This window comes from Heterodontus francisci, chromosome 28, assembly GCF_036365525.1.
Source record: "Heterodontus francisci isolate sHetFra1 chromosome 28, sHetFra1.hap1, whole genome shotgun sequence".
Taxonomy (NCBI): domain Eukaryota; kingdom Metazoa; phylum Chordata; class Chondrichthyes; order Heterodontiformes; family Heterodontidae; genus Heterodontus; species Heterodontus francisci.
In genome coordinates, this window is record NC_090398.1 from 7,356,835 (window position 1) to 7,426,886 (window position 70,052).

General features: G+C 55.8%; 2 protein-coding genes across 2 annotated transcripts; both read left to right on the forward strand.

Annotated features, from left to right (window-relative positions):
* Nucleotides 1–27,057: 27,057 nt before the first annotated feature.
* Nucleotides 27,058–28,993, forward strand: LOC137345278 (uncharacterized). Its single transcript, XM_068008756.1, has 2 exons — nucleotides 27,058–27,166; nucleotides 28,521–28,993. The coding sequence occupies exons 1-2, from the start codon at nucleotides 27,122–27,124 to the stop codon at nucleotides 28,872–28,874; spliced, it is 399 nt and encodes a 132-aa protein (XP_067864857.1). The 5' UTR covers nucleotides 27,058–27,121; the 3' UTR covers nucleotides 28,875–28,993.
* A 12,903-nt stretch (nucleotides 28,994–41,896) lies between these two features.
* On the forward strand, nucleotides 41,897–43,832 carry LOC137345279 (uncharacterized). Its single transcript, XM_068008757.1, has 2 exons — nucleotides 41,897–42,005; nucleotides 43,360–43,832. The coding sequence occupies exons 1-2, from the start codon at nucleotides 41,961–41,963 to the stop codon at nucleotides 43,711–43,713; spliced, it is 399 nt and encodes a 132-aa protein (XP_067864858.1). The 5' UTR covers nucleotides 41,897–41,960; the 3' UTR covers nucleotides 43,714–43,832.
* Nucleotides 43,833–70,052: the final 26,220 nt, after the last annotated feature.

Genomic DNA, 70,052 nt, shown 5'->3' on the forward strand with positions numbered 1-70,052 from the left:
CTCTCAATCTCTGTCCCCTGCTGTATCTCATTCTCTCTCTCTGTCTCATACTCCCTCTCTATCTCATTTCGTCTCCCTCTGTCTCCCTCTCCATCTCATTCTCTTGCTCTCTCTGTCTGCCTCTCTATCTCATTCTGTCTCTCTCTCCATCTCTCCCTCTCTCATTCTGTCTCTCTGTCTCCCTCTCTATCTCATTCTCTCTCTGTCTCCCTTTCTGTCCCATTCTCTCTCTCTCTCTCCATCTCCGACTCATTCTCTCCCTCTGTCTGTCGCCCACAAAATCACATTGTCTCTCTCCCTGGCTCTCCCTCTCCATCTCTGTCTCCCTCTCTATCTCATTCTCTCTCTCTCTGTCGCACTCTAAATCTCATTGTGTCCCTCTTTCTTTCTCTCTCTGTACCTCATTCTCTCACTCTCTGTCTCCCTCTCTATCTCATTCTCTCTCTGTCTCCATCTCTATCTCATTCTCTCTCTCTCTGTCTCCCTCTCTATCTCATTCTCTCTCTCTCCCTCTCTATCTCATTCTCTCTGTCTCTCCCGCTCCATCTCTGTCTCCATCTCTATCACTTTCTCTCTCTCTGTCTCCCTCTCTACCTCATTCTCTCTCTCTCTCTCCATCTCTGTCTCTGACTCCCTCTCTATCCCATTCACTTTCTCTCAGTCTCCCTTTCAATCTCATTCTCCCTCTCACTCTCTGTCTCTGTCTCTCTCTCACTCGCTCTGTCTCTCTCTTTCCATGCCTGTGTGTGTGTGTGTGTGTGTGTCTCTCTCTCTCTCTCTCTGCCTCTGTCTCTCTGTCTCTCCCTCTCTGTCCCTCTGCCTCACTTTCTCCATCTCTCTGTCTCTCTCTCTCACTCCATCTTTCTGTCTTTCTGTCTATCTCTCTATCTTGAAGTCGCCCTTTCTTTTTATTTCTCTGTCTTTTTCTTTCCATCTTTCTCTCTCCCTCTGTCTCTGTGTCCGCCACTCTCTGTCTCTTTCTCTGTCCTTCTCTCTGTCTCTCTCTCTCTCTATCTCTCTCTCTGTCTCTCTCTCTATCTATCCCTCTCTCTGTCTCTCTCTCTCTATCTTTCCCTCTCTCCCTGTCTCTCTCTGTCTCTCTTCCTCCATCTCTCACTCTATCTTTTCCCGTTGCTCTGTATCTCTCTATCTCTCTCTCTGTCTCTCTCTCTATCTATCCCTCTCTCTGTCTCTCTCTCTCTATCTTTCCCTCTCTCCCTGTCTCTCTCTATCTATCCCTCTCTCTGTCTCTCTCTCTCTATCTTTCCCTCTCTCCCTGTCTCTCTCTCTCTCTATTCCTCCATCTCTCACTCTATCTTTTCCTGTTGCTCTGTATCTCTCGATCTCTCTCTGTCTTGTTAATCTGTGACTTGTTTAGCAGTTGTTTAATCCCATGCAGGTGAAGGTTGTTAATTGGGGTCTCACTTGAGTGCTTTTCAGCAGACACTGACTGAGTGAGTTTGAGAGAGGAGCGAGATATTTGTAATCCTTTCATTCTGCACAATAAATGTGAAATTGAGTAAAGATAGGCTCCAGCTTTATCCTTCCATAACAAGCTTTCTGGAGTTTAACATCTCCCGCGGTGTCTCTCTCTCTCGATATCGACCCCTCTGTGCGCCGATATTCCCTGGAGTTTAGAAGAATGGGAGGTGATCACATTGAAATGTGTAAAATTCTGAAGGGGTTTGACAGGGTAGATACTGAGAGACTGTTTCCCCCCCATCCCCAACACCCCCCGGACTGGAGAGTCTAGAACACAGGGACACAGTCTAAGGATACGGCCTCGGACATTTCACACTGAGATGAGGAGAAATGTCTTCACTCCGAGGGTTGTGAATCTTTGGAATTCTCTACCCTGGACAGACTCTGTGTCTCTCAATTTGTGTCAGTCTTCACTGAAGACCCAGTCAGGCCGTTGTGACATTGAGATATTAGCAGCAGTCACTGGACAATTCTCCAGAGTGAAAGACTTCCCGCAGTCATTAGAAAAATAAAACAGATCAATCATTAAAAACCACAGCCCAGGCATCATCTCATATTATACAGCTTCCTCCACACTGTCCCCCATCAAACACTCCCAGGACAGGTACAGTACGGGGGGTTAGATACAGAGTAAAGCTTCCTCCACACTGTCCCCCATCAAACACTCCCAGGACAGGTACAGTACGGGGGGTTAGATACAGAGTAAAGCTTCCTCCACACTGTCCCCCATCAAACACTCCCAGGACAGGTACAGTACGGGGTTAGATACAGAGTAAAGCTCCCTCTACAATGTCCCCATCAAACACTCCGAGGACAGGTACAGTACGGGGGTTAGATACAGAGTAAAGCTCCCTCTACACTGTCCCCATCAAACACTCCCAGGACAGGTACAGTACGGGGGTGAGATACAGAGTAAAGCTCCCTCTAACCTGTCCCCATCAAACACTCCCAGGACAGGTACAGTACGGGGGTGAGATACAGAGTAAAGCTCCCTCTACACTGTCCCCATCAAACACGCCCAGGACAGGTACAGTACGGGGTTAGATACAGAGTAAAGCTCCCTCTACACTGTCCCCATCAAACACTCCCAGGACAGGTACAGTACGGGGTTAGATACAGAGTAAAACTCCCTCCACACTGTCCCCATCAAACACTCCCAGGACAGGTACAGCACTGGGATTGGCTGCTCTCTGATTTGGGAGCCTGAGTGCATCAACGAGGTGCAGCTGAGAGTGCTGGTGGCAGTTGGAGGTTGCAGAGGTGGAGAGAGGAGCTACACTGAGCAAGGGAGAGCTTCTACAAACAAGCAGAGGAAAACTCCAACAACAATCACCTTTAAAAGAGAAGAAAGTGACATTCTTTTTTTGTTGGAAACAAGGCTTTGTCTGGAGGTGGGTGCTGAACACCAGTAATTTACTTTGGACTGTTGGGGGAGGAACAAGTGGCTGGAACAACAAGGGGTGGGGCTGCCAATTCAACAGGAATCTGTGCTGCTGCAAAAGCACACAGGGAAGCTCCCTCCCCACCCCAATTGCCAAGCCTGGGTCAGCTGAAGCTGCCCAGCTAAACAGACGGAAGGGGATAGATAGTGCCTGGGCAGCTTCAGCTGACCCAGGTGAAGACGACTCCCCCAACCAGAAGACCGGAAGACCAACTTCAAAGACTGTTTTAAGTGTACTGTGAGCACCACCTCCAGAAAGCAAGTCATCCCTTCCAGCCTGCCTTTGCCTCTCCTCTATTACCTCAGCCTCTCCACTAACCTGTTGTTTGTTTGTTTGTCTTTACTACACATTCAATATTTTCAGTTAAATCGCTGATATTTGGTGTGCAAGTCCACAATTTGGGGTGGGTTTAGCTCTTGGACCCATGGCAAGCCCTTCATCACCGGTGGCGGGGCCCTCCACTACCTACGCAGCTGCAGCTTCTGTGGCTGCCCACGTGGCCCCGTCACCCTTTAAATTATTGACATGCAGCCATGGGGTGAAGAGCTATCCCCACCCCAACATGTCTATTGAGGCCTGCGTTAAGGCAATGGCCGTGGTTGTCGGCCCCTCGGCCATTGTTGCGGCCTCAAAGATGTATGGGAAGGCTGTGTTCTTTTTGAAGACCGAGCGGGCGGTGTCCCTGGCCCTGAGTAAAGGGCTCACTGTGGGGGGGACCTTCCTGCCAGTGGACCCTCTGGGGGCCACTGCGCATCGGATAATGTTGTCCAACGTCCCACCCTTCATTCCCAGTGAGCTCCTCCTCCCCCACCTGCACCATCTGGGGGAGGTGAGGTCGGGGATCACCCCAGTCCGGCTTGGTCTTCGGGAGCACAGCCTCCAACATGTCTATTCCTTCCGCCGCCAGTTATTTATGCAGCTGGCGCGGGAGGAGGACACGGAGGGCCAATTTAATGTGGAGTTCCAGGGGACGGCCTACCGCGTCTTTTGGACCTCGGACGGGGCGCGGTGCCACGTCTGCAAGGGGGTGGGGCATGTTCGTAAGAACTGCCCCAACCTCCCGGCCGCCAGCTCCACCTCGGCGGCCCAGAGTGGTTCCACAGCACCTCCTCCCACTCCCCCCGCACATCCAACAGACACCGCTCAGTCGGTTCCGGAGGCTGTGGTTTTCACAGCCTCTGGCGGGGAGGGGAGCGTCCGTCCGAGCGGAAGGAAGACGCGGGGAAAAAAGAAACATCGTGAGGCGCGTCCCCTGGACACTTTGACTCAACCCGAGCCTGAGCTCAGCCCAAAGCCCATTCCCATGGAATCCACCTGTCCCAGGGCTGGGCTCAGGCCCAGGGTGACTAAAAAAGGAAAAAAGGGTGCGGAGGCGGAGGCCTCTGATGACATGGAGGTCTCTGAGTCTCCGCGCCCAAGTGCGAAAAAGAGGAGAAGGCACCCCTCCACAGAAATAACACAGGGCCCTGAGGTGCAGGGCCCATCTGTTGGAGGGGAGCTGCCTCCTGTTTCTGGTCCTCAGGTGCCCCCTACCGCCACCACCAAGGCTGCAAAGTCCGGGCAGGTGCTCCCTATTCCTCAGGATGGAGGGGAGGGGATGGCCCCGGTACGTGAGGCCCCTCCTGAAGGAGTAAGTGGGGCCCTGCTTGTGGTGGGGGAGCCTGGGGAAACCGCCCATTCCGCCACTGCTACTGGGTCGGGTGTCCTGAATGAAGGGGAGGGCGAGGCCCCAGAGGGTCGGGCCTCCCAGCCGGAGTCCACCACCAACCAGGAGACACCCGACCCAGTTATAACTGAGAATGCTGCCCCATCTGCTGGGCCTGTGGGTGCTGGCGGAGCGGGAGATGGCCTCCTCTCGCCGCCTCCAGTCTCGGCTCCGGCTGGTTTCCCGGAGTCCGGAACTTCTGTCTCCCCTGGACCAGTCATTGGCCTGGGGATGGAGGTGGAGGGGGGTCCTGAACCGCTGGTGCCTACAGGCTCCAGTTTCACAATAGAACCCAGAGAGGACTCCTCCGCCATCGATCCTGGGGGTGGGATCGTGACGGAGGCGGGACCAGCTGGCGCGGCCGGGACGTCCGCCCCACAGTGTGTGGTGGATGTGTCGGCTGCTGGCGGTGACGACCCGGAGGAGGATGGGGATTCGGTGCGGGGCACGGAGGATGATCTTGATTCCATCGCCAGTGAGGTGGTGGAGTCCCTCGTGCCTCCCACCGAATCTCCTCTCATCCCCACGGCGGAACTCCGGGATTTCCTCGCGGCTTGCAGAGGTTGCCGCAATAAAGTACAGCTGGCCCTCGACCGTTGGTCGAATCTGGCGCTGATCATCCAGTCCGTCCGTGCCGCCCTTAAGATAGCGGGCAAGCGCGCGGACGTGAAACTGGTTGAGAGGCGCCGTTTTAATGTGTTCCTCAATGGGTTGCTGGGGGAGTGGAGGGCCAGGTGCACTTCCACTCCCTCCTCACAGTGAGGTGTTGGTGACGGGTTTTAAGTACCTTTGACATGAAGATAACCATAGCCAGCCTCAACATCAACGGCAGCAGGGGGTCTCACCGCAGATTTCACAATCTCTCAGTCCTTAGGGAAGGGAGATACGCGGTGAGCTTTCTGCAGGAAACCCACACCGTTCCGGGAGACGAAGCCACCTGGCTCCTGGAGTGGCAGGGTGGGGTCTACATGAGTCACCTCACCCCTATTTCTAGTGGGGTGGCTATCTTGTTGGCCCCGACTTTTCAGCCGGAGATCTTGGGGGTCAAGGAGCTAGTGCCGGGCCGCTTGCTCCACCTCGCCGTTCGCCTGGGTAGCGTGCCGCTCCACTTTGTGAACGTGTACGCGCCCAGAACCGGCGCTTTGCAAGCGCGCTTCTTTGAAGAAGTGTCCGCTCTCTTGAGCTCCATCGATAGCGGCGAGTGCATCATCCTCGGGGGGGATTTTAACTGCACCCTCGAGGTGGGGGATCGCTCCGGTCCCCAGCGCGGCCAAGCGTCGGTGGAGAAGTTGAGGGGACTGATCAGCTCCCTTAACTTGGTGGACGTCTGGCGGAATCTCCATCCCGACTCCAGCGCCTTCACGTGGAGGTCTGGAGGAGGGGGGTCGCGAATCGACCGCCTCTACATTTCGCAGGCGTACGTCTCCCGCGTCTCGGCGGCCTCCATGCGGCTGGTGCCGTGCTCGGACCACCGCCTGGTGTGGGCGGAGTTCACTCCGCTCCGCACGCGGGCGGGGTCTGCGTACTGGCACTTTAACAACCGGCTGCTGGAGGACGTGCGATTTCGGGACTCGTTCTGTCGATTCTGGGCCGACTGGAGAAGGAAGCAGGGGGGCTTCCCCTCCTTGAGGCTATGGTGGGATGTGGGCAAGACTCACATCCGCGTCTTCTGTCAGGAGTACGCGAAGGGGTCGACCAAGAGGCGGGAAGCCGAGATCGGGCACCTTGAGAGGGAGGTGCTCGACTTGGAATCCCGCCTCGGTCATGCCGTCGCGGACCCGGCCCTGTGGCAGGCGTACAAAGAGAAGAAGGGCGCGCTGAGGAACCTGCAGCTCATAGGGTCCCGAGGCGCGTACGTGAGGTCGCGGATCCAGATCCTGGAAGATTTGGACCGCGCCTCACCCTTCTTCTACTCGCTGGAAAAATGGCGGGGGGTCCGTAAGCAGCTCATCGAGCTGCTGGCCGACGACGGATCCTCCATCACGGATCCGGAGGGAATGGGCCTCCTGGTCCGGACGTATTACAGTGCGTTGTTCTCTCCGGATCCGTCCAGCGAGGATGCGCGCAGAGTTTTGTGGGAGGACCTGCTGCAGGTCAGCCCGGAGGGCGCCGAAGGATTGGAGGCTCCGCTCACGTTGGCGGAGCTGACTGGCGCCCTCCACCAGCTCTCGAGGGGCAAATCCCCAGGGCTGGATGGGTTGACCGTGGAGTTCCTCAGGGCGTTCTGGGACGTCCTGGGGGACGATTACGCGCGGGTCCTGGGGGAAAGCCTGGCGACCGGGGAGATGCCCCTCTCGTGGCGCAGGGCGGTCATCGTCCTGCTGCCGAAGAGGGGCGATCTCCGCCTGCTTAAAAACTGGCGTCCGGTCTCCCTCCTCAGCACGGATTATAAGATCTTTGCCCGGGCTATGTCTACCCGCCTGGGCTCCGTGCTGGCCCACATGATCCACCCCGACCAGTCCTACACGGTCCCGGGCCGGTCCATCCAGGACAACATCCACCTGGTCCGGGACCTGATCCATCTTTCCCAGAGGACTGGTCAGTCGGTCGCCTTTCTCTCCCTCGATCAGGAGAAGGCGTTCGACAGGGTGGATCACGATTACCTTTTCGGGACTCTGCGCACTTTCGGACTCGGGCCGCATTTCGTGGCCCGGGTCCGACTTTTATACGCCGCCGCAGAGTGTCTAGTCAAAGTTAACGGGTCCTTGACGGCGTCCCTTCGATTTGGGAGAGGAGTGCGTCAGGGGTGCCCCATGTCCGGCCAATTGTATACCATCTGCGTGGAGCCCTTCCTGTGCCTGCTTCGCAGGAGGTTGACGGGATTGGCTCTGCGCGAGCCGGCCATGCGGGTCGTCCTCTCGGCTTACGCCGACGACGTGCTCCTCGCAATCACAGATCCCGTTGACTTGCGGAGGATGCGCGACTGCCAGCAGACCTTTTCTGCCGCGTCCTCCGCGAGGATCAATTGGGAGAAATGTTCCGGACTCCTGGTTGGTCAGTGGCGGGTGGACTCCCTGCCGGAGGAGATGACACCTTTTGCGTGGAGCACCACGCACCTCCTCTATCTGGGAGTCCACCTTAGCCCCGCTGAGGAAGCCTGGCCGGCAAACTGGCAGGAGTTGGAGGCGAAAGTCACCGCTCGGCTGGGGCGCTGGACAGGACTGCTCCGAATGCTTTCCTACAGGGGCCGAGCGTTGGTCATAAACCAACTGGTGGCCTCCATGCTGTGGTACCGGTTGGTCACTTTGGCCCCGCCCCCTGTATTTGACACCAAGATCCAGAAGAAACTCGTCGATTTCTTCTGGGGCAAGAGGAAACACTGGGTCTCTGCCGCGGTCCTGAGTCTCCCGATCGAGGAGGGCGGTCAGTCGCTGGTGTGCGTCCGCACCCAGGCTGCGACTCTCCGCCTTCGGACCCTGCAGAGATACCTGTACGTCGAGCGTCCTCCCAGATGGTGAGCGCTGGCGACGTATTTTTTCCGCCAGTGTCACTGCCTTCAAGACGACACGCAGCTCCCGGTGGAGTCCGTTAGCCGCGCCTCTCTGAGGGAGTTGCCTGTCTTTTACCAGGATCTATTCCGAGTCTGGAACATGGTCGCCTCCAGTCAGGGCGCTCCCCCGCCGGCGGAGGAGAGCGCCTCGGCTGTCCGGGCGGCCGTCTCCGGGGACGGTCCGGCGGGCGGAGGAGTAGCCGAAACCCCCGGGACGCCCCTCACTGCGGGTGGCGAGGGGGCTCGCGAGTGCGGAGCGATCCCGGCCGAGCTGACCGCCGCTCGGCCGGAACTGCTCATCGGACCCAGGCCCCGAAACCCTCCTCGGGAGCCGATCCCGCACAACCCGAGCCGTCTCTCGGAAATGCCCTCCGTGCCATTCCAATCGCCGCGGAGGGGTTTCCTGTACGGGCTGCTCCTGCACACTTTCCACTTCCTCGCCCTCGTCAGCCGGCCGGACACGCCCTGGCGGTCCGCGTTGCCATCTGGCGGCGAGGGGAAACCCCGATGGAGGTCTCTCTACGCGGGAGTCTTCCCCCTTTACATCGGGGACCTGGGGTGGAGGGTGCTGCACAGAGCAGTCCCGTGCAATAGGCTTTTAAGTAGGTTGACGGACTCCCAGGCCAGCTGTACTTTCTGCGGCCTGGACGAGTCCGTGTTCCACATTTATACGGAGTGTGCGAGGTTGCAGCCCCTATTTGAGTATCTGAAGGGGCTGCTCCTCAAATTCTGGCTGCACTTCAGTCCCACGCTCCTGATCTTTGGGCACCCGGTGGGGAGGGGCTCGGGCCGGGAGGAGGATCTCCTCGTCGGTCTGCTCCTGGGCCTGGCCAAGGTGGCAATTCACAGGTCCAGGTTGCGGGCCGTCGGGGGGTCCGTCCTCCCCGATTGCCTGCCCCTCTTCCGCGGTTACGTTCGCGCCCGGGTGTCCCTGGAAAAGGAGCATGCGGTGTCCACCGGTACGCTTGAGGCCTTCCGCGACCGGTGGGCACCGCAGGGACTGGAGTGCATCGTCGACGCCGAGAATGGCATTTTAATTTGAGTTTTTTGTTGATTTATCTGGTTTTAATAAAGTTATTTTAAAAATATAAGTGTGTATATAAAGGGGGCCTGAGGAATAAAGGCCCCCTCGACATAAAAGAAAACAGGGGTTCTTTTAGGCCTCCTTATCTCGAGAGACAATGGATACGCGCCTGGAGGTGGTCAGTGGTTTGTGAAGCAGCGCCTGGAGTGGCTATAAAGGCCAATTCTGGAGTGGCAGGCTCTTCCACAGGTGCTGCAGAGAAATTTGTTTGTCGGGGCTGTTACACAGTTGGCTCTCCCCTTGCGCCTCTGTCTTTTTTCCTGCCAACTACTAAGTCTCTTCGACTCGCCACACTTTAGCCCCGTCTTTATGGCTGCCCACCAGCTCTGGCGAACGCTGGCAACTGACTCCCACGACTTGTGATCAATGTCACACGATTTCATGTCGCGTTTGCAGACGTCTTTATAGCGGAGACATGGACGGCCGGTGGGTCTGATACCAGTGGCGAGCTTGCTGTACAATGTGTCTTTGGGGATCCTGCCATCTTCCATGCGGCTCACATGGCCAAGCCATCTCAAGCGCCGCTGACTCAGTAGTGTGTACATGCTGGGGATGTTGGCCGCCTCGAGGACTTCTGTGTTGGAGATACGGTCCTGCCACCTGATGCCAAGTATTCTCCGGAGGCAGCGAAGATGGAATGAATTGAGACGTCGCTCTTGGCTGGCATACGTTGTCCAGGCCTCGCTGCCGTAGAGCAAGGTACTGAGGACACAGGCTTGATACACTCGGACTTTTGTGTTCCGTGTCAGTGCGCCATTTTCCCACACTCTCTTGGCCAGTCTGGACATAGCAGTGGAAGCCTTACCCATGCGCTTGTTGATTTCTGCATCTAGAGACAGGTTACTGGTGATAGTTGAGCCTAGGTAGGTGAACTCTTGAACCACTTCCAGAGCGTGATCGCCAATATTGATGGATGGAGCATTTCTGACATCCTGCCCCATGATGTTCGTTTTCTTGAGGCTGATGGTTAGGCCAAATTCATTGCAGGCAGACGCAAACCTGTCGATGAGTCTCTGCAGGCACTCTTCAGTGTGAGATGTTAAAGCAGCATCGTCAGCAAAGAGGAGTTCCCTGATGAGGACTTTCCGTACTTTGGTCTTCGCTCTTAGACGGGCAAGGTTGAACAACCTGCCCCCTGATTTTGTGTGGAGGAAAATTCCTTCTTCAGAGGATTTGAACGCATGTGAAAGCAGCAGGGAGAAGAAAATCCCAAAAAGTGTGGGTGCAAGAACACAGCCCTGTTTCACACCACTCAGGATAGGAAAGGGCTCTGATGAGGAGCCACCATGTTGAATTGTGCCTTTCATATTGTCATGGAATGAGGTGATGATACTTAGTAGCTTTGGTGGACATCCAATTTTTTCTAGTAGCCTGAAGAGACCACGTCTGCTGACGAGGTCAAAGGCTTTGGTGAGATCAATGAAAGCAATGTAGAGGGGCATCTGTTGTTCGCGGTATTTCTCCTGTATCTGACGAAGGGAGAACAGCATGTCAACGGTCGATCTCTCTGCACGAAAGCCACACTGTGCCTCAGGGTAGACGCGCTCAGCCAGCTACTGGAGCCTGTTTAAAACGACTCGAGCAAAGACTTTCCCTGCTATGCTGAGCAGGGAGATTCCACGGTAGTTGTTGCAGTCACCGCGGTCACCTTTGTTTTTATAGAGGGTGATGATGTTGGCATCGCGCATGTCCTGAGGTACTGCTCCCTCGTCCCAGCACAGGCATAGCAGTTCATGTAGTGCTGAGAGTATAGCAGGCTTGGCACTCTTGATTATTTCAGGGGTAATGCTGTCCTTCCCAGGGGCTTTTCCGCTGGCTAGAGAATCAATGGCATCACTGAGTTCCGATTTGGTTGACTGTATGTCCAGCTCATCCATGACTGGTAGAGGCTGGGCTGCATTGAGGGCAGTCTCAGTGACAGCATTCTCCCTGGAGTACAGTTCTAGGTAGTGCTCCACCCAGCGGTCCATCTGTTTGCGTTGGTCAGTGATTATGTCCCCCGATTTAGATTTGAGGGGGGGCGATCTTCTTGATGGTTGGCCCAAGAACTCTCTTCATGCCATCATACATTCCTCTGATGTTTCCGGTGTCTGAGGCCAGCTGAATATGACTGCATAGGTGTTGCCAGTAGTTGTTTGCGTAACGCCTAGCTGTTCTTTGTGCAGTACTTCTGGCTGCTTTAAGTGCTACGGATGTTAACTCACTGGGGGCTTTCTTGTAGTTCAACAGTGCAATGCGCTTAGCGGCTATGACAGGTTCCAGCTCTTCATTATGAGATTGAAACCAGTCTGCATTTCTCTTCGCACTTTTGCCATAGGTGGTCAAAGCTGACTCATAGATGGCGTCTCTGATGTGGGCCCACTTGGTCTCAGCATCCCCTGTGGGAGTGTTTTGAAGGGCTGTTACAAGTGAATTTAGAAATTTTTGTAACAGCTGTGGGTGAGAAATTCTGCTCGTGTTGATGCGCGGGTGGCCCTTCTGCTTGGAATGATGCAACTTCTTTGGTCTGAGTCTAACCTTGCTGCACACCAGGGAGTGGTCAGTGTCGCAGTCCGCACTGTGGAAGCTGCGTGTGATTTGAACACTGTTTAAGGCGGCTCGCCTTGTGACGATGAGGTCTAGCTGGTGCCAACGACGTGATCTTGGGTGCCTCCATGAAACCTGGTGACAGGGTTTAGTGTGAAAGAACGAGTTGGTGATGCAGAGGTTATGATAGGTACACAACTCAAGCAGTCTCTGCCCGTTCTCATTCATCCTTCCAACGCCATAGCGCCCAAGGCAGGAGGGCCATGAGTCATGGTCGGCCCCAACCCTGGCATTAAAGTCCCCCAGCAGGAATAGGTGTTCGGTGTTGGGGATGCTGCTAATGATGTTATGGAGTTGTTCATAGAACTGGTCTTTAGCTTCAGGTGGGGAGCAGAGTGTTGGAGCATAGATGCTGAGTAGGTGTACTGGACCAGAGGTGGTGAGCAGTCGGATGGACAGTTTGTGTTCCGAGCCATTTGAGGGAGGCTCTATCATGCTGAGCAAGGAGTTTCTGATGGCGAAGCCCACTCCATGCTGTCTTGGTTCTTCAGGATCCCTGCCCTGCCAGAAGAAGGTGTAGTCTTGCTCTGCTAGAGAGCCACTCGCGGGGAGGCGAGTCTCCTGAAGTGCTGCAATGTCCACATTGAATCTACTGAGCTCGTTGTTAATGATGGCGGTCTTCCGAGAATCGTTGATTTGTGTAAGGTCTTCCGACAGGCCAGGACACGTAGTTCTGACGTTCCAGCTTGCAAAACGAAAGGCTGGTACCTTCTTTCCTTTTTTCGTGTTGTTTGGTGCGGTGTATCAGTCCACCTTTCGGGCAATGACCCTGAGCTCCAAGCACCCATTGAAGCAGGCAGACTGTGGCGGGACAGAACCTTATTGACCGGGAGCTGCCCGGTTTGAGGCGGGCGGTAGCTGTCCAGTGAGGTGCAATGACCTCTCCCACCGACAAAGGCAACCCGTGGCGCCCAGTTTCTACGCCAATTTATCTGGACTTAGAACCCGTAACTGCTGCCTTCCGTGTTGTTTTAGTCACTGTGAGGCAACTATGGAGTGACCTCTCCATGGCGCATGCCTGGGCAAATTTAGACATGAATAAACTCACCTCCACTTCTTGGCATCACAATCCAACCTGCTCCTGTGTGGAATCGAGACACATTTAAGAGAGAATGGGAAGTGGGAGCAGAAAAAAAACAGGGTTAGATACAGAGTAACCCTCTACACTGTAGCTCCCTCTACACTGTCCCATCAAACACTCCCAGAGAAAAAAAAACAAAAAAAAACAGGGTAGAAGAAAAAAAAAATGTTTTTAAATGAAAAAGACGAGCTTGGCTGTTGCTTGATTGGAGTTGCTGAGTCCTGATTGCATCGATGAGCCTCAGCTCGCAGTGCTGGTGGTAGCCGGAGGTTGCAGAGGTGGAGAGAGAGAAAAAAAGAGAGAAAAAAAACGGGGTTAGATACAGGGTAAAGCTCCCTCTACACTGTCCACAGTTTCTCTGTAACCCCATCCATCAATCACTGGGACTCTGGAACAGTCTGACTGAGAGAAAGAGACAGAGAAAGAGAGAGAGAGAGACATAGACAGACGGAAAGACAGAGAGATAAAAGAGACTCAGTTTGAGATAGAGAGTGAGAGAGAGAGAGAGAGACAGAGAGATACAAGGAAATAGAGAGAGAAAGAGAGAAACAGAGACAGAGAGGGAGAGGCAGATAAATAGACAGACAGACAGAGGGAGAGGAAAAGAGACTGAGATAGAGACAGACAGACAGGGAGAAACAGAAAGACATGGAGAGAGAGACACAGAGAGAGAGGTAGTGGGAGACAGAAATAGAGAGTGAGAGTGAGAGAGAGAGAGAGACAGAGAGAGGGCGAGAAAGAGAAAGACAGAGAGAGAGACTGACAGACAGAGAGACAGACAGATAGAGGGCGAGAGAGAGGGCGAGAGAGACAGACAGAGAGACTGACAGAGAGACTGACAGAGAGACTAACAGAGAGACAGAGAGAGAGACAGAGAGAGAGACAGAGAGAGAGACCGTGAGAGAGACAGACAGAGAGACTGACAGAGAGACTGACAGAGAGAGAGAGAGAGAGAGACAAAGAGACAGACAGAGAGATACAGGAAGAAAGACAGAGTCAGAGACAGGGAGGGAAAGAGAAAGACAGAATGAGAAAGAGAAAGAGGTAGAGAGTGTGACAGAGAGACAGACGGAAAGAGACAGGGAGAAAGACAGAGACAGGGAGGGAAAGAGAAAGACAGAGTGAGAAAGAGAAAGAGGCAGTGTGACAGAGAGACAGACGGACAGAGAGACAGGGAGAAAGACAGAGACAGAGACAGCGAGGGAGAGAGAAAGACAGAGTGAGAAAGAGAAAGAGGCAGAGAGTATGACAGAGAGACAGACGGACAGAGAGACAAACAGACTGAGAGACAGGCAGAGAGAGAGATAAAGTGTGAGAGACAGACAGACAGACAGAGAGGGACAAAGGGAGAGGGACAGGCAGAGGCAGAGAGAGAGAGGGATAGAGAGAGACAGACTGACTGAGAGAGAGGGACAGAGAGAGAGAGTCATAGAGAGAGGGACAGAGGGAGAGGGACAGGCAGAGGCAGAGAGAGAGAGAGAGGGATAGAGAGAGACAGACTGACTGAGAGAGAGGGACAGAGGGAGAGGGATAGGCAGAGGCAGAGAGAGAGAGAGGGAGACAATAATGTAGAGAAAAAGACAGAGTGAGCGTGCGATAGAGAGAGTGTGTGCTGTGTGTGGGAGCGGATTCTCTCCCATTTTCCATCTTTCTTCCCTTGAAATTTTATCACTAAAGAGGACAAAAACTGTCAACTGTTGAACTCAGTGCAGCCAATCAGAATTCAGATCTGAAAAGAGTCACCAGTCTCCAGGGAGAGAGAAGAACTTCAGGTTATTGTCAAAGTAACAGAAAGTGAAAGATACAGAGTAAATCTACCTCTACACTGTCCCCCATCAAACACTCCCAGGACAGGTACAGTACGGGGGTTAGATACAGAGTAAATCTCCCTCCACACTGTCCCCCATCAAACACTCCCAGGACAGGTACAGTACGGGGGTTAGATACAGAGTAAATCTCCCTCCACACTGTCCCATCAAACAGTCCCCAGGACAGGTACAGCACAGGGTTGGCTGTATAAAGGCCCCTCGACACAAAAAATATATAAAGGGGGCCTGAGGAATAAAGGCCCCCTCGACATAAAAAATATATAAAAGGGGCCTGGGGTATAAAGGTCACCTTAAAAAAAAAACAGGGTTGGCTGCTCTCTGATTTGGGAGCCTGAGTGTTGAGAGCCTCAATGAGGTGCAGCTGAGAGTGCTGGTGGCAGTTGGAGGTTGCAGAGGTGGAGAGAGGAGCTACACTGAGCAAGGGAGAGCAGCTACCAACAAGCAGAGGAAAACTCCAACAACAGTCTCCATTAAAGAGAAGAAAGAGACATTTTTTGGAAACAAGGCTTTGTCTGGAGGTGGGTGCTGAACACCAGTAATTTACTTTGGACTGTTGGGGGAGGAACAAGTGGCTGGAACAACAAGGGGTGGGGCTGCCAATTCAACAGGAATCTGTGCTGCTGCAAAAGCACACAGGGAAGCTCCCTCCCCACCCCAATTGCCAAGCCTGGGTCAGCTGAAGTTTAGTTTTTAGTTTAGAGATACAGCACTGAAACAGGCCCTTCGGCCCACCGAGTCTGTGCCGACCATCAACCACCCATCTATACTAATCCTACACTAATCCCATATTCTTACCACATCTCCACCTGTCCCTATATTTTCCCTACCACCTACCTATACTAGGGGCAATTTCTAATGGCCAATTTACCTATCAACCTGCAAGTCTTTGGCATGTGGGAGGAAACCGGAGCACCCGGAGGAAACCCACGCAGACACAGGGAGAACTTGCAAACTCCACACAGGCAGTACCCGGAATTGAACCCAGGTCGCTGGAGCTGTGAGGCTGCAGTGCTAACCACTGCGCCACTGTGCCACCCGTGCTGCCCAGCTAAACAGACGGAAGGGGAGAGATAGTGCCTGGGCAGCTTCAGCTGACCCAGGTGAAGACGACTCCCCCCCCCAACCAGAAGACCGGAAGACCAACTTCAAAGACTGTTTGTTTTAAGTGTACTGTGAGCACCACCTCCAGAAAGCAAGTCATCCCTTCCAGCCTGCCTTTGCCTCTCCTCTCTTACCTCAGCGTCTCCACTAACCTGTTGTTTGTTTGTTTGTCTTTTCAAATTTTTCTGTGAATCTCTGTTATTTAGTGTGCAAGTCCACAATTTGGGGTGGGTTTAGCTCTTGGCCCCATGGCAAGCCCTTCATCACCGGTGGTGGGGCCCTCTACTACCTACGCAGCTGCAGCTTCTGTGGCTGCCCACGTGGCCCCGTCACCCTTTAAATTATTGACATGCAGCCATGGGGTGAAGAGCTATCCCCACCCCAACATGTCTATTGAGGCCTGCGTTAAGGCAATGGCCGTGGTTGTCGGCCCCTCGGCCATTGTTGCGGCCTCAAAGATGTATGGGAAGGCTGTGTTCTTTTTGAAGACCGAGCGGGCGGTGTCCCTGGCCCTGAGTAAAGGGCTCACTGTGGGGGGGACCTTCCTGCCAGTGGACCCTCTGGGGGCCACTGCGCATCGGATAATGTTGTCCAACGTCCCACCCTTCATTCCCAGTGAGCTCCTCCTCCCCCACCTGCACCATCTGGGGGAGGTGAGGTCGGGGATCACCCCAGTCCGGCTTGGTCTTCGGGAGCACAGCCTCCAACATGTCTACTCCTTCCGCCGCCAGTTATTTATGCAGCTGGCGCGGGAGGAGGACACGGAGGGCCAATTTTATGTGGAGTTCCAGGGGACGGCCTACCGCGTCTTCTGGACCTTGGATGGGGCGCGGTGCCACGTCTGCAAGGGGGTGGGGCATGTTCGTAAGAACTGCCCCAACCTCCCGGCCGCCAGCTCCACCTCGGCGGCCCAGAGTGGTTCCACAGCACCTCCTCGCACTTCCCCCGCACATCCAACAGACACCGCTCAGTCGGTTCCGGAGGCTGTGGTTTTCACAGCCTCTGGCGGGGAGGGGAGCGTCCGTCCGAGCGGAAGGAAGACGCGGGGAAAAAAGAAACATCGTGAGGCGCGTCCCCTGGACACTTTGACTCAACCCGAACCTGAGCTCAGCCCAAAGCCTATTCCCATGGAATCCACCTGTCCCAGGGCTGGGCTCAGGCCCAGGGAGACTAAAAAGGGAAAAAAGGGTGCTGAGGCGGAGGCCTCTGATGACATGGAGGTCTCTGAGTCTCGGCGCCCAAGTGCGAAAAAGAGGAGAAGGCACCCCTCCACAGAAATAACACAGGGCCCTGAGGTGCAGGGCCCATCTGTTGGAGGGGAGCTGCCTCCTGTTTCTGGTCCTCAGGTTCCCCCTACCGCCACCACCAAGGCTGCAAAGTCCGGGCAGGTGCTCCCTATTCCTCAGGATGGAGGGGAGGGGATGGCCCCGGTACATGAGGCCCCTCCTGAAGGAGTAAGTGGGGCCCTGCTTGTGGTGGGGGAGCCTGGGGAAACCGCCCATTCCGCCACTGCTACTGGGTCGGATGCCCTGAATGAAGGGGAGGGCGAGGCCCCAGAGGGTCGGGCATCCCAGCCGGAGTCCACCACCAACCAGGAGACACCCGACCCAGTTATAACTGAGAATGCTGCCACATCTGCTGGGCCTGTGGGTGCTGGCGGAGCGGGAGATGGCCTCCTCTCGCCGCCTCCAGTCTCGGCTCCGGCTGGTTTCCCGGAGTCCGGAACTTCTGTCTCCCCTGGACCACTCATTGGCCTGGGGATGGAGGTGGAGGGGGGTCCTGAACCGCTGGTGCCTACAGGCTCCAGTTTCACAATAGAACCCAGAGAGGACTCCTCCGCCATCGATCCTGGGGGTGGGATCGTGACGGAGGCGGGACCAGCTGGCGCGGCCGGGACGTCCGCCCCACAGTGTGTGGTGGATGTGTCGACCGCTGGCGGTGACGACCCGGAGGAGGATGGGGATTCGGTGCGGGGCACGGAGGATGATCTTGATTCCATCGCCAGTGAGGTGGTGGAGTCCCTCGTGCCTCCCACCGAATCTCCTCTCATCCCCACGGCGGAACTCCGGGATTTCCTCGCGGCTTGCAGAGGTTGCCGCAATAAAGTTCAGCTGGCCCTCGACCGTTGGTCGAATCTGGCGCTGATCATACAGTCCGTCCGTGCCGCCCTTAAGATAGCGGGCAAGCGCGCGGACGTGAAACTGGTTGAGAGGTGCCGTTTTAATGTGTTCCTCAATGGGTTGCTGGGGGAGTGGAGGGCCAGTTGCACTTCCACTCCCTCCTCACAGTGAGGTGTTTGTGACGGGTTTTTAATTACCTTTGACATGAAGATAACCATAGCCAGCCTCAACATCAACGGCAGCAGAGGGGCTCACCGCAGATTTCACAATCTCTCAGTCCTCAGGGAAGGGAGATACGCGGTGAGCTTTCTGCAGGAAACCCACACCGTTCCGGGAGACGAAGCCACCTGGCTCCTGGAGTGGCAGGGTGGGGTCTACATGAGTCACCTCACCACCTCGCCGTTCGCCTGGGTAGCGTGCCACTCCACTTTGTGAACGTGTACGCGCCCAGGCCCGGCGCGTTGCAAGCGCGCTTCTTTGAAGAAGTGTCCGCTCTCTTGAGCTCCATCGATAGCGGCGAGTGCATCATCCTCGGGGGGGATTTTAACTGCACCCTCGAGGTGGGGGATCGCTCCGGTCCCCAGCGCGGCCAAGCGTCGGTGGAGAAGTTGAGGGGACTGATCAGCTCGCTTAACTTGGTGGACGTCTGGCGGAATCTCCATCCCGACTCCAGCGCCTTCACGTGGAGGTCTGGAGGAGGGGGGTCGCGAATCGACCGCCTCTACATTTCGCAGGCGTACGTCTCCCGTGTCTCGGCGGCCTCCATGCGGCTGGTGCCGTGCTCGGACCACCGCCTGGTGTGGGCGGAGTTCACTCCGCTCCGCACGCGGGCGGGGTCTGCGTACTGGCACTTTAACAACCGGCTGCTGGAGGACGTGCGATTTCGGGACTCGTTCTGTCGATTCTGGGCCGATTGGAGAAGGAAGCAGGGGGGCTTCCCCTCCTTGAGGCTATGGTGGGATGTGGGCAAGACTCACATCCGCGTCTTCTGTCAGGAGTACGCGAAGGGGTCGACCAAGAGGCGGGAAGCCGAGGTCGGGCGCCTTGAGAGGGAGGTGCTCGACTTGGAATCCCGCCTCGGTCATGCCGTCGCGGACCCGGCCCTGTGGCAGGCGTACAAAGAGAAGAAGGGCGCGCTGAGGAACCTGCAGCTCATAGGGTCCCGAGGCGCGTACGTGAGGTCGCGGATCCAGATCCTGGAAGATTTGGACCGCGCCTCACCCTTCTTCTACTCGCTGGAAAAATGGCGGGGGGTCCGTAAGCAGCTCGTCGAGCTGCTGGCCGACGACGGATCCTCCATCACGGATCCGGAGGGAATGGGCCTCCTGGTCCGGACGTATTACAGTGCGTTGTTCTCTCCGGATCCGTCCAGCGAGGATGCGCGCAGAGTTTTGTGGGAGGACCTGCCGCAGGTCAGCCCGGAGGGCGCCGAAGGATTGGAGGCTCCGCTCACGTTGGCGGAGCTGACTGGCGCCCTCCACCAGCTCTCGAGGGGCAAATCCCCAGGGCTGGATGGGTTGACCGTGGAGTTCCTCAGGGCGTTCTGGGACGTCCTGGGGGACGATTACGCGCGGGTCCTGGGGGAAAGCCTGGCGACCGGGGAGATGCCCCTCTCGTGGCGCAGGGCGGTCATCGTCCTGCTGCCGAAGAGGGGCGATCTCCGCCTGCTTAAAAACTGGCGTCCGGTCTCCCTCCTCAGCACGGACTTTGAGATCTTTGCCCGGGCTATGTCTACCCGCCTGGGCTCCGTGCTGGCCCACATGATCCACCCCGACCAGTCCTACACGGTCCCGGGCCGGTCCATCCAGGACAACATCCACCTGGTCCGGGACCTGATCCATCTTTCCCAGAGGACTGGTCAGTCGGTCGCCTTTCTCTCCCTCGATCAGGAGAAGGCGTTCGACACGGTGGATCACGATTACCTTTTCGGGACTCTGCGCGCTTTCGGACTCGGGCCGCATTTTGTGTCCCGGGTCCGACTTTTATACGCCGCCGCAGAGTGTCTAGTCAAAGTTAACGGGTCCTTGACGGCGTCCCTTCGATTTGGGAGAGGAGTGCGTCAGGGGTGCCCCATGTCCGGCCAATTGTATACCATCTGCGTGGAGCCCTTCCTGTGCCTGCTTCGCAGGAGGTTGACGGGATTGGCTCTGCGCGAGCCGGCCGTGCGGGTCGTCCTCTCGGCTTACGCCGACGACGTGCTCCTCGCAATCACAGATCCCGTTGACTTGCGGAGGATGCGCGACTGCCAGCAGACCTTTTCTGCCGCGTCCTCCGCGAGGATCAATTGGGAGAAATGTTCCGGACTCCTGGTTGGTCAGTGGCGGGTGGACTCCCTGCCGGAGGAGATGACACCTTTTGCGTGGAGCACCACGCACCTCCTCTATCTGGGAGTCCACCTTAGCCCCGCTGAGGAAGCCTGGCCGGCAAACTGGCAGGAGTTGGAGGCGAAAGTCACCGCTCGGCTGGGGCGCTGGACAGGACTGCTCCGAGTGCTTTCCTACAGGGGCCGAGCGTTGGTCATAAACCAACTGGTGGCCTCCATGCTGTGGTACCGGTTGGTCACTTTGGCCCCGCCCCCTGTATTTGCCACCAAGATCCAGAAGAAACTCGTCGATTTCTTCTGGGGCAAGAGGAAACACTGGGTCTCTGCCGCGGTCCTGAGTCTCCCGATCGAGGAGGGCGGTCAGTCGCTGGTGTGCGTCCGCACCCAGGCTGCGACTCTCCGCCTTCGGACCCTGCAGAGATACCTGTACGTCGAGCGTCCTCCCAGATGGTGTGCGCTGGCGACGTATTTTTTCCGCCAGTGTCACTGCCTTCAAGACGACACGCAGCTCCCGGTGGAGTCCGTTAGCCGCGCCTCTCTGAGGGAGTTGCCTGTCTTTTACCGGGATCTTTTCCGAGTCTGGAACACGGTCGCCTCCAGTCAGGGCGCTCCCCCGCCGGCGGAGGAGAGCGCCTCGGCTGTCCGGGCTGCCGACTCCGGGGACGGTCCGGCGGGCGGAGGAGTAGCCGAAACCCCCGGGACGCCCCTCACTGTGGGTGGCGAGGGTGCTCGGGAGTGCGGAGCGATCCCGGCCGAGCTGACCCCCGCTCGGCCGGAACTGCTCATCGGACCCAGGCCCCGAAACCCTCCTCGGGAGCCGGTCCCACACAATCCGAGCCGCCTCTCGGAAATGCCCTCCGTGCCATTCCAATCGGCGCGGAGGGGTTTCCTGTACGGGCTGCTCCTGCACACTCTCCACTTCCTCGCCCTCGTCAGCCGGCCGGACACGCCCTGGCGGTCCGCGTTGCCATCTGGCGGCGAGGGGAAACCCCGATGGAGGTCTCTCTACGCGGGAGTCTTCCCCCTTTACATCGGGGACCTGGGGTGGAGGGTGCTGCACAGAGCAGTCCCGTGCAATAGGCTTTTAAGTAGGTTCACGGACTCCCAGGCCACCTGTACTTTCTGCGGCCTGGACGAGTCCGTGTTCCACATTTATACGGAGTGTGCGAGGTTGCAGCCCCTATTTGAGTATCTGAAGGGGCTGCTCCTCAAATTCTGGCTGCACTTCAGTCCCACGCTCCTGATCTTTGGGCACCCGGTGCGGAGGGGCTTGGGCCGGGAGGAGGATCTCCTCGTCGGTCTGCTCCTGGGCCTGGCCAAGGTGGCAATTCACAGGTCCAGGTTGCGGGCCGTCGGGGGTTCCGTCCTCCCCGATTGCCTGCCCCTCTTCCGCGGTTACGTTCGCGCCCGGGTGTCCCTGGAAAAGGAGCATGCGGTGTCCGCCGGTACGCTTGAGGCCTTCCGCGACCGGTGGGCACCGCAGGGACTGGAGTGCATCGTCGACGCCGAGAATGGCATTTTAATTTGAGTTTTTTGTTTATTTTTCTGTTTTCATAAAGTTATTTTAAAACTGTAAATATGTACATAAAGGGGGCCTGAGGGATAAAGGCCCCCTCGATGTGAAAAATATAAAAGGGGCCTGGGGTATAAAGGTCACCTTGTAAAAAAAGAAAAAGAAAAAAAAAAAACGGGGTTAGAAAAAAAAAACACTCCCAGGACAGCTACAGTACGTGGTTAGATACAGAGTAAATCTCCCTCTACACTGTCCCCATCAAACACTCCCAGGCCAGGTACAGTACGGGGTTAGATACAGAGTAAAGCTCCCTCTACACTGTCCCATCAAACACTCCCAGGACAGGTACAGTACGGGGTTAGATACAGAGTAAAGCTCCCTAAAAAAAAAAGAAAAAAAAAAGAAAAAAGAAAAAAAAAGAAAAAAAAAAGTAAAAAGAAAAAAAAAGAGAAAAAAAAAGAAAAAAAAAAGAAAAAAAAAAACGGGGGTTAGATGCAGAGTAAAGCTCCCTCTACACTGTCCCATCAAACACTCCCAGGACAGCTACAGTACGGGGTTAGATACAGAGTAAAGCTCCCTCTACACTGTCCCATCAAACACTCCCAGGACAGGTACAGTACGGGGGTTAGATACAGAGTAAAGCTCCCTCTGCACTGTCCCCATCAAACACTCCCAGGACAGGTACAGTACGGGGTTAGATACAGAGTAAAGCTCCCTCTACACTGTCCTCATCAAACACTCCCCAGGACAGGTACAGTACGGGGTTAGATACAGAGTAAAGCTCCCTCTACACTGTCCTCATCAAACACTCCCCAGGACAGGTACAGCACTGGGATTGGCTGCTGCCTAATTGGGACCACTGAGTGCACAACGAGACTCAGCTGACTGCGGATTGTGGACTGAGAGATGGAGGCTGGAATTTGATGGCTGCGTGACCGCTGTAGGGACAGAGTGACAGGGACAGAGAGGAAGATTAAATTTTGAAAAACGGGGTTAGATGCAGAGGTAATTCTATCTGGTATTTTCAACATCTTGCACCTATTTCCCAGAATTTGTTTAGAATTTAAAGTGAAACAGGGCTCGGAGTTTGAGATAAATATTTATTGTTGGGGACGGACTCGTCACTCCCTGTCGAGCTGTGTTGTTATCAGGGGATTTCGTTTTTAGGAAAACCCCTGGTATTTTCCCACTCTGACTGTTTCCACCCGTGGAGGATCTCGAATTCTCCAGAACTCCCCCAACTGCTGACGGAAATTTCTACTGCCACTTTCAATGTTTATCAAATTCCTTCCCGATTTGTCAGAGGCTGGCTTCGTGAACACTGTCGTCCAGTTACAGACCTGTCATTTCAACATCTCCTTCTCCTAAATCCAGAGGCCGTCTCTTAAAAATCCGGGGGTTTGCAAACCTGTTTTTATCTCTTAACGCATCGGACAAAAGGTGCCCGGTTAAAACCTTATCAAAAACACCTGCTGCCCCAGCTTCTCTGAAAGGACTATCCTCTGTGCCAGCACTGTAGAATGATACAGCACTGAGGGGACCATTCTGCCCATCACCCATGTGCTAGCTCTTTAATACAGATATCCAATCAGTCCCACACTACTACCGCCCCCACCCACACTGGCCCACCTGTACCCCTGGCTCTTTCTCCCAATTCCAGGCAAACTTTTCCCCGTCAAGTAATTATCCGATTCTCCTTTCGAACCTGCTGACACCCGCCGTCGTCAGGCAAATTCAATTTATTTGTAGGGGCTGGAGGAGGTTAGAGAGATAGGGAGGGGTGTAGGGGCTGGAGGAGGGTAGAGAGATAGGGAGGGGTGTAGGGTCTGGAGGAGGTTAGAGAGATAGGGAGGGGTGTAGGGTCTGGAGGAGGTTACAGAGATAGGGAGGGGTGTAGGGGCTGGAGGAGGTTAGAGAGATAGGGAGGGGTGTAGGGTCTGGAGGAGGTTACAGAGATAGGGAGGGGTGTAGGGGCTGGAGGAGGTTAGAGAGATAGGGAGGGGTGTAGGGGCTGGAGGAGGTTACAGAGATAGGGAGGGGTGTAGGGTCTGGAGGAGGTTACAGAGATAGGGAGAGGTGTAGGGGCTGGAGGAGGTTACAGAGATAGGGAGGGGTGTAGGGTCTGGAGGAGGTTACAGAGATAGGGAGGGGTGTCGGGGCTGGAGGAGGTTACAGAGATAGGGAGGGGTGTAGGGGCTGGAGGAGGTTACAGAGAGAGGGAGGGGTGTAGGGGCTGGAGGAGGTTACAGAGATAGGGAGGGGTGTAGGGTCTGGAGGAGTTTACAGAGAGAGGGAGGGGTGTAGGGGCTGGAGGAGGTTACAGAGAGAGGGAGGGGTGTAGGGGCTGGAGGAGGTTACAGAGATAGGGAGGGGTGTAGGGTCTGGAGGAGGTTACAGAGATAGGGAGGGGTGTAGGGGCTGGAGGAGGTTACAGAGAGAGGGAGGGGTGTAGGGGCTGGAGGAGGGTAGAGAGATAGGGAGGGGTGTAGGGTCTGGAGGAGGTTACAGAGATAGGGAGGGGTGTAGGGTCTGGAGGAGGTTACAGAGAGAGGGAGAAGTGTAGGGTTTGGAGGAGGTTACAGAGATCGGGAGGGGTGTAGGGTCTGGAGGAGGTTACAGAGATAGGGAGGGATGTAGGGTCTGGAGGAGGTTACAGAGATAGGGAGGGGTGTAGGGTCTGGAGGAGGTTACAGAGATAGGGAGGGGTGTAGGGTCTGGAGGAGGTTAGAGAGATAGGGAGGAGTGTAGGGCCTGGAGGAGGTTAGAGAGATAGGGAGGGGTGTAGGGTCTGGAGGAGGTTACAGAGATAGGGAGGGGTGTAGGGTCTGGAGGAGGTTACAGAGAGAGGGAGGGGTGTAGGGTCTGGAGGAGGTTAGAGAGATAGGGAGGGGTGTAGGGTCTAAGGAGGTTAGAGAGATAGGGAGGAGTGTAGGGCCTGGAGGAGGTTAGAGAGATAGGGAGGGGTGTAGGGTCTGGAGGAGGTTAGAGAGATAGGGAGGAGTGTAGGGCCTGGAGGAGGTTACAGAGATAGGGAGGGGTGTAGGGTCTGGAGGAGGTTACAGAGATAGGGAGGGGTGTAGGGTCTGGAGGAGTTTACAGAGATAGGGAGAGGTGTAGGGGCTGGAGGAGGTTACAGAGATAGGGAGGGGTGTAGGGTCTGGAGGAGGTTACAGAGAGAGGGAGGGGTGTAGGGGCTGGAGGAGGTTACAGAGATAGGGAGGGGTGTAGGGTCTGGAGGAGGTTACAGAGATAGGGAGAGGTGTAGGGGCTGGAGGAGGTTACAGAGAGAGGGAGGGGTGTAGGGCCTGGAGGAGGTTAGAGAGATAGGGAGGGGTGTAGGGTCTGGAGGAGGTTACAGAGATAGGGAAGGGTGTAGGGTCTGGAGGAGGTTACAGAGATAGGGAGGGGTGTAGGGTCTGGAGGAGGTTACAGAGATAGGGAGGGGTGTAGGGTCTGGAGGAGGTTACAGAGATAGGGAGGGGTGTAGGGGCTGGAGGAGTTTACAGAGATAGGAAGGGGTGTAGGGTCTGGAGGAGTTTACAGAGATAGGGAGGGGTGTAGGGGCTGGAGGAGGTTACAGAGATAGGGAGGGGTGTAGGGTCTGGAGGAGGTTACAGAGATAGGGAGGGGTGTAGGGTCTGGAGGAGGTTACAGAGATAGGGAGGGGTGTAGGGTCTGGAGGAGGTTACAGAGATAGGGAGGGGTGTAGGGTCTGGAGGAGGTTAGAGAGATAGGGAGGGGTGTAGGGTCTGGAGGAGGTTACAGAGATAGGGAAGGGTGTAGGGTCTGGAGGAGGTTACAGAGATCGGGAGGGGTGTAGGGGCTGGAGGAGGTTACAGAGATAGGGAGGGGTGTAGGGTCTGGAGGAGGTTAGAGAGATAGGGAGGGGTGTAGGGTCTGGAGGAGGTTACAGAGATAGGGAAGGGTGTAGGGTCTGGAGGAGGTTACAGAGATAGGGAGGGGTGTAGGGGCTGGAGGAGGTTACAGAGAGAGGGAGGGGTGTAGGGCCTGGAGGAGGTTAGAGAGATAGGGAGGGGTGTAGGGTCTGGAGGAGGTTACAGAGATAGGGAAGGGTGTAGGGTCTGGAGGAGGTTACAGAGATAGGGAGGGGTGTAGGGTCTGGAGGAGGTTACAGAGATAGGGAGGGGTGTAGGGTCTGGAGGAGGTTACAGAGATAGGGGGGGTGAGTTGATGGAGGGATTTGAAAACAAGGATGAGAAGTTTAAAATCGAGGTGTTGTTTGACCGGGAGCCAGTGTCGGTCAGTGAACACAGGGGGTGATAGGGGAACAGGACTGGGTGTGAGTTAGGACACGGGGACAGCAGAGTTTCGATGAGCTCATGTTTACAGAGGGTAGAATGTGGGAGAGCAGCCAGGAGTGTGTTGGAATGGTCAAGTCTAGAGGTAACGAAGGCATGAATGAGGGTTTCAGCAGCAGATGAGCTGAGACAGGGGCGAAGTCGGGTCATGTTACAGAGGTGGAAATAGACGGTCTTAGTGATGATGTGAATATGAGATCAGAAACTCATCTCGGGGTCAAATGTGTCACCAAGATTGTGAAGAGACTGGATTAATCTCAGACTGTTTCCAGGGAGAGGGATGGAGTCGGGAGCTAGGGCACGGAGATTGGAGTGGAGACTGAAAACAATGTCTTCAGTCTTCCCAATGTCTAATTGGAGAAAATTTCTGCTGATGCAGTACTGGATGTGGGATAAGCAGACCGATAATTTAACAACAGTGGAGGAGTGGAGTGAGAGGTGGTGGGGAGGGAGAACTGGGTGATGAGGGGAAATGTTTTTTTTACACAGTGAGTTGTTGTGATCTGGAACACACTGCCTGAAAGGGCGGTGGAAGCAGATTCAATGGGAATTTCAAAAGGGGAATTGAAGAAATACTCGAAGGGGAAAAATTTACCTGGATACAGTGGGGAGGGGGGGTGGAAAAGAGCAGAGGGGGGAGTTTGGGACTAATCGGATAACTCTTTCACAGAGACAGCAGGGGGACAATGGGCCGAATGGCCTCCTCCCTGTGCTGGATCTGTCTATGACGCTATCACTCTCTGCTCCTGGGGGTCCCAGACAGAGGGGGTGAGGGTGTTTCCTGGGGTCTGGTGGGGAGTCAGTCTGTGGGATCACTCTGACCTTTCACTCTCTGGGTTCTTTCCCCCTCTCCCCAGTGTAGGGCTCAGTCCAGGTCTTGCTGCCCCTGTTGTATTTCTCCACAATTGCTTTCAGTTTCACATTGAGATTTTGCACCTTCTAATCAGCTGTTAAACAACCTGCTCTGGATTTCCCCTTCCTGCTTTATAAATACCTCCTACACACAGACTCCGGTTCACAGAAACAGATCACCAACACACTCAATCATGACCGAGTTCGCTCCGTGTAAGCTGGAGGTTTTCGCCCAGCCTGTGAGTACCAACTTCAGATTGAAACTTTACAGACAGGGACTGAGGTTCCACACTGGCTGTAATCGAGAGATTGTGTTCAAAATGTGCTGCAGATTATTGCTGTTTAGATTCAGCTTCTAGATTGTGTGAAATAGTCATTTATAAAATCACCAAAGTGACATCTTCCGTGAAGCAGAACAAATGAGGCGGAAAAATAGAGACTGGAGAAGCTGGGATTGTTCTCCTTAGAGCAGAGAAGGTTAAGAGGTGATTTAATCGGGACGTTCAGAATGACGAGAGGGTTTCGATGGAGTAAATGAGGAGAAACTGTTTGCAGTGACAGGAGGGTCGGTAACCCGAGGGACACAGATTTAAGATAATGGGTAAAAGAAGCAGAGGGGGGAGATGAGGGGAAATGTTTTTTCACACAGTGAGTTGTTGTGATCTGGAACACACTGCCTGAAAGGGCGGTGGAAACAGATTCAATAGGAATTTCAAAAGGAGAATGGGAGAAATACTCGAAGGGGAAAAATTTACTGGGATAAGGGGTGGGGGGGAAAGGGCAGAGGGGAGAGTGGGGGACTAATTGGATAACTCTTTCACAGAGCCAGCAGGGGGAGGATGGGCTGAATGGCCTCCTCCCTGTGCTGTAATCTGCTGCAGTTGATGATATCAGCTGGAACAGGGTTATTTTGATTCTGTGTCCTCTCGATTCCCCTGTCAATAAACTGATTTCATCAGACTGCGAATGACTCAGGTACAATGTACTGAAACCTTTCACAATTTCCCCACTTGATGCTGCTCAATCTCAACCTGATTTCAATCAGTTTCCAGGTGACGGAACAGTTTACAGCAGGCTGCCAGTAAATGGGCGCAGTTCAGGGAGAATTCCCGAAAGGTGGAATTCTCAGCAGAGGGCAGGGCCAGATCTGGGGGCGAGGCCAGCTCTGAGGGTGCGGAGGCAGATCGGGCAGGGAGGGGCGGATCCAGCGGCGGGGCCAGTTATGTGGGTGTGCGGCCAGTTCAGTCGATGGATCCAGGAGATGTTTGGATGGTGCAGCAGCTTGGGATATCATGGGGAAACCCAGGCGCCAGTGGTGTTACACAGAACCCACCGACATTTAAACATCCCCTCATCTGTTACACTGCCTCGGAACACTGCTCCCAGATAGTGAGGGTATAAACCCAAGCCTGAAACGTGTCCCCTCGTCCATCAATGAGAAAACCCAGCTCTGAATCTTCACTGTGTATGGGATGTGGCCAGAATCACAGTTCTCGTTAGAGCAGAGAAGGTTAAGAGGTGATTTAATCGGGGCGTTCAGAATGTGGAGGGGTTTTGATGGGCGTTATTAATTTGTTTGTGTATTCCCGACAGCTCTACCAGCCTGATGCCCAGCCCAGTGTCCAGCCTGACCTCCCACAGGCAAAGGGTATCAACACCACCCATCTGGGAGCCCAGGTTGAGAAGGTAGTGCCCTCGTGCTCCAACCCAAAGCAAGTCCACTTCCAGGTGGGAAGCTGTAATGGCCGGAACTTCCCGCTGATGGTCAGTCCCTTCACCAGTGTAAAGGAGCTGAAGGTGAAGATTGAGGAGAAAACTGGAATCCTCGCTAAGAGCCAGATCCTGTACGTCAACAATAAGACCCTCGAGGACGGGAAAATCCTGAACAATTATCAACTGAAGGGGATCAACAACCTCCTTGTGGTTCACAAGGTTTGGGGGGGTTAATCTGATGTGGAGGAGTTAGAGGAAAGCTGGAGCCCAGCTCTGAGCACACTGTATAAATGTTCATTACTCTGTCTCAATGGAAACTAACTTGCTCAAAATAAAGTGAATCAAACACAAAATGAATCGTCTCTAAATTAACCGTCACTACATCGGGGACAACACGTGGGGAGAATGGGGATTGGGGGAGCTGTAGTGCACAGTGCGGAGCCAGCTATATTCAAGATAACTGAAACATGGCTGCCGAGAGGGCAGGATTGGCAATGAAATATTACAGTCCATGATGCCTTGAAAAAGGAGGAGGAAGGAAGCAGGGTCGGGGTAGTTTTATGAGTTAGGGAGAGAATAAAAAGAGCAGACATAACATTCAGAATCACGGTGACAGCACAGAATGAGGCCATTCGGCCTGTCATGTCCATGTTGTCTCTCTGCAAGAGCAGTTCACCTAGTCCCACACCACCACCTTTTCAACTGTTGACCTGCTAATGTCTTCTCATAATTCTCCAATTCCCTCGATTGAATCTGCCTCCACCCCACTCTCAGACAGTACATTCCAGATCAGAAACAATCACTGCGGAAAAAATGTTTTTCCTCGTGTCACCTCTGCTTCTCTCACCAATCATCTTAAATCAGTGTCCTTGACCCCTAAGCCAATGGGAACAGATTCTCTCGATCTGCTCTGACCAGACCCCTTATGACTTTGAACACCTCGAACAATTCTCCTCTCAACCTCCTCTTCTCCAAGAGGAACAGACCCAGCTTCTCCAATCTATCCACTGTCAGAGGATCAGTACTGAGGGAGTGCTGCACTGTCGGAGGGTCAGTACTGAGGGAGTGCTGCACTGTCGGAGGGTCAGTACTGAGGGAGTGCTGCACTGTCGGAGGGTCAGTACTGAGGGAGATTTGCACTGTCAGAGGGTCAGTACTGAGGGAGCGCTGCACTGTCAGAGGGTCAGTACTGAGGGAGTCTTGCACTGTCAGAGGGTCCGTACTGAGGGAGTGCTGCACTGTCGCAGGGTCAGTACTGAGGTAGTGCCGCACTGTCAGAGGGTCAGTACTGAGGGAATGCCGCACTGTCAGATCGTCAGTCCTGAGGGAGCGCCAAACTGTTGGAGGGTCAGTACTGAGCGAGTGATATAGAACAGAGAGAGAGACAGAGAGAGAGATATAGAAGAGAGCGAGAGAGACAGAGACAGGCAGGGAGAGAGATATAGAACAGAGAGAGAGAGAGAGAGGCAGGGAGAGAGAGGCAGGGAGTGAGATATAGACACACAGAGAGAGACAGAGAGAGGCAGGGAGAGAGATATAGACTGACAGAGAGAGAGAGACAGAGAGAGAGATATAGAACAGGGAGGGAGACAGAAAGAGGCAGAGAGAGAGGCAGAGAGATATAGAACAGAGACAGAGAGTGAGATGTAGAACAGACAGAGAGAGACAGAGAGAGGCAGGGAGAGAGAGAGATAGAGACAGAGAGAGAGAGGCAGAGAGAGAGATATAGAACAGGGAGAGAGACAGAGAGAGGCAGAGAGAGAGGCAGAGAGATATAGAACAGAGACAGAGAGACAGAGAGAGAGATATAGAACAGACAGAGAGAGACAGAGAGAGGCAGGGAGAGAGAGAGATAGAGACAGAGAGAGAGAGACAGAGAGAGAGATATAGACTGACAGAGAGAGACAGAGAGAGGCAGGGAGAGAGATATAGACTGACAGAGAGAGATATAGAACAGAGAGAGACAGAGACAGAGAGAGAGATATAGAACACAGAGAGAGAGAGAGACAGAGAGAGGCAGGGAGAGGTAGAGACAGAGATATAGACTGACAGAGAGAGAGAAAGAGGGAGGCTGAGAGAGAGATATAGAACAGAGAGAGAGAGAGAGAGGCAGGGAGAGAGATATAGACTGACAGAGAGAGACAGAGAGAGGTAGAAACAGAGATATAGAATGACATAGATAAAGAAAGAGAGAGGCAGGGAGAGAGATATAGAATGACAGAGAGACAGAGAGAGGTAGGGAGAGAGATATAGAATGACAGAGAGACAGAGAGAGGTAGGGAGAGAGATATAGACTGACAGAGAGAGACAGAGAGAGGTAGAAACAGAGATATAGAATGACAGAGATAAAGAAAGAGAGAGGCAGGGAGAGAGATATAGAATGACAGAGAGACAGAGAGAGGTAGGGAGAGAGATATAGAATGACAGAGAGACAGAGAGAGGTAGGGAGAGAGATATAGAATGGCAGAGAGAGAGAGAGAGAGAGGGAGAGAGATATAGAATGACAGAGAGACAGAGAGAGGTAGGGAGAGAGATATAGAATGACAGACAGAGGGAGATAGAGTGAGAGATATAGAATGAGAGAGAGAGAGAGACAGAGAGATATAGAATGACAGACAGAGGGAGACAGTGTGAGAGATAGAGAATGAGAGAGAGAGAGAGAGACAGAGAGATATAGAATGACAGACAGAGGGAGACAGAGTGAGAGACAGAGAATGAGAGAGAGAGACAGAGAGACAGAGAGATATAGACTGACAGACAGAGGGAGACAGAGTGAGAGATATCGAGTGAGAGAGAGAGAGACAGAGAGATATAGAATGACAGACAGAGGGAGGCAGAGTGAGAGATATAGAATGAGAGAGAGAGAGAGAGACAGAGAGATATAGAATGACAGACAGAGGGAGACAGAGTGAGAGACAGAGAATGAGAGAGAGAGACAGAGAGACAGAGAGATATAGAATTACATACAGAGGGAGACAGTGTGAGAGATATAGAATGAGAGAGAGAGAGAGACAGAGAGATACAGAATGACAGACAGAGTGGGAGACAGAGAATGAGAGAGAGAGAGAGAGAGACAGAGAGATATGGAATGACAGACAGAGGGAGACAGAGTGAGAGATATAGAATGAGAGAGAGAGAGAGAGACAGAGAGATATAGAATGACAGACAGAGGGAGACAGAGTGAGAGACAGAGAATGAGAGAGAGAGAGAGACAGAGAGATATAGAATGACAGACAGAGGGAGACAGTGTGAGAGACAGAGAATGAGAGAGAGAGACATAGAGATATAGAATGACAGACAGAGGGAGACAGTGTGAGAGACAGAGAATGAGAGAGAGAGAGAGTCAGAGAGATATAGAATGACAGACAGAGGGAGACAGAGTGAGAGACAGAGAATGAGAGAGAGAGAGAGACAGAGAGATATAGAATGACAGACAGAGGGAGACAGTGTGAGAGACAGAGAATGAGAGAGAGAGAGAGAGAGAGAGATATAGAATGACTGACAGAGGGAGACAGTGTGAGAGACAGAGAATGAGAGAGAGAGACAGAGAGATATAGAATGACAGACAGAGGGAGATAGAGTGAGAGACAGAGAATGAGAGAGAGAGAGAGACAGAGAGATATAGAATGACAGACAGAGGGAGACAGTGTGAGAGACAGAGAATGAGAGAGAGAGTTAACAATCAGAATGTAATGAAAGGACTGAAGTTTATCCTTTGTGAAATGTCAGACTTCCTTTTGCCTTTGTACCATTGTTAGTAGGTGAAATTTCACTGCTCGCTCCATACCTGCTGCAGATTAATCAGACTTTATATTCTGTCCTGAATGTCCTGCCAGGAATATAACAACATTCTGGGATTCCAGACCGAGAGATTCAAATGTTTATATAAGTGTCAGGAAGTTGTGAAATTGCCTCCATCCAAACTGGTCGCATGTGAAGTCAGTGTCAGAATGAGCAGCGTTCAGATACGGGGGTGTTACCCTCACTGTGCTCCTCACATATCCAGAGCTGGAAAGTACCGGGTGTTCCTGTGTTCAGGAAGCTCTGCTTACAGACTGGCAGCAGAGTGCGAGCAGATTTCACAAAACACACACACAATAATTATCATCTAGTTAAAGAACAGTTTCACTTTCACTGTTAATACAGGAGGAAAGATATTGAAAACTCCAACATGAACAGTGCAGAGGGACATTTACTCTGTATCTAATCCCCTTTTTATAAATAAAGGTGGTCTTTATAACCCAGGCCCCTTTTATGTATGTTATGTCGCAAGGCCTTTATTCCTCAGGCCCCCTTTAAAAAGCTTTTAAAAATAACTTTATTAAAAACAGATAAGTAAACAAAAAACTCAAATTAAAATGCCATTCTCGGCCTCGACAATGCACTCCAGTCCCTGCGGTGCCCACCGGTCGCGGAAGGCCTCAAGCGTACCACGGACACCGCATGCTCCTTCTCCAGGGACACCTGGGCGCAAACATAACTGCGGAAGAGGGGCAGGCAATCGGGGAGGACGGACCCCCCACAACGGTCCACAGCCTGGACCTGTGAATTGCCACCTTGGCCAGGCCCAGGAGCAGACCGACGAGGAGATCCCCCTCCCGGCCCAAGCCCCTCCGCACCGGGTGCCCAAAGATCAGGAGCGTGGGACTGAAGTGCAGCCAGAATTTGAGGAGCAGCCCCTTCAGATACTCAAAGAGGGGCTGCAACCTCGCACACTCCGTATAAACATGGAACACGGACTCGTCCAGGCTGCAGAAAGTACAGCTGGCCTGGGAGTCCGTGAACCTACTTAAAAGTCTATTGCACGGGACTGCTCTGTGCAGCACCCTCCACCCCAGGTCCCCGATGTAAAGGGGGAAGACTCCCGCGTAGAGAGACCTCCATCGGGGTTTCCCCTCGCCGCCAGATGGCAACGCAGACCGCCAGGGCGTGTCCGGCCGGCTGACGAGGGCGAGGAAGTGGAGAGTGTGCAGGAGCAGCCCGTACAGGAAACCCCTCCGCGCCGATTGGAATGGCACGGAGGGCATTTCTGAGAGGCGGCTCGGGTTGTGCGGGACCGGCTCCCGAGGAGGGTTTCGGGGCCTGGGTCCGATGAGCAGTTCCGGCCGAGCGGGAGTCAGCTCGGCCGGGATCGCTCCGCACTCCCGAGCCCCCTCGCCACCCGCAGTGAGGGGCGTCCCGGGGGTTTCGGCGACTCCTCCGCCCGTCGGACCGTCCCCGGAGTCGGCCGCCCGGACAGCCGAGGCGCTCTCCTCCGCCAGCGGGGGAGCGCCCTGACTGGAGGCGACCATGTTCCAGACTCGGAAAAGATCCCGGTAAAAGACAGGCAACTCCCTCAGAGAGGCGCGGCTAACGGACTCCACCGGGAGCTGCGTGTCGTCTTGAAGGCAGTGACACTGGCGGAAAAAATACGTCGCCAGCGCACACCATCTGGGAGGACGCTCGACGTACAGGTATCTCTGCAGGGTCCGAAGGCGGAGAGTCGCAGCCTGGGTGCGGATGCACACCAGCGACTGACCGCCCTCCTCGATCGGGAGACTCAGGACCGCGGCAGAGACCCAGTGTTTCCTCTTTCCCCAGAAGAAATCGACAAGTTTCTTCTGGATCTTGGTGGCAAATACAGGGGGCGGGGCCAAAGTGACCAACCAGTACCACAGCATGGAGGCCACCAGTTGGTTTATGACCAACGCTTGGCCCCTGTAGGAAAGCACTCGGAGCAGTCCTGTCCAGCGCCCCAGCCGAGCGGTGACTTTCGCCTCCAACTCCTGCCAGTTTATCGGCCAGGCTTCCTCAGCGGGGCTAAGATGGACTCCCAGATAGAGGAGGTGCGTGGTGCTCCACGCAAAAGGTGTCAACTCCTCCGGCAGGGAGTCCACCCGCCACTGACCAACCAGGAGTCCGGAACATTTCTCCCAATTGATCCTCGCAGAGGACGCAGCAGAAAAGGTCTGCTGGCAGTCGCGCATCCTCCGCAAGTCAACGGGATCTGTGATTGCGAGGAGCACGTCATCGGCGTAAGCCGAGAGGACGACCCGCATGGCCGGCTCGCGCAGAGCCAATCCCGTCAAACTCCTGCGAAGCAGGCACAGGAAGGGCTCCACGCAGATGGTATACAATTGGCCGGACATGGGGCACCCCTGACGCACTCCTCTCCCAAATCGAAGGGGCGCCGTCAAGGACCCGTTAACTTTGACTAGACACTCTGCGGCGGCGTATAAAAGTCGGACCCGGGCCACGAAATGCAGACCGAGTCCGAAAGCGCGCAGAGTCCCGAAAAGGTAATCGTGATCCACCCTGTCGAACGCCTTCTCCTGATCGAGGGAGAGAAAGGCGACCGACTGACCAGTCCTCTGGGAAAGATGGACCAGGTCCCGGTCCAGGTGGATGTTGTCCTGGATGGACCGGCCCGGGACCGTGTAGGACTGGTCGGGGTGGATCATGTGGGCCAGCACAGAGCCCAGGTGGGTAGACATAGCCCGGGCAAAGATCTTATAATCCGTGCTGAGGGGGGAGACCGGACGCCATTTTTAAGCAGGCGGAGATCGCCCCTCTTCGGCAGCAGGACGATGACCGCCCTGCGCCACGAGAGGGCCATCTCCCCGGTCGCCAGGCTTTACCCCAGGACCCGCGTGTAATCGTCCCCCAGGACGTCCCAGAACGCCCTGAGGAACTCCACGGTCAACCCATCCAGCCCTGGGGATTTGCCCCTTGAGAGCTGGTGGAGGGCGCCGGTCAGCTCCGCCAACGTGAGCGGAGCCTCCAATCCTTCGGCGCCCTCCGGGCTGACCTGCGGCAGGTCCTCCCACAAAACTCTGCGCGCATCCTCGCTGGACGGATCCGGAGAGAACAACGCACTGTAATAAGTATGGACCAGGAGGCCCATTCCCTCCGGATCCGTGATGGAGGATCCGTCGTCGGCCAGCAGCTCGACGAGCTGCTTACGGACTCCACGCCATTTTTCCAGCAAGTAGAAGAAGGGTGAGGCGCGGTCCAAATCTTCCAGGATCTGGATCCGCGACCTCACGTACGCGCCTCAGGACCCTATGAGCTGCAGGTCCCTCAGCGCGCCCTTCTTCTCTTTGTACGCCTGCCACAGGGCCGGGTCCACGACGGCATGACCGAGGCGGGATTCCAAGTCGAGCACCTCCCTCTAAAGGCGCCCGATCTCGGCTTCCCGCCTCTTGGTCGACCCCTTCGCGTACTCCTGACAGAAGACACGGATGTGAGTCTTGCCCACATCCCACCATAGCCTCAAGGAGGGGAAGCCCCCCTGCTTCCTTCTCCAGTCGGCCCAGAATCGACAGAACGAGTCCCGGAATCGCACGTCCTCCAGCAGCCGGTTGTTAAAGCGCCAGTACGCGGACCCCGCCCGCGTGCGGAGCGGAGTGAACTCCGCCCACACCAGGCGGTGGTCCGAGCACGGCACCAGCCGCATGGAGGCCGCCGAGACGCGGGAGACGTACGCCTGCGAAATGTAGAGGCGGTCGATTCGGGACCCCCCTCCTCCAGACCTCCACGTGAAGGCGCTGGAGTCGGGATGGAGATTCCGCCAGACGTCAACCAAGTTAAGGGAGCTGATCAGTCCTCTCAACTTCTCCACTGACGCTTGGCCGCGCTGGGGACCGGAGCGATCCCCCACCTCGAGGGTGCAGTTAAAATCTCCCCCGAGGATGATGCACTCGCCGCTATCGATGGAGCTCAAGAGAGCAGACACTTCTTCAAAGAAGCGCGCTTGCAACGCGCCGGGCCTGGGCGCGTACACGTTCACAAAGTGGAGCGGCACGCTACCCAGGCGAACGGCGAGGTGGAGCAAGCTACCCGGCACTAGCTCCCTGACCCCCAAGATCTCCGGCTGAAAAGTCGGGGCCAACAAGATAGCCACCCCACTAGAAATAGGGGTGAGGTGACTCATGTAGACCCCACCCTGCCACTCCAGGAGCCAGGTGGCTTCGTCTCCCGGAACGGTGTGGGTTTCCTGCAAAAGCTCACCGCGTATCTCCCTTCCCTAAGGACTGAGAGATTGTGAAATCTGCGGTGAGACCCCTCTGCTGCCGTTGATGTTGAGGCTGGCTATGGTTATCTTCATGTCACAAACACCTCACTGTGAGGAGGGAGTGGAAGTGCACCTGGCCCTCCACTCCCCCAGCAACCCATTGAGGAACACATTAAAACGGCGCCTCTCAACCAGTTTCACGCCCGCGCGCTTGCCCGCTTTCTTAAGGGCGGCACGGACAGACTGTATGATCAGCGCCAGATTCGACCAGCGGTCGAGGGCCAGCTGAACTTTATTGCGGCAGCCCCTGCAAATCGCGAGGAAATCCCGGAGTTCCGACGTGGGGATGAGAGGAGATTCGGTGGGAGGCACGAGGGACTCCACCACCTCACTGGCGATGGAATCAAGATCATCCTCCGTGCCCCACAGCGAATCCCCATCCTCCTCCGGGTCGTCACCGCCAGCGGCCGACACATCCACCACACACTGTGGGGCGGACGTCCCGGCCGCGCCAGCTGGTTCTGCCTCCGTCACGATCCCACCCCCAGGATCGATGGCGGAGGAGTCCTCTCTGGGTTCTATTGTGAAACTGGAGCCTGTGGGTGCCAGCAGTTCAGGACCCCCCTCCACCTCCGTTGACCCCCCAGGCCAATAAGTGGTCCAGGGGAGACGGAAGTTCCCGACTCCGGAAACCCAGCCGGATTTGTAGCTTTGGTGGTGGTGGTAGGGGAAACCTGGGGACCCGGAACAGGAGACAGCTCCCCTCCAACAGATGGGCCCTGCGCCTCAGGACCCTGTGTTGCATCTGTGGAGGGGTGCCTTCTCCTCTTTTTCCCAGTTGGTTGCGAAGGCTCAGAGACCTCCATATCATCAGAGGCCTCCACCTCCGCACTCTTTTTTTTTATTCACCCTGGGCCTGAGCCCAGCCCTGGGGCAAGTGGGCTCCCCGAGATCGGGCTTTGGGCTGAGCTCAGACTCGGGTTGTGTCAATATGTCCAGGGGACGCGCCTCTCGATGTTTATTTTTCCTCCGTGCCTTCCTTCCACTTGGATGGGCAACCCCCTCCCTGCCGGAGGCCGTGAAAACCACAGCCTCTGGTACCGACTGAATGGTATCTGGTAGATGTGTAGGGGGGGGTGGGAGGAGGTGCAGCAGCGCCACCCAGGGCCGCCGAGTTGGAGTTGGCAGCCGGGAGGTTGGGGCAGTTCTTATGAACATGCCCCACCCCCTTGCAGACATGGCACCGCACCCCGTCCAAGGTCCAGAAGACGCGGTAGTCCGTCCCCTGGAACTCTGTATTGAAGTGGCCCTCTGTAACCTCCTCCCGCGCCAGCTGCATGAATAACTGGCGGCGGAAGGAGTACACGTGTCGGAGGCTGTTCTCCCGAAGACCGAGCGGGACTGGGGTGAGCCCCGTCTTTACCTCCCCCAGATGGTGCAGGTGGGGAAGGAGGAGCTCACCAGGGATGAAGGGTGGGACATTGGATAGAATGAGCCTTTGCGCAGTGGCCTCCAGGGGGTCCACTGGCAGAAAGGTCCCGCCCACGGTGAACCCCTTGCTCAGAGCCAGGGACACCGCCCGCTCGGTCTTCAGGAAAAACACTGCCTTCCCGTACATTTTAGAGGCTGCAACAATGGCCGAAGGGCCGACAACCTCGGCCATTGCTTTCACGCATGCCTCGATAGTCATGTTCGGATGGACGTAGCTCTTGACCCCATGCTTCGATGTTAATAAAGCAAACGGTGACGGGGCAACAGGTGCAGCTGCAGCAGCCGCAGCAGCATATGAACGGGAAGGCCCCGCCACCGGCGAAGGAGGGCTTGCCATGGGGTCTAAGAGCCACGTCCACCCCTAAAAACCAAAGCAATTTTACACAATTGAAACAAAACAAACAAACTTTAAACAAAGTGGAGTGGGAGTAGAGGAGGATGGGGTGGGATGGTAAAGGAAAAGGGGAGGATACGTGACTGAGGCGACTGAGTGGAGGAAGGGAGAGAAAGGCTGAAAGGGATATTTGATCCAACTGTCAGTTGGAGCACCTTTATAACAATTAGTCCAAAACTGTTTGTTGTCTTCCAGTTGGGGGAGGCTTCTTCGCCCGGGACGGCTGGAGCCGCCCGGTACTCTCCTCTTCTGATTTTAACAAGACAGTCTTCACCCGGGCAACTCCAGCTGTCCCAAGCAGACAGTTGGGGTGGGGAGGGAGCTCCCTGTGTGCAAGCACCAATACAAATACAGGGGCCCCTACTGGATTCGGCTGCCCCACCCCTGAGTCTTCAGGCCTCTTCTCCCTCCCCCAAACAGTCCAAACGTAAGAGTTCTTCAGGTGCCCTAACACCCACCTCTCCAGAAAAATTGCAGCCTTCCTTGATGGTTTCTCTCCGCTCTGCATTCACCTCTCTCCACTTTCTCCAATTACTCCAGTCTCCTCTCTCCACTCTGCAGCTGCTCCCCCTGATTCCAGGCAGGAAGTGCTCCAAATTGCCCAGCCAATCCCAGTACTGTACCTGTCCTGGGAGTGTTTGATGGGACAGTGTAGAGGGAGCTTTACTCTTTATCTAACCCCCGTACTGTCCCTGTCCTGGGAGTGTTTGATGGGACAGTGTGGAGGGAGCTTTACTCTGTATCTAACCCCCGTACTGTACCTGTCCTGGGAGTGTTTGATGGGACAGTGTAGAGGGAGCTTTACTCTGTATCTAACCCCATACTGTACCTGTCCTGGGAGTGTTTGATGGGGACAGTGTAGAGGGAGCTTTACTCTGTATCGAACCCCATACTGTACCTGTCCTGGGAGTGTTTGATGGGGACAGTGTCGAGGGAGCTTTACTCTGTATCTAACCCCCCGTACTGTATCTGTCCTGGGAGTGTTTGATGGGACAGTGTAGAGGGAGCTTTACTCTGTATCTAACCCCGTACTGTACCTGTCCTGGGAGTGTTTGATGGGGACAGTGTAGAGGGAGCTTTACTCTGTATCTAACCCCCGTACTGTACCTGTCCTGGGAGTGTTTGATGGGGACAGTGTCGAGGGAGCTTTACTCTGTATCTAACCCCCCGTACTGTATCTGTCCTGGGAGTGTTTGATGGGACAGTGTAGAGGGAGCTTTACTCTGTATCTAACCCCGTACTGTACCTGTCCTGGGAGTGTTTGATGGGGACAGTGTAGAGGGAGGTTTACTCTGTATCTAACCCCGTACTGTACCTGTCCTGGGAGTGTTTGATGGGGACAGTGTAGAGGGAGGTTTACTCTGTATCTAACCCCGTACTGTATCTGTCCTGGGAGTGTTTGATGGGGACAGTGTAGAGGGAGGTTTACTCTGTATCTAACCCCCGTACTGTACCTGTCCTGGGAGTGTTTGATGGGACAGTGTAGAGGGAGCTTTACTCTGTATCTAACCCCGTACTGTACCTGTCCTGGGAGTGTTTGATGGGACAGTGTAGAGGGAGCTTTACTCTGTATCTAACCCCCGTACTGTACCTGTCCTGGGAGTGTTTGATGGGGACAGTGTAGACGGAGATTTACTCTGTATCTAACCCCGTACTGTACCTGTCCTGGGAGTGTTTGATGGGGACAGTGTAGACGGAGATTTACTCTGTATCTAACCCCATACTGTACCTGTCCTGGGAGTGTTTGATGGGGACAGTGTAGACGGAGATTTACTCTGTATCTAACCCCGTACTGTACCTGTCCTGGGAGTGTTTGATGGGGACAGTGTAGACGGAGATTTACTCTGTATCTAACCCCATACTGTACCTGTCCTGGGAGTGTTTGATGGGGACAGTGTAAAGGGAGATTTACTCTGTATCTAACCCCGTACTGTACCTGTCCTGGGAGTGTTTGATGGGGACAGTGTAGAGGGAGATTTACTCTGTATCTAACCCCCGTACTGTACCTGTCCTGGGAGTGTTTGATGGGGACACTGTAGACGGAGATTTACTCTGTATCTAACCCCATACTGTACCTGTCCTGGGAGTGTTTGATGAGGACAGTGTAGACGGAGATTTACTCTGTATCTAACCCTGTACTGTACCTGTCCTGGGAGTGTTTGATGGGGACAGTGTAGACGGAGATTTACTCTGTATCTAACCCCGTACTGTACCTGTCCTGGGAGTGTTTGATGGGGACAGTGTAGACGGAGATTTACTCTGTATCTTTCACTTTTGTCTAGTGATAATTGGCAATAACCTGAGTTTCTTCTCTCTCTCTGGAGACTGGTGACTCATTTTCAGATCCGAATTCTGATTGGCCGCACTGAGTCTCGGAGCTGACTTTCTGTGTTGTTTGATTGAATACAAGGAGCAGACCATTCGGCCCATCGAGTCTGCTGTCCCATTCCATATCATTTTAGCTGATCATCGGATTCAATTCCACTTTCCCACCCACCGTATCCCCAGATTCCCTGAGAGACCAAAAATCTCTCTATCCCAGCCTTACATGTATTCAGTAACGGAGCATCCACAACCCTCTAGGGTAGAGAATTCCAAAGATTCACAACTCTCTGAGTGAATTAATTTCTCCTCATCTCAGTCCTGAATGATCGGTCCCTTATCCTGAGACTGTTCCCCCGTGTTTTAGATTCCCCGACCAGTGGAAACAATCTCTCAGTGTCTACCCTATCCAGTCCCTTCAGAATCTTATATGTCTCAGTGAGATCACCTTTCATTCATCTAAACTCCAGAGAATACAGGCCCAATTTACTCAGTCTCTCTTCATAGGGCCAACCTCCCTCATCCCAATTTAGTAAATCTTCACTGCACTGCCTCCAGTGCAAGTATATCCTTTCTGAAATGTGGAGACCAAAACAGCACACAGTTTTCCAGATGTGGTCTCACCAAAACCCGGTACAATTGTAACAAGATTTCTTTATTCCTGTCCTCCAATCCCTTTGTAATAAAAGCCCTTTCTCCCTGTCTCTCATCTCTGTCTCTCTCTGTTTACATCTCTGTCTTTCTCCCATTATCTGGAGCCAATCGGTATCCCAGACAGAGGGGGTGAATGGGTGATGGTGTTTCCTCTCTCTCTCTGCTCCTGGGGGTCCCAGACAGAGGGGGTGAGGGTGTTTCCTGGGGTCTGGTGGGGAGTCAGTCTGTGGGATCACTCTGACCTTTCACTCTCTGGGTTCTTTCCCCCTCTCCCCAGTGTAGGGCTCAGTCCAGGTCTTGCTGCCCATGTTGTATTTCTCCACAATTGCTTTCAGTTTCACATTGAGATTTTGCACCTTCTAATCAGCTGTTAAACAACCTGCTCTGGATTTCCCCTTCCTGCTTTATAAATACCTCCTACACACAGACTCCGGTTCACAGAAACAGATCACCAACACACTCAATCATGACCGAGTTCGCTCCGTGTAAGCTGGAGGTTTTCGCCCAGCCTGTGAGTACCAACTTCAGATTGAAACTTTACAGACAGGGACTGAGGTTCCACACTGGCTGTAATCGAGAGATTGTGTTCAAAATGTGCTGCAGATTATTGCTGTTTAGATTCAGCTTCTAGATTGTGTGAAATAGTCATTTATAAAATCACCAAAGTGACATCTTCCGTGAAGCAGAACAAATGAGGTGGAAAAATAGAGACTGGAGAAGCTGGGATTGTTCTCCTTAGAGCAGAGAAGGTTAAGAGGTGATTTAATCGGGATGTTCAGAATGACGAGGGGGTTTCGATGGATTAAATGAGGAGAAACTGTTTGCAGTGACAGGAGGGTCGGTAACCCGAGGGACACAGATTTAAGATAATGGGTAAAAGAAGCAGAGGGGGGAGATGAGGGGAAATGTTTTTTCACACAGTGAGTTGTTGTGATCTGGAACACACTGCCTGAAAGGGCGGTGGAAGCAGATTCAATAGGAATTTCAAAAGGAGAATGGGAGAAATACTCGAAGGGGAAAAATTTACTGGGATAAGGGGTGGGGGGGAAAGGGCAGAGGGGAGAGTGGGGGACTAATTGGATAACTCTTTCACAGAGCCAGCAGGGGGAGGATGGGCTGAATGGCCTCCTCCCTGTGCTGTAATCTGCTGCAGTTGATGATATCAGCTGGAACAGGGTTATTTTGATTCTGTGTCCTCTCGATTCCCCTGTCAATAAACTGATTTCATCAGACTGCGAATGACTCAGGTACAATGTACTGAAACCTTTCACAATTTCCCCACTTGATGCTGCTCAATCTCAACCTGATTTCAATCAGTTTCCAGGTGACGGAACAGTTTACAGCAGGCTGCCAGTAAATGGGCGCAGTTCAGGGAGAATTCCCGAAAGGTGGAATTCTCAGCAGAGGGCAGGGCCAGATCTGGGGGCGAGGCCAGCTCTGAGGGTGCGGAGGCAGATCGGGCAGGGAGGGGCGGATCCAGCGGCGGGGCCAGTTATGTGGGTGTGCGGCCAGTTCAGTCGATGGATCCAGGAGATGTTTGGATGGTGCAGCAGCTTGGGATATCATGGGGAAACCCAGGCGCCAGTGGTGTTACACAGAACCCACCGACATTTAAACATCCCCTCATCTGTTACACTGCCTCGGAACACTGCTCCCAGATAGTGAGGGTATAAACCCAAGCCTGAAACGTGTCCCCTCGTCCATCAATGAGAAAACCCAGCTCTGAATCTTCACTGTGTACGGGATGTGGCCAGAATCACAGTTCTCGTTAGAGCAGAGAAGGTTAAGAGGTGATTTAATCGGGGCGTTCAGAATGTGGAGGGGTTTTGATGGGCGTTATTAATTTGTTTGTGTATTCCCGACAGCTCTACCAGCCTGATGCCCAGCCCAGTGTCCAGCCTGACCTCCCACAGGCAAAGGGTATCAACACCACCCATCTGGGAGCCCAGGTTGAGAAGGTAGTGCCCTCGTGCTCCAACCCAAAGCAAGTCCACTTCCAGGTGGGAAGCTGTAATGGCCGGAACTTCCCGCTGATGGTCAGTCCCTTCACCAGTGTAAAGGAGCTGAAGGTGAAGATTGAGGAGCAAACTGGAATCCTCGCTAAGAGCCAGATCCTGTACGTCAACAATAAGACCCTCGAGGACGGGAAAATCCTGAACAATTATCAACTGAAGGGGATCAACAACCTCCTTGTGGTTCACAAGGTTTGGGGGGGTTAATCTGATGTGGAGGAGTTAGAGGAAAGCTGGAGCCCAGCTCTGAGCACACTGTATAAATGTTCATTACTCTGTCTCAATGGAAACTAACTTGCTCAAAATAAAGTGAATCAAACACAAAATGAATCGTCTCTAAATTAACCGTCACTACATCGGGGACAACACGTGGGGAGAATGGGGATTGGGGGAGCTGTAGTGCACAGTGCGGAGCCAGCTATATTCAAGATAACTGAAACATGGCTGCCGAGAGGGCAGGATTGGCAATGAAATATTACAGTCCATGATGCCTTGAAAAAGGAGGAGGAAGGAAGCAGGGTTGGGGTAGTTTTATGAGTTAGGGAGAGAATAAAAAGAGCAGACATAACATTCAGAATCACGGTGACAGCACTGAATGAGGCCATTCGGCCTGTCATGTCCATGTTGTCTCTCTGCAAGAGCAGTTCACCTAGTCCCACACCACCACCTTTTCAACTGTTGACCTGCTAATGTCTTCTCATAATTCTCCAATTCCCTCGATTGAATCTGCCTCCACCCAACTCTCAGACAGTACATTCCAGATCAGAAACATTCACTGCGGAAAAAATGTTTTTCCTCGTGTCACCTCTGCTTCTCTCACCAATCATCTTAAATCAGTGTCCTTGACCCCTAAGCCAATGGGAACAGATTCTCTCGATCTGCTCTGACCAGACCCCTTATGACTTTGAACACCTCGAACAATTCTCCTCTCAACCTCCTCTTCTCCAAGAGGAACAGACCCAGCTTCTCCAATCTATCCACTGTCAGAGGATCAGTACTGAGGGAGTGCTGCACTGTCGGAGGGTCAGTACTGAGGGAGTGCTGCACTGTCGGAGGGTCAGTACTGAGGGAGTGCTGCACTGTCGGAGGGTCAATACTGAGGGAGATTTGCACTGTCAGAGGGTCAGTACTGAGGGAGCGCTGCACTGTCAGAGGGTCAGTACTGAGGGAGTCTTGCACTGTCAGAGGGTCCGTACTGAGGGAGTGCTGCACTGTCGCAGGGTCAGTACTGAGGTAGTGCCGCACTGTCAGAGGGTCAGTACTGAGGGAATGCCGCACTGTCAGATCGTCAGTCCTGAGGGAGCGCCAAACTGTTGGAGGGTCAGTACTGAGCGAGTGATATAGAACAGAGAGAGAGACAGAGAGAGAGATATAGAAGAGAGCGAGAGAGACAGAGACAGGCAGGGAGAGAGATATAGAACAGAGAGAGAGAGAGAGAGGCAGGGAGAGAGAGGCAGGGAGTGAGATATAGACACAGAGAGAGAGAGAGACAGAGAGAGAGATATAGAACAGGGAGGGAGACAGAAAGAGGCAGAGAGAGAGGCAGAGAGATATAGAACAGAGACAGAGAGTGAGATGTAGAACAGACAGAGAGAGACAGAGAGAGGCAGGGAGAGAGAGAGATAGAGACAGAGAGAGAGAGGCAGAGAGAGAGATATAGAACAGGGAGAGAGACAGAGAGAGGCAGAGAGAGAGGCAGAGAGATATAGAACAGAGACAGAGAGACAGAGAGAGAGATATAGAACAGACAGAGAGAGACAGAGAGAGGCAGGGAGAGAGAGAGATAGAGACAGAGAGAGAGAGACAGAGAGAGAGATATAGACTGACAGAGAGAGACAGAGAGAGGCAGGGAGAGAGATATAGACTGACAGAGAGAGATATAGAACAGAGAGAGACAGAGACAGAGAGAGAGATATAGAACACAGAGAGAGAGAGACAGAGAGAGGCAGGGAGAGGTAGAGACAGAGATATAGACTGACATAGAGAGAGAAAGAGGGAGGCTGAGAGAGAGATATAGAACAGAGAGAGAGAGAGAGAGGCAGGGAGAGAGATATAGACTGACAGAGAGAGACAGAGAGAGGTAGAAACAGAGATATAGAATGACATAGATAAAGAAAGAGAGAGGCAGGGAGAGAGATATAGAATGACAGAGAGACAGAGAGAGGTAGGGAGAGAGATATAGAATGACAGAGAGACAGAGAGAGGTAGGGTGAGAGATATAGACTGACAGAGAGAGACAGAGAGAGGCAGGGAGAGAGATATAGAATGACAGAGAGACAGAGAGAGGCAGGGAGAGAGATATAGAATGACAGAGAGACAGAGAGAGGTAGGGAGAGAGATATAGAATGGCAGAGAGAGAGAGAGAGAGGGAGAGAGATATAGAATGACAGAGAGACAGAGAGAGGTAGGGAGAGAGATATAGAATGACAGACAGAGGGAGATAGAGTGAGAGATATAGAATGAGAGAGAGAGAGACAGAGAGATATAGAATGACAGACAGAGGGAGACAGTGTGAGAGATAGAGAATGAGAGAGAGAGAGAGACAGAGAGATATAGACTGACAGACAGAGGGAGACAGAGTGAGAGATATCGAGTGAGAGAGAGAGAGACAGAGAGATATAGAATGACAGACAGAGGGAGGCAGAGTGAGAGATATAGAATGAGAGAGAGAGAGAGAGACAGAGAGATATAGAATGACAGACAGAGGGAGACAGAGTGAGAGACAGAGAATGAGAGAGAGAGACAGAGAGACAGAGAGATATAGAATTACAGACAGAGGGAGACAGTGTGAGAGATATAGAATGAGAGAGAGAGAGAGACAGAGAGATACAGAATGACAGACAGAGTGGGAGACAGAGAATGAGAGAGAGAGAGAGAGAGACAGAGAGATATGGAATGACAGACAGAGGGAGACAGAGTGAGAGATATAGAATGAGAGAGAGAGAGAGAGACAGAGAGATATAGAATGACAGACAGAGGGAGACAGAGTGAGAGACAGAGAATGAGAGAGAGAGAGAGACAGAGAGATATAGAATGACAGACAGAGGGAGACAGTGTGAGAGACAGAGAATGAGAGAGAGAGACATAGAGATATAGAATGACAGACAGAGGGAGACAGTGTGAGAGACAGAGAATGAGAGAGAGAGACAGAGAGATATAGAATGACAGACAGAGGGAGACAGAGAATGAGAGAGAGAGAGAGAGAGACAGAGAGATATGGAATGACAGACAGAGGGAGACAGAGTGAGAGATATAGAATGAGAGAGAGAGAGAGAGACAGAGAGATATAGAATGACAGACAGAGGGAGACAGAGTGAGAGACAGAGAATGAGAGAGAGAGAGAGACAGAGAGATATAGAATGACAGACAGAGGGAGACAGTGTGAGAGACAGAGAATGAGAGAGCGAGACATAGAGATATAGAATGACAGACAGAGGGAGACAGTGTGAGAGACAGAGAATGAGAGAGAGAGAGAGTCAGAGAGATGTAGAATGACAGACAGAGGGAGACAGAGTGAGAGACAGAGAATGAGAGAGAGAGAGAGACAGAGAGATATAGAATGACAGACAGAGGGAGACAGTGTGAGAGACAGAGAATGAGAGAGAGAGAGAGAGAGAGAGATCTAGAATGACTGACAGAGGGAGACAGTGTGAGAGACAGAGAATGAGAGAGAGAGACAGAGAGATATAGAATGACAGACAGAGGGAGATAGAGTGAGAGACAGAGAATGAGAGAGAGAGAGAGACAGAGAGATATAGAATGACAGACAGAGGGAGACAGTGTGAGAGACAGAGAATGAGAGAGAGAGTTAACAATCAGAATGTAATGAAAGGACTGAAGTTTATCCTCTGTGAAATGTCAGACTTCCTTTTGCCTTTGTACCATTGTTAGTAGGTGAAATTTCACTGCTCGCTCCATACCTGCTGCAGATTAATCAGACTTTATATTCTGTCCTGAATGTCCTGCCAGGAATATAACAACATTCTGGGATTCCAGACCGAGAGATTCAAATGTTTATATAAGTGTCAGGAAGTTGTGAAATTGCCTCCATCCAAACTGGTCGCGTGTGAACTCAGTGTCAGAATGAGCAGCGTTCAGATACGGGGGTGTTACCCTCACTGTGCTCCTCACATATCCAGAGCTGGAAAGTACCGGGTGTTCCTGTGTTCAGGAAGCTCTGCTTATAGACTGGCAGCAGAGTGCGAGCAGATTTCACAAAACACACACACAATAATTATCATCTAGTTAAAGAACAGTTTCACTTTCACTGTTAATACAGGAGGAAAGATATTGAAAACTCCAACATGAACAGTGCAGAGGGACATTTACTCTGTATCTAATCCCCTTTTTATAAATAAAGGTGGTCTTTATAACCCAGGCCCCTTTTATGTATGTTCTGTCGAGAGGCCTTTATTCCTCAGGCCCCCTTTATATAGCTTTTAAAAATAACTTTATTAAAACCAGATAAATAAACAAAAATCTCAAATTAAAATGCCATTCTCGGCCTCGACAATGCACTCCAGTCCCTGCGGTGCCCACCGGTCACGGAAGGCCTCAATCGTACCACGGACACCGCATGCTCCTTCTCCAGGGACACCTGGGCGCAAACATAACTGCGGAAGAGGGGCAGGCAATCGGGGAGGACGGACCCCCCACAACGGTCCACAGCCTGGACCTGTGAATTGCCACCTTGGCCAGGCCCAGGAGCAGACCGACGAGGAGATCCCCCTCCCGGCCCAAGCCCCTCCGCACCGGGTGCCCAAAGATCAGGAGCGTGGGACTGAAGTGCAGCCAGAATTTGAGGAGCAGCCTCTTCAGATACTCAAAGAGGGGCTGCAACCTCGCACACTCCGTATAAACATGGAACACGGACTCGTCCAGGCTGCAGAAAGTACAGCTGGCCTGAGAGACCGTCAACCTACTTAAAAGTCTATTGCACGGGACTGCTCTGTGCAGCACCCTCCACCCCAGGTCCCTGATGGAAAGGGGGAAGACTCCTGCGTAGAGAGACCTCCATCGGGGTTTCCCCTCGCCGCCAGATGGCAACGCGGACCGCCAGGGCGTGTCCGGCCGGCTGACGAGGGCGAGGAAGTGGAGAGTGTGCAGGAGCAGCCCGTACAGGAAACCCCTCTGCACCGATTGGAATGGCACGGAGGGCATTTCTGAGAGGCGGCTCGGGTTGTGCGGGACCGGCTCCCGAGGACGGTTTCGGGGCCTGGGTCCGATGAGCAGTTCCGGCCGAGCGGGAGTCAGCTCGGCCGGGATCGCTCCGCACTCCCGAGCCCCCTCGCCACCCGCAGTGAGGGGCGTCCCGGGGGTTTCGGCGACTCCTCCGCCCGTCGGACCGTCCCCGGAGTCGGCCGCCCGGACAGCCGAGGCGCTCTCCTCCGCCAGCGGGGGAGCGCCCTGACTGGAGGCGACCATGTTCCAGACTCGGAAAAGATCCCGGTAAAAGACAGGCAACTCCCTCAGAGAGGCGCGGCTAACGGACTCCACCGGGAGCTGCGTGTCGTCTTGAAGGCAGTGACACTGGCGGAAAAAATACGTCGCCAGCGCACACCATCTGGGAGGACGCTCGACGTACAGGTATCTCTGCAGGGTCCGAAGGCGGAGAGTCGCAGCCTGGGTGCGGACGCACACCAGCGACTGACCGCCCTCCTCGATCGGGAGACTCAGGACCGCGGCAGAGACCCAGTGTTTCCTCTTGCCCCAGAAGAAATCGACGAGTTTCTTCTGGATCTTGGTGGCAAATACAGGGGGCGGGGCCAAAGTGACCAACCAGTACCACAGCATGGAGGCCACCAGTTGGTTTATGACCAACGCTTGGCCCCTGTAGGAAAGCACTCGGAGCAGTCCTGTCCAGCGCCCCAGCCGAGCGGTGACTTTCGCCTCCAACTCCTGCCAGTTTATCGGCCAGGCTTCCTCAGCGGGGCTAAGATGGACTCCCAGATAGAGGAGGTGCGTGGTGCTCCACGCAAAAGGTGTCAACTCCTCCGGCAGGGAGTCCACCCGCCACTGACCAACCAGGAGTCCGGAACATTTCTCCCAATTGATCCTCGCGGAGGACGCGGCAGAAAAGGTCTGCTGGCAGTCGCGCATCCTCCGCAGGTCAACGGGATCTGTGATTGCGAGGAGCACGTCATCGGCGTAAGCCGAGAGGACGACCCGCATGGCCGGCTCGCGCAGAGCCAATCCCGTCAACCTCCTGCGAAGCAGGCACAGGAAGGGCTCCACGCAGATGGTATACAATTGGCCGGACATGGGGCATCCCTGACGCACTCCTCTCCCAAATCGAAGGGGCGCCGTCAAGGACCCGTTAACTTTGACTAGACACTCTGCGGCGGCGTATAAAAGTCGGACCCGGGCCACGAAATGCAGACCGAGTCCGCAAGCGCGCAGAGTCCCGAAAAGGTAATCGTGATCCACCCTGTCGAACGCCTTCTCCTGATCGAGGGAGAGAAACGCGACCGACTGACCAGTCCTCTGGGAAAGATGGACCAGGTCCCGGTCCAGGTGGATGTTGTCCTGGATGGACCGGCCCGGGACCGTGTAGGACTGGTCGGGGTGGATCATGTGGGCCAGCACAGAGCCCAGGTGGGTAGACATAGCCCGGACAAAGATCTTATAATCCGTGCTGAGGGGGGAGACCGGACGCCATTTTTAAGCAGGCGGAGATCGCCCCTCTTCGGCAGCAGGACGATGACCGCCCTGCGCCACGAGAGGGGCATCTCCCCGGTCGCCAGGCTTTACCCCAGGACCCGCGCGTAATCGTCCCCCAGGACGTCCCAGAACGCCCTGAGGAACTCCACGGTCAACCCATCCAGCCCTGGGGATTTGCCCCTCGAGAGCAGGTGGAGGGCGCCAGTCAGCTCCGCCAACGTGAGCGGAGCCTCCAATCCTTCGGCGCCCTCCGGGCTGACCTGCGGCAGGTCCTCCCACAAAACTCTGCGCGCATCCTCACTGGACGGATCCGGAGAGAACAACGCACTGTAATACGTCCGGACCAGGAGGCCCATTCCCTCCGGATCCGTGATGGAGGATCCGTCGTCGGCCAGCAGCTCGATGAGCTGCTTACGGACCCCCCGCCATTTTTCCAGCGAGTAGAAGAAGGGTGAGGCGCGGTCCAAATCTTCCAGGATCTGGATCCGCGACCTCACGTACGCGCCTCGGGACCCTATGAGCTGCAGGTCCCTCAGCGCGCCCTTCTTCTCTTTGTACGCCTGCCACAGGGCCGGGTCCGCGACGGCATGACCGAGGCGGGATTCCAAGTCGAGCACCTCCCTCTCAAGGCGCCCGATCTCGGCTTCCCGCCTCTTGGTCGACCCCTTCGCGTACTCCTGACAGAAGACACGGATGTGAGTCTTGCCCACATCCCACCATATCCTCAAGGAGGGGAAGCCCCCCTGCTTCCTTCTCCAGTCGGCCCAGAATCGACAGAACGAGTCCCGGAATCGCACGTCCTCCAGCAGCCGGTTGTTAAAGCGCCAGTACGCGGACCCCGCCCGCGTGCGGAGCGGAGTGAACTCCGCCCACACCAGGCGGTGGTCCGAGCACGGCACCAGCCGCATGGAGGCCGCCGAGACGCGGGAGACGTACGCCTGCGAAATGTAGAGGCGGTCGATTCGGGACCCCCCTCCTCCAGACCTCCACGTGAAGGCGCTGGAGTCGGGATGGAGATTCCGCCAGACGTCAACCAAGTTAAGGGAGCTGATCAGTCCTCTCAACTTCTCCACTGACGCTTGGCCGCGCTGGGGACCGGAGCGATCCCCCACCTCGAGGGTGCAGTTAAAATCTCCCCCGAGGATGATGCACTCGCCGCTATCGATGGAGCTCAAGAGAGCAGACACTTCTTCAAAGAAGCGCGCTTGCAACGCGCCGGGCCTGGGCGCGTACACGTTCACAAAGTGGAGCGGCACGCTACCCAGGCGAACGGCGAGGTGGAGCAAGCTACCCGGCACTAGCTCCCTGACCCCCAAGATCTCTGGCTGAAAAGTCGGGGCCAACAAGATAGCCACCCCACTAGAAATAGGGGTGAGGTGACTCATGTAGACCCCACCCTGCCACTCCAGGAGCCAGGTGGCTTCGTCTCCCGGAACGGTGTGGGTTTCCTGCAGAAAGCTCACCGCGTATCTCCCTTCCCTAAGGACTGAGAGATTGTGAAATCTGCGGTGAGACCCCTCTGCTGCCGTTGATGTTGAGGCTGGCTATGGTTATCTTCATGTCACAAACACCTCACTGTGAGGAGGGAGTGGAAGTGCACCTGGCCCTCCACTCCCCCAGCAACCCATTGAGGAACACATTAAAACGGCGCCTCTCAACCAGTTTCACGCCCGCGCGCTTGCCCGCTTTCTTAAGGGCGGCACGGACAGACTGTATGATCAGCGCCAGATTCGACCAGCGGTCGAGGGCCAGCTGAACTTTATTGCGGCAGCCCCTGCAAATCGCGAGGAAATCCCGGAGTTCCGCCGTGGGGATGAGAGGAGATTCGGTGGGAGGCACGAGGGACTCCACCACCTCACTGGCGATGGAATCAAGATCATCCTCCGTGCCCCACACCGAATCCCCATCCTCCTCCGGGTCGTCACCGCCAGCGGCCGACACATCCACCACACACTGTGGGGCGGACGTCCCGGCCGTGCCAGCTGGTCCTGCCTCCGTCACGATCCCACCCCCAGGATCGATGGCGGAGGAGTCCTCTCTGGGTTCTATTGTGAAACTGGAGCCTGTGGGTGCCAGCAGTTCAGGACCCCCCTCCACCTCCGTTGACCCCCCAGGCCAATGAGTGGTCCAGGGGAGACGGAAGTTCCCGACTCCGGAAATCCAGCCGGATTTGTAGCTTTGGTGGTGGTGGTAGGGGAAACCTGGGGACCCGGAACAGGAGACAGCTCCCCTCCAACAGATGGGCCCTGCGCCTCAGGACCCTGTGTTGCATCTGTGGAGGGGTGCCTTCTCCTCTTTTTCCCAGTTGGTTGCGAAGGCTCAGAGACCTCCATATCATCAGAGGCCTCCACCTCCGCACTCTTTTTTTTTATTCACCCTGGGCCTGAGCCCAGCCCTGGGGCAAGTGGGCTCCCCGAGATCGGGCTTTGGGCTGAGCTCAGACTCGGGTTGTGTCAATATGTCCAGGGGACGCGCCTCTCGATGTTTATTTTTCCTCCGTGCCTTCCTTCTACTTGGATGGGCAACCCCCTCCCTGCCGGAGGCCGTGAAAACCACAGCCTCTGGTACCGACTGAATGGTATCTGGTAGATGTGTAGGGGGGGGTGGGAGGAGGTGCAGCAGCGCCACCCAGGGCCGCCGAGTTGGAGTTGGCAGCCGGGAGGTTGGGGCAGTTCTTATGAACATGCCCCACCCCCTTGCAGACATGGCACCGCACCCCGTCCAAGGTCCAGAAGACGCGGTAGTCCGTCCCCTGGAACTCTGTATTGAAGTGGCCCTCTGTAACCTCCTCCAGCGCCAGCTGCATGAATAACTGGCGGCGGAAGGAGTACACGTGTCGGAGGCTGTTCTCCCGAAGACTGAGCGGGACTGGGGTGAGCCCCGTCTTTACCTCCCCTAGATGGTGCAGGTGGGGAAGGAGGAGCTCACCAGGAATGAAGGGTGGGACATTGGATAGAATGAGCCTTTGCGCAGTGGCCTCCAGGGGGTCCACTGGCAGAAAGGTCCCGCCCACGGTGAACCCCTTGCTCAGAGCCAGGGACACCGCCCGCTCGGTCTTCAGGAAAAACACTGCCTTCCCGTACATTTTAGAGGCTGCAACAATGGCCGAAGGGCCGACAACCTCGGCCATTGCTTTCACGCATGCCTCGATAGTCATGTTCGGGTGGACGTAGCTCTTGACCCCATGCTTCGATGTTAATAAAGCAAACGGTGACGGGGCAACAGGTGCAGCTGCAGCAGCCGCAGTAGCATATGAACGGGAAGGCCCCGCCACCGGCGAAGGAGGGCTTGCCATGGGGTCTAAGAGCCACGTCCACCCCCAAAAAGCAAAGCAATTTTACACAATTGAAACAAAACAAACAAACTTTAAACAAAGTGGAGTGGGAGTAGAGGAGGATGGGGTGGGATGGTAAAGGAAAAGGGGAGGATAGGTGACTGAGGCGACTGAGTGGAGGAAGGGAGAGAAAGGCTGAAAGGGATATTTGATCCAACTGTCAGTTGGAGCACCTTTATAACAATTAGTCCAAAACTGTTTGTTGTCTTCCAGTTGGGGGAGGCTTCTTCGCCCGGGACGGCTGGAGCCGCCCGGTACTCTCCTCTTCTGATTTTAACAAGACAGTCTTCACCCGGGCAACTCCAGCTGTCCCAAGCAGACAGTTGGGGTGGGGAGGGAGCTCCCTGTGTGCAAGCACCAATACAAATACAGGGGCCCCTACTGGATTCGGCTGCCCCACCCCTGAGTCTTCAGGCCTCTTCTCCCTCCCCCAAACAGTCCAAACGTAAGAGTTCTTCAGGTGCCCTGACACCCACCTCTCCAGAAAAATTGCAGCCTTCCTTGATGGTTTCTCTCCGCTCTGCATTCACCTCTCTCCACTTTCTCCAATTACTCCAGTCTCCTCTCTCCACTCTGCAGCTGCTCCCCCTGATTCCAGGCAGGAAGTGCTCCAAATTGCCCAGCCAATCCCAGTACTGTACCTGTCCTGGGAGTGTTTGATGGGACAGTGTAGAGGGAGCTTTACTCTTTATCTAACCCCCGTACTGTCCCTGTCCTGGGAGTGTTTGATGGGACAGTGTGGAGGGAGCTTTACTCTGTATCTAACCCCCGTACTGTACCTGTCCTGGGAGTGTTTGATGGGACAGTGTAGAGGGAGCTTTACTCTGTATCTAACCCCATACTGTACCTGTCCTGGGAGTGTTTGATGGGGACAGTGTAGAGGGAGCTTTACTCTGTATCGAACCCCATACTGTACCTGTCCTGGGAGTGTTTGATGGGGACAGTGTAGAGGGAGCTTTACTCTGTATCTAACCCCGTACTGTACCTGTCCTGGGAGTGTTTGATGGGACAGTGTGGAGGGAGCTTTACTCTGTATCTAACCCCCGTACTGTACCTGTCCTGGGAGTGTTTGATGGGGACAGTGTCGAGGGAGCTTTACTCTGTATCTAACCCCCGTTTTTTTTTTTTTTAAACAAGGTGACCTTTATACCCCAGGCCCCTTTTATATTTTTCACATCGAGGGGGCCTTTATCCCTCAGGCCCCCTTTATGTACATATTTACAGTTTTAAAATAACTTTATTAAAACAGATAAATAAACAAAAAACTCAAATTAAAATGCCATTCTCGGCGTCGACGATGCACTCCAGTCCCTGCGGTGCCCACCGGTCGCGGAAGGCCTCAAGCGTACCGGCGGACACCGCATGCTCCTTTTCCAGGGACACCCGGGCGCGAACGTAACCGCGGAAGAGGGGCAGGCAATCAGGGAGGACGGAACCCCCGACGGCCCGCAACCTGGACCTGTGAATTGCCACCTTGGCCAGGCCCAGGAGCAGACCGACGAGGAGATCCTCCTCCCGGCCCAAGCCCCTCCGCACCGGGTGCCCAAAGATCAGGAGCGTGGGACTGAAGTGCAGCCAGAATTTGAGGAGCAGCCCCTTCAGATACTCAAATAGGGGCTGCAACCTCGCACACTCCGTATAAATGTGGAACACGGACTCGTCCAGGCCGCAGAAAGTACAGCTGGCCTGGGAGTCCGTGAACCTACTTAAAAGCCTATTGCACGGGACTGCTCTGTGCAGCACCCTCCACCCCAGGTCCCCGATGTAAAGGGGGAAGACTCCCGCGTAGAGAGACCTCCATCGGGGTTTCCCCTCGCCGCCAGTCGGCAACGCGGACCGCCAGGGCGTGTCCGGCCGGCTGACGAGGGCGAGGAAGTGGAAAGTGTGCAGGAGCAGCCCGTACAGGAAACCCCTCCGCGCCGATTGGAATGGCACGGAGGGCATTCCCGAGAGGCGGCTCGGGTTGTGCGGGACCGGCTCCCGAGGAGGGTTTCGGGGCCTGGGTCCGATGAGCAGTTCCGGCCCAGCGGGGGTCAGCTCGGCCGGGATCGCTCCGCACTCCCGAGCCCCCTCGCCACCCGCAGTGAGGGGCGTCCCGGGGGTTTCGGCTACTCCTCCGCCCGCCGGACCGTCCCCGGAGTCGGCCGCCCGGACAGCCGAGGCGCTCTCCTCCGCCGGCGGGGGAGCGCCCTGACTGGAGGCGACCATGTTCCAGACTCGGAAAAGATCCCGGTAAAAGACAGGCAACTCCCTCAGAGAGGCGCGGCTAACGGACTCCACCGGGAGCTGCGTGTCGTCTTGAAGGCAGTGACACTGGCGGAAAAAATACGTCGCCAGCGCACACCATCTGGGAGGACGCTCGACGTACAGGTATCTCTGCAGGGTCCGAAGGCGGAGAGTCGCAGCCTGGGTGCGGACGCACACCAGCGACTGACCGCCCTCCTCGATCGGGAGACTCAGGACCGCGGCAGAGACCCAGTGTTTCCTCTTGCCCCAGAAGAAATCGACGAGTTTCTTCTGGATCTTGGTGGCAAATACAGGGGGCGGGGCCAAAGTGACCAACCGGTACCACAGCATGGAGGCCACCAGTTGGTTTATGACCAACGCTCGGCCCCTGTAGGAAAGCACTCGGAGCAGTCCTGTCCAGCGCCCCAGCCGAGCGGTGACTTTCGCCTCCAACTCCTGCCAGTTTGCCGGCCAGGCTTCCTCAGCGGGGCTAAGGTGGACTCCCAGATAGAGGAGGTGCGTGGTGCTCCACGCAAAAGGTGTCATCTCCTCCGGCAGGGAATCCACCCGCCACTGACCAACCAGGAGTCCGGAACATTTCTCCCAATTGATCCTCGCGGAGGACGCGGCAGAAAAGGTCTGCTGGCAGTCGCGCATCCTCCGCGAGTCACGGGATCTGTGATTGCGAGGAGCACGTCGTCGGCGTAAGCCGAGAGGACGACCCGCATGGCCGGCTCGCGCAGAGCCAATCCCGTCAACCTCCTGCGAAGCAGGCACAGGAAGGGCTCCACGCAGATGGTATACAATTGGCCGGACATGGGGCACCCCTGACGCACTCCTCCCCCAAATCGAAGGGGCGCCGTCAAGGACCCGTTAACTTTGACTAGACACTCTGCGGCGGCGTATAAAAGTCGGACCCGGGCCACAAAATGCGGCCCGAGTCCGAAAGCGCGCAGAGTCCCGAAAAGGTAATCGTGATCCACCCTGTCGAACGCCTTCTCCTGATCGAGGGAGAGAAAGGCGACCGACTGACCAGTCCTCTGGGAAAGATGGATCAGGTCCCGGACCAGGTGGATGTTGTCCTGGATGGACCAGCCCGGGACCGTGTAGGACTGGTCGGGGTGGATCATGTGGGCCAGCACGGAGCCCAGGCGGGTAGACATAGCCCGGGCAAAGATCTTATAATCCGTGCTGAGGAGGGAGACCGGACGCCAGTTTTTAAGCAGGCGGAGATCGCCCCTCTTCGGCAGCAGGACGATGACCGCCCTGCGCCACGAGAGGGGCATCTCCCCGGTCGCCAGGCTTTCCCCCAGGACCCGCGCGTAATCGTCCCCCAGGACGTCCCAGAACGCCCTGAGGAACTCCACGGTCAACCCATCCAGCCCTGGGGATTTGCCCCTCGAGAGCTGGTGGAGGGCGCCAGTCAGCTCCGCCAACGTGAGCGGAGCCTCCAATCCTTCGGCGCCCTCCGGGCTGACCTGCGGCAGGTCCTCCCACAAAACTCTGCGCGCATCCTCGCTGGACGGATCCGGAGAGAACAACGCACTGTAATACGTCCGGACCAGGAGGCCCATTCCCTCCGGATCCGTGATGGAGGATCCGTCGTCGGCCAGCAGCTCGACAAGCTGCTTACGGACCCCCCGCCATTTTTCCAGCGAGTAGAAGAAGGGTGAGGCGCGGTCCAAATCTTCCAGGATCTGGATCCGCGACCTCACGTACGCGCCTCGGGACCCTATGAGCTGCAGGTTCCTCAGCGCGCCCTTCTTCTCTTTGTACGCCTGCCACAGGGCCGGGTCCGCGACGGCATGACCGAGGCGGGATTCCAAGTCGAGCACCTCCCTCTCAAGGCGCCCGACCTCGGCTTCCCGCCTCTTGGTCGACCCCTTCGCGTACTCCTGACAGAAGACGCGGATGTGAGTCTTGCCCACATCCCACCATAGCCTCAAGGAGGGGAAGCCCCCCTGCTTCCTTCTCCAGTCGGCCCAGAATCGACAGAACGAGTCCCGAAATCGCACGTCCTCCAGCAGCCGGTTGTTAAAGTGCCAGTACGCGGACCCCGCCCGCGTGCGGAGCGGAGTGAACTCCGCCCACACCAGGCGGTGGTCCGAGCACGGCACCAGCCGCATGGAGGCCGCCGAAACGCGGGAGACGTACGCCTGCGAAATGTAGAGGCGGTCGATTCGCGACCCCCCTCCTCCAGACCTCCATGTGAAGGCGCTGGAGTCGGGATGGAGATTCCGCCAGACGTCCACCAAGTTAAGGGAGCTGATCAGTCCCCTCAACTTCTCCACCGACGCTTGGCCGCGCTGGGGACCGGAGCGATCCCCCACCTCGAGGGTGCAGTTAAAATCCCCCCCGAGGATGATGCACTCGCCGCTATCGATGGAGCTCAAGAGAGCGGACACTTCTTCAAAGAAGCGCGCTTGCAAAGCGCCGGGCCTGGGCGCGTACACGTTCACAAAGTGGAGCGGCACGCTACCCAGGCGAACGGCGAGGTGGAGCAAGCGGCCCGGCACTAGCTCCTTGACCCCCAAGATCTCCGGCTGAAAAGTCGGGGCCAACAAGATAGCCACCCCACTAGAAATAGGGGTGAGGTGACTCATGTAGACCCCACCCTGCCACTCCAGGAGCCAGGTGGCTTCGTCTCCCGGAACGGTGTGGGTTTCCTGCAGAAAGCTCACCGCGTATCTCCCTTCCCTAAGGACTGAGAGATTGTGAAATCTGCGGTGAGCCCCTCTGCTGCCGTTGATGTTGAGGCTGGCTATGGTTATCTTCATGTCAAAGGTACTTAAAACCCGTCACCAACAGCTCACTGTGAGGAGGGAGTGGAAGTGCACCTGGCCCTCCACTCCCCCAGCAACCCATTGAGGAACACATTAAAACGGCGCCTCTCAACCAGTTTCACGTCCGCGCGCTTGCCCGCTATCTTAAGGGCGGCACGGACGGACTGGATGATCAGCGCCAGATTCGACCAACGGTCGAGGGCCAGCTGAACTTTATTGCGGCAACCCCTGCAAGCCGCGAGGAAATCCCGGAGTTCCGCCGTGGGGATGAGAGGAGATTCGGTGGGAGGCACGAGGGACTCCACCACCTCACTGGCGATGGAATCAAGATCATCCTCCGTGCCCCGCACCGAATCCCCATCCTCCTCCGGGTCGTCACCGCCAGCGGCCAACACATCCACCACACACTGTGGGGCGGACGTCCCGGCCGCGCCAGCTGGTCCCGCCTCCGTCACGATCCCACCCCCAGGATCGATGGCGGAGGAGTCCTCTCTGGGTTCTATTGTGAAACTGGAGCCTGTAGGCACCAGCGGTTCAGGACCCCCCTCCACCTCCATCTCCAGGCCAATGACTGGTCCAGGGGAGACAGAAGTTCCGGACTCCGGGAAACCAGCCGGAGCCGAGACTGGAGGCGGCGAGAGGAGGCCATCTCCCGCTCCGCCAGCACCCACAGGCCCAGCAGATGGGGCAGCATTCTCAGTTATAACTGGGTCGGGTGTCTCCTGGTTGGTGGTGGACTCCGGCTGGGAGGCCCGACCCTCTGGGGCCTCGCCCTCCCCTTCATTCAGGACACCCGACCCAGTCGCAGTGGCGGAATGGGCGGTTTCCCCAGGCTCCCCCACCACAAGCAGGGCCCCACTTACTCCTTCAGGAGGGGCCTCACGTACCGGGGCCATCCCCTCCCCTCCATCCTGAGGAATAGGGAGCACCTGCCTGGACTTTGCAGCCTTGGTGGTGGCGGTAGGGGGCACCTGAGGACCAGAAACAGGAGGCAGCTCCCCTCCAACAGATGGGCCCTGCACCTCAGGGCCCTGTGTTATTTCTGTGGAGGGGTGCCTTCTCCTCTTTTTCGCACTTGGGCGCGGAGACTCAGAGACCTCCATGTCATCAGAGGCCTCCGCCTCCGCACCCTTTTTTCCTTTTTTAGTCACCCTGGGCCTGAGCCCAGCCCTGGGACAGGTGGATTCCATGGGAATGGGCTTTGGGCTGAGCTCAGGCTCGGGTTGAGTCAAAGTGTCCAGGGGACGCGCCTCACGATGTTTCTTTTTTCCCCGCGTCTTCCTTCCGCTCGGACGGACGCTCCCCTCCCCGCCAGAGGCTGTGAAAACCACAGCCTCCGGAACCGACTGAGCGGTGTCTGTTGGATGTGCGGGGGGAGTGGGAGGAGGTGCTGTGGAACCACTCTGGGCCGCCGAGGTGGAGCTGGCGGCCGGGAGGTTGGGGCAGTTCTTCCGAACATGCCCCACCCCCTTGCAGACGTGGCACCGCGCCCCGTCCGAGGTCCAAAAGACGCGGTAGGCCGTCCCCTGGAACTCCACATTAAATTGGCCCTCCGTGTCCTCCTCCCGCGCCAGCTGCATAAATAACTGGCGGCGGAAGGAGTAGACATGTTGGAGGCTGTGCTCCCGAAGACCAAGCCGGACTGGGGTGATCCCCGACCTCACCTCCCCCAGATGGTGCAGGTGGGGGAGGAGGAGCTCACTGGGAATGAAGGGTGGGACGTTGGACAACATTATCCGATGCGCAGTGGCCCCCAGAGGGTCCACTGGCAGGAAGGTCCCCCCCACAGTGAGCCCTTTACTCAGGGCCAGGGACACCGCCCGCTCGGTCTTCAAAAAGAACACAGCCTTCCCATACATCTTTGAGGCCGCAACAATGGCCGAGGGGCCGACAACCACGGCCATTGCCTTAACGCAGGCCTCAATAGACATGTTGGGGTGGGGATAGCTCTTCACCCCATAGCTGCATGTCAATAATTTAAAGGGTGACGGGGCCACGTGGGCAGCCACAGAAGCTGCAGCTGCGTAGGTAGTAGAGGGCCCCGCCACCGGTGATGAAGGGCTTGCCATGGGTCCAAGAGCTAAACCCACCCCAAATTGTGGACTTGCACACTAAATAACAGATTCACAGAAAAATTTGAAAAGACAAACAAACAAACAACAGGTTAGTGGAGAGGCTGAGGTAAGAGAGGAGAGGTAAAGACAGGCTGGAAGGGATGACTTGCTTTCTGGAGGTGGTGCTCACAGTACACTTAAAACAGTCTTTGAAGTTGGTCTTCCGGTCTTCTGGTTGGGGGAGTCGTCTTCACCTGGGTCAGCTGAAGCTGCCCAGGCACTATCTATCCCCTTCCGTCTGTTTAGCTGGGCAGCTTCAGCTGACCCAGGCTTGGCAATTGGGGTGGGGAGGGAGCTTCCCTGTGTGCTTTTGCAGCAGCACAGATTCCTGTTGAATTGGCAGCCCCACCCCTTGTTGTTCCAGCCACTTGTTCCTCCCCCAACAGTCCAAAGTAAATTACTGGTGTTCAGCACCCACCTCCAGACAAAACTTGTTTCCACAAAATGTCCCTTTCTTCTCTTTAATGGAGACTGTTGTTGGAGTTTTCCACTGCTTGTTGGTAGCTGCTCTCCCTTGCTCAGTGCAGCTCCTCTCTCCACCTCTGCAACCTCCAACTGCCACCAGCACTCTCAGCTGAGGCTCGTTGCTGCAATCAGCAGTCAATACTCCAATTAGCCAGCAGCCAACCCCGTTTTTTTTTTTTTTTTTTAGCAGCCAATCCCAGTTTTTTTTTTTCCCCCGTTTTTTTTTTTTTTTTTTTTTTTTTTTCTCCACAAGGTGACCTTTATACCCCAGGCCCCTTTTATATTTTTCACATCGAGGGGGCCTTTATCCCTCAGGCCCCCTTTATGTACATATTTACAGTTTTAAAATAACTTTATTAAAACAGATAAATAAACAAAAAACTCAAATTAAAATGCCATTCTCGGCGTCGACGATGCACTCCAGTCCCTGCGGTGCCCACCGCTCGCGGAAGGCCTCAAGCGTACCGACTGACACCGCATGCTCCTTTTCCAGGGACACCCGGGCGCGAACGTAACCGCGGAAGAGGGGCAGGCAATCGGGGAGGACGGACCCCCCGACGGCCCGCAACCTGGACCTGTGAATTGCCACCTTGGCCAGGCCCAGGAGCAGACCGACGAGGAGATCCTCCTCCCGGCCCAAGCCCCTCCGCACCGGGTGCCCAAAGATCAGGAGCGTGGGACTGAAGTGCAGCCAGAATTTGAGGAGCAGCCCCTTCAGATACTCAAATAGGGGCTGCAACCTCGCACACTCCGTATAAATGTGGAACACGGACTCGTCCAGGCCGCAGAAAGTACAGCTGGCCTGGGAGTCCGTGAACCTACTTAAAAGCCTATTGCACGGGACTGCTCTGTGCAGCACCCTCCACCCCAGGTCCCCGATGTAAAGGGGGAAGACTCCCGCGTAGAGAGACCTCCATCGGGGTTTCCCCTCGCCGCCAGTCGGCAACGCGGACCGCCAGGGCGTGTCCGGCCGGCTGACGAGGGCGAGGAAGTGGAAAGTGTGCAGGAGCAGCCCGTACAGGAAACCCCTCCGCGCCGATTGGAATGGCACGGAGGGCATTCCCGAGAGGCGGCTCGGGTTGTGCGGGACCGGCTCCCGAGGAGGGTTTCGGGGCCTGGGTCCGATGAGCAGTTCCGGCCCAGCGGGGGTCAGCTCGGCCGGGATCGCTCCGCACTCCCGAGCCCCCTCGCCACCCGCAGTGAGGGGCGTCCCGGGGGTTTCGGCTACTCCTCCGCCCGCCGGACCGTCCCCGGAGTCGGCCGCCCGGACAGCCGAGGCGCTCTCCTCCGCCGGCGGGGGAGCGCCCTGACTGGAGGCGACCATGTTCCAGACTCGGAAAAGATCCCGGTAAAAGACAGGCAACTCCCTCAGAGAGGCGCGGCTAACGGACTCCACCGGGAGCTGCGTGTCGTCTTGAAGGCAGTGACACTGGCGGAAAAAATACGTCGCCAGCGCACACCATCTGGGAGGACGCTCGACGTACAGGTATCTCTGCAGGGTCCGAAGGCGGAGAGTCGCAGCCTGGGTGCGGACGCACACCAGCGACTGACCGCCCTCCTCGATCGGGAGACTCAGGACCGCGGCAGAGACCCAGTGTTTCCTCTTGCCCCAGAAGAAATCGACGAGTTTCTTCTGGATCTTGGTGGCAAATACAGGGGGCGGGGCCAAAGTGACCAACCGGTACCACAGCATGGAGGCCACCAGTTGGTTTATGACCAACGCTCGGCCCCTGTAGGAAAGCACTCGGAGCAGTCCTGTCCAGCGCCCCAGCCGAGCGGTGACTTTCGCCTCCAACTCCTGCCAGTTTGCCGGCCAGGCTTCCTCAGCGGGGCTAAGGTGGACTCCCAGATAGAGGAGGTGCGTGGTGCTCCACGCAAAAGGTGTCATCTCCTCCGGCAGGGAGTCCACCCGCCACTGACCAACCAGGAGTCCGGAACATTTCTCCCAATTGATCCTCGCGGAGGACGCGGCAGAAAAGGTCTGCTGGCAGTCGCGCATCCTCCGCAAGTCAACGGGATCTGTGATTGCGAGGAGCACGTCGTCGGCGTAAGCCGAGAGGACGACCCGCATGGCCGGCTCGCGCAGAGCCAATCCCGTCAACCTCCGGCGAAGCAGGCACAGGAAGGGCTCCACGCAGATGGTATACAATTGGCCGGACATGGGGCACCCCTGACGCACTCCTCTCCCAAATCGAAGGGGCGCCGTCAAGGACCCGTTAACTTTGACTAGACACTCTGCGGCGGCGTATAAAAGTCGGACCCGGGCCACGAAATGCGGCCCGAGTCCGAAAGCGCGCAGAGTCCCGAAAAGGTAATCGTGATCCACCCTGTCGAACGCCTTCTCCTGATCGAGGGAGAGAAAGGCGACCGACTGACCAGTCCTCTGGGAAAGATGGATCAGGTCCCGGACCAGGTGGATGTTGTCCTGGATGGACCGGCCCGGGACCGTGTAGGACTGGTCGGGGTGGATCATGTGGGCCAGCACGGAGCCCAGGCGGGTAGACATAGCCCGGGCAAAGATCTTATAATCCGTGCTGAGGAGGGAGACCGGACGCCAGTTTTTAAGCAGGCGGAGATCGCCCCTCTTCGGCAGCAGGACGATGACCGCCCTGCGCCACGAGAGGGGCATCTCCCCGGTCGCCAGGCTTTCCCCCAGGACCCGCGCGTAATCGTCCCCCAGGACGTCCCAGAACGCCCTGAGGAACTCCACGGTCAACCCATCCAGCCCTGGGGATTTGCCCCTCGAGAGCTGGTGGAGGGCGCCAGTCAGCTCCGCCAACGTGAGCGGAGCCTCCAATCCTTCGGCGCCCTCCGGGCTGACCTGCGGCAGGTCCTCCCACAAAACTCTGCGCGCATCCTCGCTGGACGGATCCGGAGAGAACAACGCACTGTAATACGTCCGGACCAGGAGGCCCATTCCCTCCGGATCCGTGATGGAGGATCCGTCGTCGGCCAGCAGCTCGACGAGCTGCTTACGGACCCCCCGCCATTTTTCCAGCGAGTAGAAGAAGGGTGAGGCGCGGTCCAAATCTTCCAGGATCTGGATCCGCGACCTCACGTACGCGCCTCGGGACCCTATGAGCTGCAGGTCCCTCAGCGCGCCCTTCTTCTCTTTGTACGCCTGCCACAGAGCCGGGTCCGCGACGGCATGACCGAGGCGGGACTCCAAGTCGAGCACCTCCCTCTCAAGGCGCCCGATCTCGGCTTCCCGCCTCTTGGTCGACCCCTTCGCGTACTCCTGACAGAAGACGCGGATGTGAGTCTTGCCCACATCCCACCATAGCCTCAAGGAGGGGAAGCCCCCCTGCTTCCTTCTCCAGTCGGCCCAGAATCGACAGAACGAGTCCCGAAATCGCACGTCCTCCAGCAGCCGGTTGTTAAAGTGCCAGTACGCGGACCCCGCCCGCGTGCGGAGCGGAGTGAACTCCGCCCACACCAGGCGGTGGTCCGAGCACGGCACCAGCCGCATGGAGGCCGCCGAAACGCGGGAGACGTATGCCTGCGAAATGTAGAGGCGGTCGATTCGCGACCCCCCTCCTCCAGACCTCCATGTGAAGGCGCTGGAGTCGGGATGGAGATTCCGCCAGACGTCCACCAAGTTCAGGGAGCTGATCAGTCCCCTCAACTTCTCCACCGACGCTTGGCCGCGCTGGGGACCGGAGCGATCCCCCACCTCGAGGGTGCAGTTAAAATCCCCCCCGAGGATGATGCACTCGCCGCTATCGATGGAGCTCAAGAGAGCGGACACTTCTTCAAAGAAGCGCGCTTGCAAAGCGCCGGGCCTGGGCGCGTACACGTTCACAAAGTGGAGCGGCACGCTACCCAGGCGAACGGCGAGGTGGAGCAAGCGGCCCGGCACTAGCTCCTTGACCCCCAAGATCTCCGGCTGAAAAGTCGGGGCCAACAAGATAGCCACCCCACTAGAAATAGGGGTGAGGTGACTCATGTAGACCCCACCCTGCCACTCCAGGAGCCAGGTGGCTTCGTCTCCCGGAACGGTGTGGGTTTCCTGCAGAAAGCTCACCGCGTATCTCCCTTCCCTAAGGACTGAGAGATTGTGAAATCTGCGGTGAGCCCCTCTGCTGCCGTTGATGTTGAGGCTGGCTATGGTTATCTTCATGTCAAAGGTACTTAAAACCCGTCACCAACAGCTCACTGTGAGGAGGGAGTGGAAGTGCACCTGGCCCTCCACTCCCCCAGCAACCCATTGAGGAACACATTAAAACGGCGCCTCTCAACCAGTTTCACGTCCGCGCGCTTGCCCGCTATCTTAAGGGCGGCACGGACGGACTGGATGATCAGCGCCAGATTCGACCAACGGTCGAGGGCCAGCTGAACTTTATTGCGGCAACCCCTGCAAGCCGCGAGGAAATCCCGGAGTTCCGCCGTGGGGATGAGAGGAGATTCGGTGGGAGGCACGAGGGACTCCACCACCTCACTGGCGATGGAATCAAGATCATCCTCCGTGCCCCGCACCGAATCCCCATCCTCCTCCGGGTCGTCACCGCCAGCGGCCAACACATCCACCACACACTGTGGGGCGGACGTCCCGGCCGCGCCAGCTGGTCCCGCCTCCGTCACGATCCCACCCCCAGGATCGATGGCGGAGGAGTCCTCTCTGGGTTCTATTGTGAAACTGGAGCCTGTAGGCACCAGCGGTTCAGGACCCCCCTCCACCTCCATCCCCAGGCCAATGACTGGTCCAGGGGAGACAGAAGTTCCGGACTCCGGGAAACCAGCCGGAGCCGAGACTGGAGGCGGCGAGAGGAGGCCATCTCCCGCTCCGCCAGCACCCACAGGCCCAGCAGATGGGGCAGCATTCTCAGTTATAACTGGGTCGGGTGTCTCCTGGTTGGTGGTGGACTCCGGCTGGGAGGCCCGACCCTCTGGGGCCTCGCCCTCCCCTTCATTCAGGACACCCGACCCAGTAGCAGTGGCAGAATGGGCGGTTTCCCCAGGCTCCCCCACCACAAGCAGGGCCCCACTTACTCCTTCAGGAGGGGCCTCACGTACCGGGGCCATCCCCTCCCCTCCATCCTGAGGAATAGGGAGCACCTGCCCGGACTTTGCAGCCTTGGTGGTGGCGGTAGGGGGCACCTGAGGACCAGAAACAGGAGGCAGCTCCCCTCCAACAGATGGGCCCTGCACCTCAGGGCCCTGTGTTATTTCTGTGGAGGGGTGCCTTCTCCTCTTTTTCGCACTTGGGCGCGGAGACTCAGAGACCTCCATGTCATCAGAGGCCTCCGCCTCCGCACCCTTTTTTCCTTTTTTAGTCACCCTGGGCCTGAGCCCAGCCCTGGGACAGGTGGATTCCATGGGAATGGGCTTTGGGCTGAGCTCAGGCTCGGGTTGAGTCAAAGTGTCCAGGGGACGCGCCTCACGATGTTTCTTTTTTCCCCGCGTCTTCCTTCCGCTCGGACGGACGCTCCCCTCCCCGCCAGAGGCTGTGAAAACCACAGCCTCCGGAACCGACTGAGCGGTGTCTGTTGGATGTGCGGGGGGAGTGGGAGGAGGTGCTGTGGAACCACTCTGGGCCGCCGAGGTGGAGCTGGCGGCCGGGAGGTTGGGGCAGTTCTTCCGAACATGCCCCACCCCCTTGCAGACGTGGCACCGCGCCCCGTCCGAGGTCCAAAAGACGCGGTAGGCCGTCCCCTGGAACTCCACATTAAATTGGCCCTCCGTGTCCTCCTCCCGCGCCAGCTGCATAAATAACTGGCGGCGGAAGGAGTAGACATGTTGGAGGCTGTGCTCCCGAAGACCAAGCCGGACTGGGGTGATCCCCGACCTCACCTCCCCCAGATGGTGCAGGTGGGGGAGGAGGAGCTCACTGGGAATGAAGGGTGGGACGTTGGACAACATTATCCGATGCGCAGTGGCCCCCAGAGGGTCCACTGGCAGGAAGGTCCCCCCCACAGTGAGCCCTTTACTCAGGGCCAGGGACACCGCCCGCTCGGTCTTCAAAAAGAACACAGCCTTCCCATACATCTTTGAGGCCGCAACAATGGCCGAGGGGCCGACAACCACGGCCATTGCCTTAACGCAGGCCTCAATAGACATGTTGGGGTGGGGATAGCTCTTCACCCCATGGCCGCATGTCAATAATTTAAAGGGTGACGGGGCCACGTGGGCAGCCACAGAAGCTGCAGCTGCGTAGGTAGTAGAGGGCCCCGCCACCGGTGATGAAGGGCTTGCCATGGGTCCAAGAGCTAAACCCACCCCAAATTGTGGACTTGCACACTAAATTACAGATTCACAGAAAAATTTGAAAAGACAAACAAACAAACAACAGGTTAGTGGAGAGGCTGAGGTAAGAGAGGAGAGGTAAAGACAGGCTGGAAGGGATGACTTGCTTTCTGGAGGTGGTGCTCACAGTACACTTAAAACAGTCTTTGAAGTTGGTCTTCCGGTCTTCTGGTTGGGGGAGTCGTCTTCACCTGGGTCAGCTGAAGCTGCCCAGGCACTATCTATCCCCTTCCGTCTGTTTAGCTGGGCAGCTTCAGCTGACCCAGGCTTGGCAATTGGGGTGGGGAGGGAGCTTTCCTGTGTGCTTTTGCAGCAGCACAGATTCCTGTTGAATTGGCAGCCCCACCCCTTGTTGTTCCAGCCACTTGTTCCTCCCCCAACAGTCCAAAGTAAATTACTGGTGTTCAGCACCCACCTCCAGACAAAGCCTTGTTTCCACAAAATGTCCCTTTCTTCTCTTTAATGGAGACTGTTGTTGGAGTTTTCCACTGCTTGTTGGTAGCTGCTCTCCCTTGCTCAGTGCAGCTCCTCTCTCCACCTCTGCAACCTCCAACTGCCACCAGCACTCTCAGCTGAGGCTCGTTGCTGCAATCAGCAGTCAATACTCCAATTAGCCAGCAGCCAACCCCGTTTTTTTTTTTTTTTTTTTTTTTGATGGGGACAGTGTAGAGGGAGCTTTACTCTGTATCTAACCCCCGTTTTTTTTTTTTTTTTTTAATTGAGGAAATGTATATTTTATATGTAACCCCATTTTTTATTTTTTTTTAAGGTGGCCTTTATACCCCAGGCCCCTTTTATATATTTTTTATGTCGAGGGGGCCTTTATTCCTCAGGCCCCCTTTATATACACACTTATATTTTTAAAATAACTTTATTAAAACCAGATAAATAAACAAAAAAAAAACTCAAATTAAAATGCCATTCTCGGCGTCGACAATGCACTCCAGTCCCTGCGGTGCCCACCGGTCGCGGAAGGCCTCAAGCGTACCGGCGGACACCGCATGCTCCTTTTCCAGGGACACCCGGGCGCGAACGTAACCGCGGAAGAGGGGCAGGCAATCGGGGAGGACGGACCCCCCGACGGCCCGCAACCTGGACCTGTGAATTGCCACCTTGGCCAGGCCCAGGAGCAGACCGACGAGGAGATCCTCCTCCCGGCCCAAGCCCCTCCGCACCGGGTGCCCAAAGATCAGGAGCGTGGGACTGAAGTGCAGCCAGAATTTGAGGAGCAGCCCCTTCAGATACTCAAATAGGGGCTGCAACCTCGCACACTCCGTATAAATGTGGAACACGGACTCGTCCAGGCCGCAGAAAGTACAGCTGGCCTGGGAGTCCGTGAACCTACTTAAAAGCCTATTGCACGGGACTGCTCTGTGCAACACCCTCCACCCCAGGTCCCCGATGTAAAGGGGGAAGACTCCCGCGTAGAGAGACCTCCATCGGGGTTTCCCCTCGCCGCCAGTTGGCAACGCGGACCGCCAGGGCGTGTCCGGCCGGCTGACGAGGGCGAGGAAGTGGAAAGTGTGCAGGAGCAGCCCGTACAGGAAACCCCTCCGCGCCGATTGGAATGGCACGGAGGGCATTCCCGAGAGGCGGCTCGGGTTGTGCGGGACCGGCTCCCGAGGAGGGTTTCGGGGCCTGGGTCCGATGAGCAGTTCCGGCCCAGCGGGGGTCAGCTCGGCCGGGATCGCTCCGCACTCCCGAGCCCCCTCGCCACCCGCAGTGAGGGGCGTCCCGGGGGTTTCGGCTACTCCTCCGCCCGCCGGACCGTCCCCGGAGTCGGCCGCCCGGACAGCCGAGGCGCTCTCCTCCGCCGGCGGGGGAGCGCCCTGACTGGAGGCGACCATGTTCCAGACTCGGAAAAGATCCCGGTAAAAGACAGGCAACTCCCTCAGAGAGGCGCGGCTAACGGACTCCACCGGGAGCTGCGTGTCGTCTTGAAGGCAGTGACACTGGCGGAAAAAATACGTCGCCAGCGCACACCATCTGGGAGGACGCTCGACGTACAGGTATCTCTGCAGGGTCCGAAGGCGGAGAGTCGCAGCCTGGGTGCGGACGCACACCAGCGACTGACCGCCCTCCTCGATCGGGAGACTCAGGACCGCGGCAGAGACCCAGTGTTTCCTCTTGCCCCAGAAGAAATCGACGAGTTTCTTCTGGATCTTGGTGGCAAATACAGGGGGCGGGGCCAAAGTGACCAACCGGTACCACAGCATGGAGGCCACCAGTTGGTTTATGACCAACGCTCGGCCCCTGTAGGAAAGCACTCGGAGCAGTCCTGTCCAGCGCCCCAGCCGAGTGGTGACTTTCGCCTCCAACTCCTGCCAGTTTGCCGGCCAGGCTTCCTCAGCGGGGCTAAGGTGGACTCCCAGATAGAGGAGGTGCGTGGTGCTCCACGCAAAAGGTGTCATCTCCTCCGGCAGGGAATCCACCCGCCACTGACCAACCAGGAGTCCGGAACATTTCTCCCAATTGATCCTCGCGGAGGACGCGGCAGAAAAGGTCTGCTGGCAGTCGCGCATCCTCCGCGAGTCAACGGGATCTGTGATTGCGAGGAGCACGTCGTCGGCGTAAGCCGAGAGGACGACCCGCATGGCCGGCTCGCGCAGAGCCAATCCCGTCAACCTCCTGCGAAGCAGGCACAGGAAGGGCTCCACGCAGATGGTATACAATTGGCCGGACATGGGGCACCCCTGACGCACTCCTCTCCCAAATCGAAGG

Excerpts from the sequence above, each read along its gene's own strand:
- LOC137345279 (XM_068008757.1), top strand. The coding sequence starts at position 41,961 with ATGACCGAGTTCGCTCCGTGTAAGCTGGAGGTTTTCGCCCAGCCT. Across the intron at positions 42,006-43,359 it reads TGGAGGTTTTCGCCCAGCCT|CTCTACCAGCCTGATGCCCA; the intron begins GTGAGTACCAAC and ends TATTCCCGACAG.
- LOC137345278 (XM_068008756.1), top strand. The coding sequence starts at position 27,122 with ATGACCGAGTTCGCTCCGTGTAAGCTGGAGGTTTTCGCCCAGCCT. Across the intron at positions 27,167-28,520 it reads TGGAGGTTTTCGCCCAGCCT|CTCTACCAGCCTGATGCCCA; the intron begins GTGAGTACCAAC and ends TATTCCCGACAG.